Source organism: Rhinichthys klamathensis, unplaced genomic scaffold (genome assembly GCF_029890125.1).
Source record: "Rhinichthys klamathensis goyatoka isolate OS25496 unplaced genomic scaffold, OSU_Roscu_1.1 h1tg000019l_1, whole genome shotgun sequence".
NCBI lineage: Eukaryota > Metazoa > Chordata > Actinopteri > Cypriniformes > Leuciscidae > Rhinichthys > Rhinichthys klamathensis.
The window spans coordinates 4,840,616-4,907,903 of NW_026606570.1; the positions used below are offsets into that span (position 1 = coordinate 4,840,616).

The 67,288-nt window shown below is 42.2% G+C and overlaps 3 protein-coding genes across 5 annotated transcripts; 2 read left to right on the top strand and 1 right to left on the bottom strand.

The window, feature by feature from the left end:
* Positions 1-18,047: 18,047 nt before the first annotated feature.
* Positions 18,048-37,582, top strand: qsox2 (quiescin Q6 sulfhydryl oxidase 2). Its single transcript, XM_056236579.1, has 12 exons — positions 18,048-18,310; positions 24,744-24,844; positions 26,903-26,951; positions 27,063-27,168; positions 27,353-27,443; positions 33,649-33,794; positions 33,886-34,029; positions 34,693-34,822; positions 34,952-35,074; positions 35,251-35,401; positions 35,641-35,829; positions 36,881-37,582. Exons 1-12 carry the CDS (start codon positions 18,076-18,078, stop codon positions 37,390-37,392), a joined length of 1,977 nt encoding a protein of 658 aa, XP_056092554.1. The 5' UTR covers positions 18,048-18,075; the 3' UTR covers positions 37,393-37,582.
* A 1,913-nt stretch (positions 37,583-39,495) lies between these two features.
* On the top strand, positions 39,496-45,001 carry LOC130071728 (nucleus accumbens-associated protein 2). 3 transcript variants are annotated; one of them, XM_056236596.1, is made up of 6 exons: positions 39,496-40,101; positions 40,490-40,622; positions 40,915-42,023; positions 42,158-42,263; positions 42,483-42,580; positions 43,081-45,001. In XM_056236596.1, exons 3-6 carry the CDS (start codon positions 40,961-40,963, stop codon positions 43,614-43,616), a joined length of 1,803 nt encoding a protein of 600 aa, XP_056092571.1. In that variant the 5' UTR covers positions 39,496-40,101; positions 40,490-40,622; positions 40,915-40,960; the 3' UTR covers positions 43,617-45,001. The 3 variants fall into 3 exon arrangements, with proteins under 3 accessions (XP_056092571.1, XP_056092563.1, XP_056092579.1); XM_056236604.1 differs by lacking the exon at positions 39,496-40,101 and having other exon boundaries at positions 40,234-40,622; positions 40,915-41,759; positions 41,847-42,023; XM_056236588.1 differs by lacking the exon at positions 39,496-40,101 and having other exon boundaries at positions 40,230-40,622.
* Positions 45,002-45,264: 263 nt separating this feature from the next.
* Positions 45,265-46,343, bottom strand: LOC130071894 (xenotropic and polytropic retrovirus receptor 1 homolog). The gene is made up of 3 exons (XM_056236806.1): positions 45,830-46,343; positions 45,476-45,661; positions 45,265-45,349 (listed from the first exon to the last, which is right to left on the bottom strand). The coding sequence occupies exons 1-3, from the start codon at positions 45,946-45,948 to the stop codon at positions 45,289-45,291; spliced, it is 366 nt and encodes a 121-aa protein (XP_056092781.1). The 5' UTR covers positions 45,949-46,343; the 3' UTR covers positions 45,265-45,288.
* Between the last annotated feature and the right edge of the window lie 20,945 nt (positions 46,344-67,288).

Sequence of the window (67,288 nt, forward strand, 5' to 3'; positions counted from 1 at the left end):
TCACAGTTAAAATTCCACATTCAATTTAATTTAATTTCCTACCGTTTCTGAGAGAATAGAAGCATGTTGATCTGCCAGGTGTGGGTCTTTTCAAAGTCCTTTTCAAGGAAAGTGTGCTCACTCAGTGGCCATATTTGCAACAAGACAGCTATTTTAGGCATCCAAGATCTATTTAAATGGGGGAATCCTGAAATCTCCAAAAATGCTTGCCGAACTCACAATTAAATAACATTTCAAATCAGCAACAAAATCTGCCATGAACTGTCCCATAGATGTTGTTTCTTATGCTCAAATAGAGTTAAAAATACTTATTTTTCAGACGAGCCAATGCGCATGTAAGCTCGAGTCTCAGGTTTCTATGGGAACAGGAGCTTCTAATGGCAGCTGCAGTGACGCAATGACTGCCAATACGCCATTGGCTCTTTTACTTGGAAGGCGGGACAAATTGCAGGTTCTCCCATTCATAAGTAAGGCCCTGTCCCAAATGACACCCTAAACACTCACGGTCTTCCTACGAGTCCGCACTTTCGTAACGTAATGCCACTTTGACTGTCGGGAGCTCGCTTCCGAGCAGGCTCGGCAAAAGTGTGCATCGAGGGCGCATATCGACTGCAAAGGGGGTGTTTGTGAGCACCTTTCTGAAACCTAAAATTCAAATGGGACACCCTACGGCAGGGTTCCTCAATTAATTTTTACCAAGGGCCAAATTCTGCCGACAATACAGACCCAAGGGCCACCAACCACAATGTTATGACCTCAATGTTTGCTCTGCTATTTTTGTTGTTGTTGTTGTTTTGTTAAAAGAGTCACAAATCACAATATAATTATTCTGATTTTATTTATTTTTATGTATTATTTTCTTTTTCACATGAGTCTGTTTTATTCAAGCAATTTTGAGCATTTTTGTATTCAGATACAGAAAACTTAAGAACTTTGCATGGTGGATATTAAAAACAAATTAACAAACAACAACCCTGGATCTCCATGTCTGCATGGGAGTCGACTGATCCTGCTCATCACCACACTGGATCTCTTCTCATCAATTTCCATAATAGCAGTTTAAATTATTAGACCTATCAGCTTTAATATTTTATTGTTCTTACTTGGATCAAACTAAAAGTATTAACTGGCATGTACTGACCATTCAATGAGAGAAGTGACAGCGAGAGGCTGAAGCAATACCTCTGATGTTAGGGCTATATTCTGTTGTAGCAATTCTGAGACACTGATCAATATGCACACTGGACAGTCTGTTTCTATCCTGGTTCTTGATGATGGTCATTATAGAAAACGATGACTCACAGATGTAAGTGGATGGGAACATTGAAAGAAGGAACATTGCTATAATTATGCTGTTCTTGAATTTAGCTTGAGAAACCACTTTTGTCCAAAAGTCGCTCACACTAGCCTCCTTGTGTTGCTCTCTGATCAAATCAGACTTTGACATTTCCAAAATCTCCAGCTGCAAAGATGCTTTATCTAAGGATGAAACCAGGCGTTTGGCCTCAGCAGTCCATTGTCCATCTGCTGGGACTGAAAATGGCTGTCTTAGGAAGAGAAGGAGTTCACTTGACAGGTTAAAGCTCTGAAATCGCTCTTTGAAATTCTCTGCCAGTCTCATCACGAAGTCGCACATTAACGGGTCCTCTGGCACCTGGTGTTTCTCGCAATGCTGTTGTAAATACGGAAAGTGCAGCTTTCTTTCTTGAAGATCCCGCTCAAAAAGGGTCAGCTTTAAACGAAAAGCTTCAACCGCTTCGCACATGTCAGCAATAGTGTGGTTCTTGCCTTGCAATTGCAAATTAAGCTGATTTAGGTGAGACATGATATCGCACAAAAAATGCACGAATTGACAGCAGCTAGCCTGCTTATCAGGCCTCTGTGATGTCCAACCATTGACGGAGCCCCGTCAGTGACAACTGGCACAACTTTGCTTAAATCTAATCCATTCGTTTCAAAGAATTGCATCAGTTCGTTAAAAATTATTTCTCTGGTTGCGCGTCCCTGTATTGGCAACAAACAAAGCAGCTCTTCGCGGAAAACCTTCGCATCAAAAAATCTGACAATCTGACCAATTGTGTTACCTTCTGTTTGCGACTTTCAGAATGTTCTGGAAAATTGCTGTTAAAATTGCTGTGCAATGTGTTAAAATGGCGTTACAGACTTACAGACAGCCACGGTCTGCGTGCATAACAAACACGTTGGCTTTGCGTTGTGGTGGTCAGGCAAAATAAAACAAAATTGTTCAGTCCATTCAGATTTGAATCGTCTATTTTCTGTGTCCACTTTTCTTAACACTTGCCATATTTTCGTTGTGCGCGAACGCTTCTAGGTTGTACGTCACCCGCAGACTCACTATTGGCCGACGCTGGTCATGTGTGTGATGCGTGTGACGTACAACCTAGAAGCGTTGCGCAGTTTCACTACGTGAAATCTCGCGGCCCACAGAGAAGGAAATGAATAGTTGAATAAAGTCGGTATTTTTGTTTGTTTTTTTGCGCACAAAAAGTATTCTCGTCGCTTGATAAACTTAAGATTGAGCCACTGTAGTCAATTGGACTATTTTAACGATGTCTTTAACCTTTCTGGGCCGGCAAGTTTCGATCCCTTAAGAAGCCTATGGAAGAGTGATCCAGCTCTCAGATTTAATCAAATATATCTTAATTTGTGTTCCGAAGATGGACGAAAGTCTTACGGGGTTGGAACAACATGAGGGTGAGTAATTACTAACAGAATTTTCATTTTGGGGTGAACTAACCCTTTAAGTCTAGTCCCAGACTAAAATGCATGTTTGAGCTGTTTTAACTGAAAACAACTTGCACTGACATATCTTTAAATAAGTCAGTGCCATTGTTTTGTCTCAAGTCACACCAGTAATTTTTTTTTCCAAGGCACGTGTATAAAAGCTACATAAATGTCTTAATTTAACTAAAGCCTAATCCTGGCTTAATCCTAGCCCTGTCTGTGAAATCAGGCCATAAACAGCAATAAAAAAGACATTCCTGTTGTCGCTGGATAGCTTTGTCGTAGTAACATTCCATGTGAAGCTAATGAGGAAATTACGTGGTTTTTCATTGCTCCCTTCGCCAAGTGCGTTCCAAATGGCTTCATTATTACACACAAGTGCTCTGCTCTGTCCAAAGTCCCCACTGCAAGGGCTCTGCCCTTCAGAGTGAGTTGGGCATATGGATCCTCACTTCCAATTGGAATTTGCCAAGTTTGTTCAGGGAGTAATTGCACTTCGGATCCTAAATGGAAAAAGAAGATCATTCGGGTAACTTTGGAATACTCATGTCAACATACCATGATTTGGGACTAATTCTAATTTTGAATACTATTTAGGATGGATTATTCGAATTTAGATGTTGCATTGGTTTCAATGGTTATTCATCATTTAATTAATTATGTACAACCTGGGTCTTGTTTGGTTCCTTCCTCATTTAGCCTTGCAGGGCTGCCAACTCTCACGCATTCAGAATGAGACTCACACAATTGACATTTTTCTCACGCTCTCACGCCACACAACCATTTTCTCACACAGAAAAATACCGTGAAGCAAAGGGGACTCTGGCACCAACAGACAAGACAGAGCAGGTTACTATGATATGACACAAAGTCTCAGCTTTCAAATTTTCAAATTGTATTACGAAATTCAAACAACAAACACCGTTTTGATGCTCTTAAATGTGACGTGACAGATCATTTTAATCGGAACGTGAACTGATGATAATCTCTTCCTCTTTACTACTAGTCAATAGTTAATAAACACGAATGAACATTAGAAGGTATGTTAAAAATATTTTTTTGATGGCGCGGCGGACGTTTATTTTCATGTCCGCCGGGCCATCAAAAAAATCTTTTTAACACACCTTCTAATTTTCATTTGTTCAAAATGTGTATGTTCAAAATAACGGACATTTATTTTGATGGTGCTGAGAGTGCCAGAGCCTGAGCACACAGCGCTCCCAGTCTCCGTCTTCATTAGTTTACGATCTGTTTAACAGTACTGTCTAATTTGGTATTACATAGAGCTATTCTACAAAGAAAGTAGACAGTCTATGAAAAAGTATTAGTGTTTGCCATGTGGTTGATGTCCAATGTCGCTAGCTGAGCAGAAATACATAATCATGTTTCGCTTGGTCCCCTCAAAGTTGGGTTGGGTTTTCTCCTTAGTGTAAAGGTTGAGAGGTCCATCTATCACTGTTTTCCATGTATATGGAGTACATTTATAGGCTGTCTATAATCTATAATCTGTGTGTGTACACTTTTTTGTTTTTGAATGGCGGTTGCTGGTGTTTCTCGTGTATTCAGCCAATCACCGTACACTTACATCACTGGTAGTTCCTATTGTGCTGAGTTAGACCTTACTCTTAAGTAGGAGCTAATTTAGTTTCCCCAAAAGACATTCCTAGAGCTAAAATTGTTCCCAGTTCCTGTGGTGCGAACAGGCCAAAAGGTGGGTACTTTCAAAGGAGAAGGTACAACCCCCAGTAGCACTCTGGCCCTCAAAAACGTTTCCAGGGTTTTAGTGCGTGGACACAAGCAGGAGAAAGAACAATCAGGCAATGACGATGTCTCATCGAGTTCAGCCTTAAGATATTGCTTCACCTCTGGAGAGGTCTGAGGTGAAGCAAACCCTGGGGAATCATTAATGTGGCAGCTGCTAACATTCCCACTAGATTCAGAAGGACACCATAAGGAATTTTTGTCCCCAGTCGAAAACATGTTATTTAACCAGTATTTGATGAATATTGTCTGTCCGAGCATGAGATAATGTGGCAGATATTGTGAGAGAATTGATTGTTATTCCAATGAACGTTGTGGACTGTACTGGAACCAAATTGCTTTTTGTGTCGTTCACAGTGAGGCCCAGTCTCTGAATATGTTCCAGCAAAATTCTGGTGTTTTGGAGAACATGTTGTTTCGTTGAGACACAAAGCAACCAATCATCTAAATAGGGCAGACGCCTCATGCCCGTGGACCAAAGAGGAGACAGGGCTGCACACATGCATCTTGTAAAAACACGAGAAGCCAGAGATATACCGAAAAGTGGGACTTTGAACTGATAGGTTTGACCCTGAAAGCGGAATCTGAGAAACTTCCTGTGGCGGGGATCAATGGGAACATGAAAAAACGCGCTCTGTAAGTGGACACTCACAAACTAGTCTCCTTCCATCACAGACTGAATAACGTTGACTGTGCGTAACATTTGAAAAGTAAGAGACTTTAGGAACACATTTAAACATCGTGAATACAGGATCGGCCTGGCCTGCCGTATTTCTTTGGAACAAGGAAGTATGTGGAGTAAAAACCATCCCCATGACTGAGGGGAGGAACTTTTTCTATGGCTCCTTTCTCCAATAGTGAATGAATTTCTAGAGAAAGGGCCATTGAACTGGTTAAATCCTTGACAACCGTCTGAACGATTCCTGAATCCTTGGGTGGTCGGCGTCGGAACTGCAGGTTGCATCCCCTGCTCAAAGTTGATAGAACCCAGGGCTCGGACACTAAACTCCTCCAGTAACTTAGATGTTGAACAGAGAAAACAACCGACCGCCGGCCCAAGATCTTCAGGGTTTAATGGCCTTTGCTTTTATTACCTGCGTTGACATGGCTTACCCTGAGGTTGATGGTGAAATGGCTAACGACCCTGGACCATTTCAGTCCCTCTATGTTGTCGTGGTGTCTAAAGTTGATAAGCCGTGTGGTGACGCAATTGTTGCTCCGGGTTGAGCCAGAGATGGTGGCATCTTAAAATAAGGTGCCTGTGGGGTCTGAGCTAGCTGTCGCATGGCTTCTGACAGTTTTATTCTTTCCTCTAATACCTCCGAATCATTGGGCCCAAAAAGATGCAAGATGCATCCTAGTATAATTGATTGTTCCCTTAGAGACTATTTACAATCTTCAGGTAACCGTGGCTGATCAAGCCATACCTGACAACGGGCTGTTAGGAGGGTTGCTGATAGTGTCCCGAGCTTATGAGTCATATGACCCATGGCCAATAGAGCAGTTTGTAGGAACTGAGGCACAAGGGTTTACAATTGAGGGCCCTAATGTGGTATTACTGGCAAGAAGCAGCTGTCAGATGGTTGCTGCTGCTGCTGTTGCGTTGGTTTGCGTCTGTAAGCTTCGTATATCTTTCTGTTTTTAATCATTATTTACTATCATTCCTTGTTGTTTATACTGATAAATATAGCTTACCCAACATCACACATTAACCTGACATTGCTAGCTTCTATCTAAATCGTTATTGGTAGCACTAGTAATTCGCTAGCCTGTTAGCGTGCCATCCATGCACTCTCTATTTATTTATTTATTTTTTCTCGCGCGCGCCTTTTACAAGCAAACAACATAGGTGAGTAGGATCAGTCAACAAACACGGTGAGTCATGTCATTTTCTCCTCTCATTGTCACTTGCACTTCATGTAACATGTATAGCATAGTCTTCTCTGTCAGAGGCACAGGATTTACATGTGATAAGATGGAACTGGATTAATATTCTGAATGTTCTGATCCAATCTGACTTCTGACCTGTAATGCTGCCTGGATCATACTCATACACTGTTCGCTCGTTGGCCAGAGGAGAACTGGCCCCCGACTGAGCCTGAGTTCTTTTTCTCCATTTTGTCACCTGATGGAGTTTTGGTTCCTTGCCACTGTTACCTTGACTTTTGGCTTGCTTAGTTGGGGAGATTTAATATTCAACTATATTATTGATCTGCCTTACTTAAGGTGGACGATGATGCAATTTTCTTCTAGAAACAAACTTTGTTGTATTATTTTCATGTTATCACTGTGAAGGTGATTTGATACAATCTGTATTGTAAAAAGCGTCATATAAATAAATGTGATTTGACTTGACTGGTATTCTCTGCTCGAGTTATATACGTTACTGACTCATATGCCTTCTTCAATAATGTGTCCAGTACATCCACATTGTGCACTTGGGCAGCATACGTTGCCTCTTAGTTCTTCATCAGGTGATACCACCTGGTTGTTTGATTTAGGGCGCCTGCCCCACTCCAATGGAATCGGCCTCGGCCATTGAAGCTAGAGTACGGGCTGTCTTTGACCTCCTTCTAGGCACATTTAAACCAAGTGAACTGGAAAATTCTGTTACAAAGTCCTTACACGGTGACTTCGTAAACACATTAGCCTCAGAAGCTTGTCTGAAAAACACGTTGGTCTGAATAGGCTGAGCTGGTGATTTATCAAGGCCCAAACGCCACCGCCATCTGTAGAACTGACAATGTGTCATCTGGAGAGGATGGCCCCACTCCTGATCAATGTACAGACCCACAGCCCGAACCTCCTGCAGCAGACAGGCTGGACACAATATCTTCACTATGGAAATACGTTGTTTGTGACAAACACTTAGAATCACACGTAATATGGATTAAAAAAATGGCCTTTGGATAGCACAGCGTGGCATACAATAACCTACACGACAGTGATTAAACAATAAAATTGTTATACAGTATATATATACAGTATATACAATGTATTAGGTTTGCGGGGAAACACTACCAAAGTGCGGTCGAAACACCAGCCACCGGGTAGTACCATGAAGGACAGGGTATCGCCAATACAAACAATCAATGTAAAAATATGCACTCACATAATGAAGAAAGATGAGTATCCATCCTTATGATAGTGTGTAGAGCACACTGTCATAAACGACCTATCATGAGGGAGAAAGCGAAAGAGGCTGGGCATCGAGCTACTGCGGGTTATATCCTCGCAGCTTGGTCTTGTGGAATTACAAATTTAAGAGTCTGTTTAAGATCTGCTGATCTTACATCCCTACATAACATCACATGAAAAACTAAGGGGAAGTACATTTTATTTAGCATTTAAGGTAAAGATGAGGACAACAGATGAATGATTCGGTTAAGCAAAGATTGTAGCAAGAGGTTCCTACCAGTCCTGTTCTTTTTATTGTAATTCAAATGAGTCAGATTACTCAGACTCTCACCTTTTGTCTTTAATGGCTCTTGGAGCCTCCTGTCCCATTCTTTGAATAGTTATGCTGATTGGATTAGGACTGGTAACACTCAGGAGCCTGGGGCGAGTTCCTATACCTGGATACTTAATTTGCATGCTTTGTTTAAGGTCGTCAGCCAGGTGCTTTGTCTCCATTTCTAAGCAGTAAGCACTGCCTCCTAAAATCTATATAAACTACAATGTACACTGCCTTAGTTAGACTTGATGACTGCAGCTACCAACAGCTTGTGTTCTCAATAAAGAATCCTGCTGAAGATACAAACGAGTGTCCTGGTCTTCACTTCTGAGTTGTCTATAGTCTACATCATGACGTGACTTTGTTGTTATACTCTCTCGACCTATCTGGCTGGCGCTGCGATAATACACTAGTGCTTTAGCACCGCCTCTGGCGGTCAGGATGAATGAAACAGAACTGCTTAGCCACTTTTCCACCGTCGGGCCAAACGGTTATGATAATGGAACGGTTCCAGTTGTGTTTCCACTTGAGCCTGGTATGGCACGGCACAATTACAAACCATTCTCAGCCTGGAATTCTCGGCACGGTTAGCTGACCATGCTGAGGTAGAATCAGTGAAGTCGCAACTCAGAATTAGTCACTTGTCTGTTGCCTGGCTACCAGTTTCTCTGTAGCGCTGATGCTATGTAAACACAAATTAATAAGAAAATTTAAATAAATATCTGATTATCTTCCATAATGTGGTTGCTATTTACATCTCATGACATCTGTAAACTCTGGCGTTACCAAGGCAATGACTGATGCTTTTGTATAGAGTGGTGCTGGTATGACATCACTTTGTAGGCCAACAGGCAGTTAGCATAACACTGGTTCCCTCGACAAAAAAACACTAGGATTTTTCCATAGGCTTTTGGATTATTGCAAAAACAAGCTCTGCGATCAACAACAGTTTATGATACTTGCATGTTTTGTCCATCAAGATAATTTTCACAGAACACAACTTTTATGAATTGTTAAAGCTATGGTATACGATGTTAAAAATCGGTCGAGAAAGCCTGAGACGTTAGGGAAGTTTTAAAAAACTCATCCCGCCCCTCCACACACACACCCCTCCCCTCTGTGCTACCTGATCCCTCCCACCGGGAAACGAATTGAACAACGTCACTCAGTCAAGCTGTGATCACCGGTAGTAAACATCGGAACTGTTTACTGAACTATCTGAACTTAGTTGCTTCATCAACAATTCAATGTCACGTTTGAGTTCACGTCAACGCAAGATTAGCAACACATGAAATGTTCAAAACTCCCCACCACCATTAGTATAATACTACTAGTATTGCTAAGGTTTTCAGTAATTGTTATTGCAGCACACAGCGCATCTTGTTCAAATTTCGATCGGCTCGAACAGAAACCCGCTAGGCCTACTGAAATATATTCAAGGACTTCAAGAAATATAATTACTTTGACCCGTGATAGGCGATTCTAAACGGCTAACATTCCAATGCCGACCGGCAGCATGAGCAAGTTGTCAAACTGATAAAAAGCTATTTATGTAACACGTCACACCATAAAAGTATATATAAATGTTTACCTGCTCAACAAAAAGTCAGCCATGTCAGCGTCGGTCTTCAGTCCCAGATCTTCCTGAAGCTTCCTCCAACGGTCAATGGTGGACCCTATATTTATCCTACTCAAAGTTCGGCGTTCTTCACATTTTTTTTAAAATCTCTGCTCGTTCCTCTAATGACATTCTCTTTCGTCCTAACTTTACTGTAGGGGCAAGCAGGGGACGCTTGCTGCTGTCTTTTTTTTTGGATGGATTTTTTTCATTCTTTTTTCTATTCATATTGTTAGGATTGTACTATATAACCATAACCAGCATCTAAACAAGGATATTAATAATGAACAATCTTTGAAATCGTATACCATAGCTTTAAGCCTTTGTAGTCACTAGACTACAGTGGCTCAATCTTAAGTTTGTCAAGCGACGAGAATACTTTTTGTGCGCAAAAAACAAACAAAAATAACGACTTTATTCAACTACTCATTTCCTTCCCTGTGGTCCTTGAGATTTCACGTAGTGTAACTGCGCAAAGCTTAATCTAGGTTGTACGTCACACGCATCACACACATGACCAGCGTCGGCCAATAGTGAGCCTACGTGTGACGTACAACACAGAAGCTTTGTGCAGTTCCACTATGCGAAATCTCAAGGCCCACAGGGAAGGAAATGAGTAGTTGAATGAAGTCGTTATTTTTGTTTGTTTTTTTGCGCACAAAAAGTATTCTCGTTGCTTGATAAACTTAAGATTGAGCCACTGTAGTCACTCGGACTATTTTAACGATGTCTTTCATAACTTTTCGGCCGGCCAGTTTCGATCCCTTAAGAAGCCTATGGAGGAGTGATCCAGCTCTCAGATTTAATCAAAAATATCTTAATTTGTGTTCCGAAGATGAACAAAGGTCTTACGGGGTTGGAACAACATGAGGGTGAGTAATTACTGACAGAATTTTCATTTTTGGGTGAACTAACCTTTTAACATGTAGCTATGCACCTGATATTTATCCAAATGAATTGATATTGAATCAAAATCGTAATCAAATCGCAAGTTTATTATTTGAAATCGTGAAATTTTGTGTCAAGCACTAATAAAACAGTAGCTACAGTCATTGTCACATGTCAAAATTGTCAATAAACTTATGATATTTTTTGTAGTTACCAAATGTTTTGACAATCACAATACACCTATTGTAATGAAAGGTTCTCTTACGAGAGGTTCTCTCGTATTGCGTAACGCGCTTACGCTGCGGGAAAGATTCATCTTTGCTGAGAGTTTGAAGCCAAAAAATTATTTCATAATTTGTATCCATTGACAACGCAGTTCCTCTGCGGCAGACCTAGAGCAGGCTAGCTAGCAGCTCATTGGTTCGCTCAGAGAAAACTGCTTAAGCCTATGGGAGAGCGGGGCTGAACCCGCTGCCAATGAGAGGCGCCCGCGCGCTCATTGCATCATGGCCCGCCAGAATGGACGTGGCTATGGTGTATATAACAGTCTCTCCCAGGCTTATATGTTGATTCATTTCATCTTCAGCGAGCTACACGCTTCTGCTGTCCTGAGAAAAGCCGTCGCCGTCGAGAAGGCATCACTTTAGCGAGCTCCCGGACCCTGAAGAAGCCGGCCGTCTTCGCCACCTTCAGCCGCCCTGCAAGCTAGCGCCATCCGACGACTGTATCCTTTTTCTCTATATCTAAAAGAGCCGAGCGTCTTTTTAAAGATGTCTCGTTTTTCCTGCGGCTCTTGCCGCGCTCCTCTCGAGGACGGAGACCGCCACGTCATTTGCGCTCTCTGCCTGGGACTCGAGCACGCAGAACTCGCCCTCGCGGATGGAGGATGCGACTTCTGTGAGAGCCTGCCGTTGGTTGTCGTCCCTGCGGGCACGACTTCTGGCGGCAAAATCCGCTCCCGCGCCGCCTCTCTCTTCGCCGCGTAAAAAGAAATGCCGCGCCCAGAGGCCGCCGGAGCCCCCTGCGGAACCATGCGGGCCGCCGCCGCCGCTTCCCGCTTCCCGTTCTCCCTCCCCGCCCCAGCCGGACATACAGTTGCCGCCGAGTGGCCGCTCTGTCGCTTCCGATGACGCCGCGGAGGAGAAGGATTCCTGTTCACTGCTCGGACGAAGTCCTGGAATGCCCCGCTCTCGGCTAGAAACCGCTCCGATATATCCGCCTCGCTGCGCTCGGTGGACGGAGCCGCCGAAAAAGGTTATTCAGCCATGCCGCCCGTTGAGGACTTGGTCGCCGCACACCTCTGCCCGCCCTCTGCTAGATGGCGCTCTTCCCCCACGCTTCCTTCGAAAGCTTGCAGAGCGACCTCGAGCTTTCATGCTCGCGCCTATGCCGCCGCCGGTCAGGCCGCCGCAGCGCTGCATTCTATGTCTGTCCTCCAAGTGTTACAGAGCGATATTCTCCGTGAGTGGCCCGAGAGCGGTAGAAACCCCTCCTCCACTGTCACGGATCTGAGAAGTGCTACGGACCTCGCCCTTCGCGCCACTAAAGCCGCCGCACAAGCTCTGGGGAGATGCATGGCCAGCCTTTGTGTATCCGAGAGACACTTATGGCTCACGCTCGCCGACATGGGAGATTCTGAGCGCGCCGCGTTTCTTAACGCGCCCCTCTCCCCGACGGGCCTTTTTGGATCTGCTGTCACGGGAATCGTCGATCGCTTTTCCGAGGTCCAGAAAGCCACTCAGGCCATGAATTTGTTTCTGCCCCGCCGCGCTAGCTCTTCCGCAGGCCGCTCTCGCGAGCCTCCTGCCAGAGCTCCACCACAGCGCCCTCCTCCGCAGACTCAAACAGCCCAGCGCAGACAGGGCGGCCGCCCTCGCTCTCGCTCTGACAGCCGCCGCAGACCGCCGCCCCCACGGGGCCCGCGACCCAAGATCACGCTGAAGCCTGATCATCAGAAGTCTGCCTAGCAAAGTTAAGAAAACGACGGCGCTCTCGCGCTGCGGCCGGACCGCCGTCAAAGCTTCGCCCTCTGCCAGTCCCCGTTGTTTCGCCGACTGCTGTAGTGTTTATCGCCACAAACAAGCCGGTGTCCCAGCCCGCTTGCGAGCGACAAAAAGCCGTTTTTACGGCTACCCAGAGAAATCTCAAAAAGAGAAAATATGCCAGTTGTGTAGAAAATGTGCCCACAATCATGTGTTCACCCATACACACAAGCATAACAAATCCCGTGTCTCTCTCAGAGCCCCATCACATGAAACGGGCACAGCCCGCTCTAATATCAGAGAACATAAACACGCCCACGAGCTCATGCGCGTGTCCCCTCTCTGCTCGCTCTGTTTCACGGCCCATAGACTCCTCTCTGAGTGCAAGTCCCGTTGCCACGCACATTCAAAGCGCGCCCACACACTGTGTCCAGCCCGCTATGTGCAGCAATCAGGGCGATATAGCCATTCGGCCACTAGCCGCATGCTCCAAAGCGTGGGAAGCCATTCCAGGCATTTCCCCGTGGGTGCTAAGCATTATAAAGAACGGCTATCTGCTACAGTTTCGCCGCCGCCCGCCTCGTGCGCGCGCTCGGCTCGAATCTACTGTCAGCCCGCTGGCCGCCGGCACGCTCCGCTCAGAAATTGCGACGCTGTTGCAAAAGGGCGCCATAGAGAGAGTCCCGCCATCTATGACCGAGTCGGGGTTTTACGGCCGTTATTTTCTGGTTCCCAAGAAAGACGGCGGCCTCAGACCGATTTTAGATCTCAGGTTTTTGAACAAAGTGCTCATGAAGAGACCGTTCAAGATGCTCACTACCAGGAAACTCCTCGCGCAGGTGCGCCAGGGGGACTGGTTCATCTCTCTAGACCTGAAAGACGCCTATTTTCAGATCCAGATAAATCCCCGTCACAGGCCATTCTTACGTTTCGCCTTCGAGGGTCATGTTTATCAATACGCCGTTCTCCCGTTCGGCTTATCCCTGGCGCCCCGTACATTCACGAAGTGCATGGATACGGCGCTCGCCCCCCTGCGGAGCCAGGGGCTGCGCATATTGAATTATCTGGACGACTGGCTGATTTTGGCCCAATCACAGACGGAGCTTCTGTCGCACCGCGCAGTTCTCCTCGACCATCTGAAAACGCTGGGCCTCTCTGTCAACTGGACAAAGAGCTCCCTTCAACCCAGTCAATCGATTTCCTTTCTAGGAATAGATTTGAACTCGGTCACGATGACGGCTCGCCTGTCCACACAGCGCGCGCGCAGTGTTCAGCGACTAGCCGCCTCGTTTCAGATGGGCACCCGCACACCTCTGAAAACTTTTCAGAGGATGCTGGGTTACATGGCCTCAGCCTCCGCTGTGCTTCAGCTGGGCCTTCTGCACATGCGCCCGCTTCAGCTTTGGTTAAACAGCCGTGTACCCCACCGCGCTTGGAACACGGGCCGCCAGCTGATCAGGGTTACGCAGACATGTCTCACGGCGCTGCAGCCATGGACAGTAGCAGAATGGTTTCGGCAGGGCGTCACGATGGGGACCTTTTCCCGCCGAAAAGTTATCTCGACAGATGCATCCAACACGGGTTGGGGTGCAGTCTGCGAGGGCTCACCGGCCTTCGGCCATTGGTCGACACAGGAAAGCCCCTTACACATAAACTGTCTGGAAATGCTTGCGGTCGAGAACGCGCTCTCGCGCTTCCTCCCGCTCATTCGGGGACACCACGTCCTGATCCGTTCGGACAACATGGCTGTGGTCTCCTATCTCAACCGTCAGGGCGGTGTCAGATCCAGGAATCTCTTCCTACTGACACACCGCATTCTAGTTTGGTCTCAGAGCCGCCTGCTCTCGCTCAGAGCGACGCATGTGCCGGGCCATCTGAACGACGGTCCAGACATACTGTCCAGGAACCTCATCTCCACAGGAGAATGGTCCCTGAACACACAAACGGTCCAAATACTGTGGCGGCTATTCGGCAGAGCAGAAGTGGACCTCTTCGCGTCAGAAGAGAACGCTCACTGCCCAATATTTTTTTCAAGGAGCGAGGACGCGCTAGCCCAGGAATGGCCTCGCCGCCCGCTCTATGCATTCCCTCCGTTCGCTCTGCTACCGCAGGTAATTCAGAGGATCAGGGACACACACCACTCGGTGCTCCTCATAGCCCCGCGTTGGGAGAGTCAGAATTGGGTTCCGGAGCTCACTCAGCTGTCACAGACAGCCCCGTGGCCCATCCCAGTCAGAGCAGATCTCCTCTCTCAAGCTCGCGGCACGATCTGGCACCCCCATCCACGGCGCTGGGCGCTACATGCATGGGTGATCAACGACTATTCGTCGATTTGCCAGAGGGAGTAAGAAACACTATCATACAGGCTAGAGCACCTTCCACGAGAAGGCTCTATGCGTCTAAATGGTCTGTGTTCTCAAAATGGTGCACCGACAAACATCTGGACCCACGGTCATGCGAGGTGCCGTCTTTGCTTGTTTTCCTTCAAGAGATGCTGGACAAGGGCAGGTCCCCCTCCACTCTCAAGGTTTACGTGGCAGCAGTCGCGGCGTTCTCTGAACCCCGACGCGCTCAGTCCCTGGGCAAAGACGAGTTAGTCATCCGCTTCTTCAGGGGAGCTAAGAGGATGAACCCTCCGCGCCCCCCTTCGGTTCCTATCTGGGATCTTTCTATAGTTCTCGAAGCTATGAAAGCACCCCCGTTCGAACCGCTCGAGTCTGTGGACCTAAAATACCTCTCGCTCAAAACCGTTTTTCTGACGGCTCTGTCCTCAGTAAAACGCGTGGGGGATCTTCACGCGCTCTCATCCAGCGCCGCGTGTCTTGAGTTTGGACCGAATGATTCTGTTGTCATTCTCAAACCTAGGCATGGCTATGTCCCGAAGGCGATTGGTACCACGTTCAGGGCTCAGATTATTTCCCTATCGGCTCTGCCCTCATCCGATAGTGAGCGCGACGCCAATCTCCTCTGCCCGGTGCGGGCTCTGAGATTGTACACTGCGCGCGCTGCCGCGTTCAGACGCGCTGAGCAGCTTTTCGTGTCGTTTGGGGGGCGCACCAAAGGTCTGGCCGCCTCTAAACAGACACTGTCTAGATGGATAGTGGACGCACGCTATCGCCTCTGCTTACGCATCTAAATGCCTGCCCTGCCTTCTGGGCATCAGGGCGCACTCCACTAGAGGCATGGCCTCATCGTGGGCATGGTCCTGTGGAATTTCCATTCATGACATTTGTGTGGCCGCGGGATGGGCCTCCCCGTCCACTTTTGTCAGATTTTACAACTTGGAAGTTCCCGCCTTGCAGGCAAAATTACTAGCTGTCTAACGATCAGCTCCCTAAGAAGCTGCATTACTGGGAGTCCCTCACACAACCGGTTCGCCCCTTGTGCTCTCCTTAGATGCTTATGTATACACTTCATGTGCCCGCTCTGCCGGCCTCATATTACATTCACTCCACGTTAAAAATCCCCCGGTATCACCCTGGGATTCATGAGTGGATTCATAGCGCGCACGGCGTTGACCAGGTGTTCCCGCAGCGTAAGCTAGCTTACGCAATACGAGAGAACCTCTCGTAAGAGAACGAATCGGTTACCTAACGTAACCTCGGTTCTCTCTAGAAGAGGGAACGAGTATTGCGTTCCCGGCCGTGCTTGCGCTACTAGCGTTTCGCTTCACGCTGAAATGAATCAACATATAAGCCTGGGAGAGACTGTTATATACACCATAGCCACGCCCATTCTGGCGGGCCATAATGCAATGAGCGCGCGGGCGCCTCTCATTGGCAGCGGGTTCAGCCCCGCTCTCCCATAGGCTTAAGCAGTTCTCTCTGAGCGAACCAATGAGCTGCTAGCTAGCCTGCTCTAGGTCTGCCGCAGAGGAACTGCGTTGTCAATGGATACAAATTATGAAAAAAATTTTTGGCTTCAAACTCTCAGCAAAGATGAATCTTTCCCGCAGCGTAAGCTAGCTTACGCAATACTCGTTCCCTCTTCTAGAGAGAACCGAGGTTACGTTAGGTAACCGATTCGTTTTATTGTTCTGTTTTTTGTTTTGTTTTGTTTTTTACACCTTCCATAATAAGCAGGCAGTAAGCGATTTGCTCCATAGGAAGCACTATCACAAACTCGAAATGCCTAGTTTATGGTTGGTCAAATCGATCAAACCGAGAAACCACAAGGAACTTTTATCCTTTACCAAAAGATGTCACCTTTAGTGGCGTTTTGAGTCTGCTTATACTGAAATTAGTACAGATACCTCCTTACCTTTTGGTTTGTTTTTTTCAGGGAAGAAGCAATTTTACCGCATTGCAATGATCATTTGATAATCTGCCACGCCCACTGGAGCCTCATCAAACATGCGCTGAACACCTCTGAAGTAAACTAACCCTGGCTGGAACAGAACCTGCTCCGGAACAGTTATGTTCAGAGAGTAAGTTGCTATGGCTACTTACACCCTGAAAGTTACCTCCATTTTTGGTACCGAAAGTTGAGGTTATCCACTTTCTGGGTGGCCTTTTTTGTGTGTAAATAAACTAAGTCTGCTGTAATTGAGATCCGTGCTCCTCTTCCCTTGTCTGCACTGACAAGATGTGAACCTGTTTTTTTTTTTTGCTTTGTTTTTTGTGAGATTTAAAGTGTAAAGTCCAGGGGTCAGAAAGTAAAAGTCCTGCCATATGTTTATTCCACCCATGAACTCAGCCAGCTGATTTCACTTTCTATCTCCTGGCTGAAAAACTGTGCTAATTAGCAAATCCAGGTGATTGAAACAAAATACTGAGGAGGACTTTTACTTTCTGAATCTGGACTTTACACCTCTGGATTTACTCTCTTTAATCATTCTTCTAATCATTTTATTGATTTACAAAAACAATCTATGCGTTTGTGTACCTTATACAATCAAGGTGAAATGTATTTAATTCATAGCAACATTTGTGGTGAATATTTTTTAAACAACAATAATAATATAAATAATTCATAGCTGCCAACTCTCACGCATTGGCCGTGAGACACCCGCATTTGATTGGTTTCACACGCTCACACGCCACACTCCCGATTTCTCACGCTGAAGTGTCAACCCGGTCGGTCAAATGCCTGGAAGATGAGTTTATCTATATATCTACCTGTTGAGCCACTCGTGATCGACTAGTTATACCGCAAATTCGTTAAAAATCTCCCGTTATCTAGAGCGAGCGTGCATGCGAGACAGAGATTGTGCTCCAAACCGCGTAGAGCGAGCGAGAGACCTTGCGCGAGCGAGACCCCCCCCCCCCCCCCGTCAACAAATCTCACTCGTCTCCCACCCCCCCCCAACAAATCTCACGCCGAGCAAAACTCAAAAGTTGGCAAATAGCTTATTTTTTTCCTGCATTAGACTATGCTACCATGAGTAGGCCTACCATCATAATTCAGTCAACGCCCCAGATGTTATGCGTCGACCATACGCAGATAGGATGCGCTAGATAAGCGTCTGCGTTCTCGTAGCGCAGTGACAAAGCTCTTGAAGACTCACGTCTACTCTCCACTAAATGTAGTCATCCAGGGGAGCGAGCAGAATCACTCCGAATGTAACGTTAGATAACTCATTTATGTGTGTGGCTTCAAATTGAACGGCGTTTCCTCCATCGCCTCAAATGGCTGTTGCGTTTTGCGTTAAGATCAGTATTCTGATGGGGCTGCTGTTCGGACAGGGTAAGCCAGCTCGATTGTACACTGAAGAGGATCCAGTGGTTATACTGAGCAGCGACAGCCTGAAGCAGTCCGTGTTCAACTCCTCCAGCGCCTGGCTGCTTCAGTTCTACTCGTCGTGGTGTGGCCACTGTATCCAGTACTCTCCTACATGGAAGGCACTGGCCGGCGACGTGAAGGGTAGGTGGATTTTGATCCTCTTCCTGTTTATGCACTCTTTTGAAGAAGAACACAGTATCGAGGCATTCACTTCAGGCACACATCGTGTTTACAAGAAATAGTATTGAGTTAATTTGGGATGATCACCTTAACCTTACTGTGGAGGTGGTACCATATGGTACTACCATGGTACTTTTTATATTCCATGGCACTGTGATTGATAAACATAATGAATTATCCAAGAATACCATGGTACTTCAAGGTAGCGTTACTGTCATTAGACGTGTTATTGGCATAATGGATGTCCAAACATGGAACTGCCACGATTCATTTCCAGAATCAGAGTATGACATAGTAGGCTACTTGTTAGTTTATTTTATTTTTCTCCTGATAGTGCTTTTTGTCTGGTTCTACCATAATTATCCCATGATGATACTATTTCCTTGTACATTGTCACGTGTGTTTTAATGAGGCTTACAGTGTTTTTGTGCATTTGTCCTTAAGTACACCCATGGAAAGTCGATTATCCCTGGTTTGTTGATACACCTGCATAAATCCACAGGTGTTGCTGACTGTTATCTGTGTTTATCCCTGCGACCAAAGCCTTAAGTTTAAACCACAACACACACTCTTATTAGAAATGCTACATGTCTCCAGGTAGTGTAGCCTACAATATATTTACTTTAAGTGATGTTTTAATATTCAACAATATTATTGATCTGCCTGCATTGACACCATTATATGAGAATTGAACTGAGCTTGACGATGATATCACTGTTTTCTCCAGAGTGGCTATATACATATGTAAATTAACTAAATTAATAACTTTTTTACAACAAAAATGAATCATCACTGAACTTGAGCTGGACTATGACGCTATTTTCTTCTAGAACTGCTGTACAGGAGAACAAACTTTGTTGCATTATTTTCCTGTTATCACTGTAAAGGTGCTTTGAAATATTGTAAAATGCGCTATATAAATACAGGTGATTTGACTTAAAGTCACCATTAAATCATTTGACCATTCTTAGTTTTTATGGAATATTGCAGATTTTATTATAAATTATGTGTCACAATGCACATCATATTCTTAAATTCATGTTCCCTAATCTTTAATCCAAGTAACTTCTCATCCCTCTTGCAACAACATCTCTTCTCTGATCACGATCCAAAGAGCCAGTCAATTCCTGATGGACAAAAATTACATCTCGCCCTACAATTTTTCTTGTTCGAGAAGTCGTTTCACTCCGCTATACGTCACAATAGAGAAGAAAACACATTTTGCAACTTCCGTTTCATGCCGACTTTTTTTTTTTTTATCACTGAAAGGGAATCCTGCAAGCACTTTACTATTTAAATTAGTTCAATGATATTGTATGTTATAGGGACCAATAAATGCAAGTGCAGATCATCCCACTGACTGTTCTGATCAAATAAAATAAACAGTTTTTACTAAACAATTAAACAGGTTTTGGGCATGTTCTTTATGACAGTTTTTCTAAAATAAAAAACAAAATAAAATAAAATGAAATCTAGGATTAAATTGCCTTTCTTACAGGATTGCAGTGTATCGCAATATATCATATTGTAACCCCTGTATCAATACGTATTTTATCGCCAGCGACATCTTGGCGATACACAGCCCTTGGAAGTTGAAGAACGCATCTTTTAGAAGTTTGAATATTCCAGTGCTTGTTCATTGTAACTGCATAAAAAGAGTGATGATTATATTTATTCAGTTTTCCCCCATTAGTGTTAGATGAAAGACTATACAGGTTATTCACAATATTGTAAATACTGCAGGTAGAAAGCTATACAGGTTTTATGACATGAGGGGTGAGTAAGTGATGACAGAATTTTCAATTTCAGGTGAACTAATCTTTTTATTAGACTTGCAGTATAACAGATGCAAGTACAAATTCTCTCAATGTGAGATCATACAACTCTGCATGATAATTATACAATAATTAAAAATAAATAATCAAAAGTTGGAAACGTGTTTAAAAAGTCGAATCACAAATTTTGTGTTTGTGCAGGAACTGCAGGTGGTTTGTGAGTTTATCAAAAGCTAAGCTAATCATTAGTTAAATCATACAAATTTAAAATAAAATAAAATATAACATTACCAAAATTATGCATATTACAATATGCATGTCATGATGTGACCAGTAACCAATATCAGAGAACATGTGATGTGGGGTACTTCAAGCGCAAAATGTCAACAAATGTCAACAACCCTGATACACAAATAACATTAGCGGTTTTAAGGTTCTGATATTTTGCGTGATCTAAAAACAAGAACTCAACACATGTCAACACTAGCAAAAGTTTCCTGCTGATGAATTTGATTTTAGAGGTTTAGACCACACAGACCCAAATATTTGAGTGCTTTCTCTTAGCAGCTCTGGTTGGATGAATGAATGAATGAATGAGACATTTATATAGCGCTTTCATATCTACTGTACACCCAAAGCACTTTACCATCATATCAGGGATTGTGGATGGGGAGAGCCCACCTCTATCAAGCTGTGGCTTCCAAAGCCATTCTGAATAAATAATGAGTTTAGCATTAACTCTCTTCAGACCTCAGAGCTACAAGACCAGACTAATTGCTAATAAAAATGCTTAGACAGTAGCGCTACGTGTCTGCCGTGCTGTCTGAGCTAAAGGACTGATGGTGTTCTGGAGGAAGCCACTTGTGTTGGGTGCCGTGAAGGATGATGGCAATGAAAAGGTCACTGTAGACTGACACATTCAATCTAAATGAGGGCAAATGCATTTAACACCTTGTCGCAAAGATGCTAAAAGTGGTAGAGCTGTGAAATTAGGGAGGGTCAGTTCTGTCTCACAGCTTCAGCAGTCTCTCTCACTGGTGTTTGCTGCTTTATGACCCCCATGGTAAAGGGATTGTGACCTACAGTACAGTGACGTTCAAAGTCTGAGATCAGTAGTGAGTTTCAGTTTTCAGGTGGTTCCATTTTTCATTTCAACCATTTTTATTGCTACAAACTCTATTTAGTTTATATATATATATATATATACACTCACCTAAAGGATTATTAGGAACACCATACTAATACTGTGTTTGACCCCCTTTCACCTTCAGAACTGCCTTAATTCTACGTGGCATTGATTCAACAAGGTGCTGAAAGCATTCTTTAGAAATGTTGGCCCATATTGATAGGATAGCATCTTGCAGTTGATGGAGATTTGTGGGATGCACATCCAGGGCACGAAGCTCCCGTTCCACCACATCCCAAAGATGCTCTATTGGGTTGAGATCTGGTGACTGTGGGGGCCATTTTAGTACAGTGAACTCATTGTCATGTTCAAGAAACCAATTTGAAATGATTCGAGCTTTGTGACATGGTTCATTATCCTGCTGGAAGTAGCCATCAGAGGATGGGTACATGGTGGCCATAAAGGGAATGACATGATCAGAAACAATGCTCAGGTAGGCCGTGGCATTTAAACGATGCCCAATTGGCACTAAGGGGCCTAAAGTGTGCCAAGAAAACATCCCCCACACCATTACACCACCACCAGCAGCCTGCACAGTGGTAACAAGGCATGATGGATCCATGTTCTCATTCTGTTTACGCCAAATTCTGACTCTACCATCTGAATGTCTCAACAGAAATCGAGACTCATCAGACCAGGCAACATTTTTCCAGTCTTCAACTGTCCAATTTTGGTGAGCTCTTGCAAATTGTAGCCTCTTTTTCCTATTTGTAGTGGAGATGAGTGGTACCCAGTGGGGTCTTTCACTGTTGTAGCCCATCCGCCTCAAGGTTGTACGTGTTGTGGCTTCACAAATGCTTTGCTGCATACCTCGGTTGTAATGAGTTGTTATTTCAGTCAAAGTTGCTCTTCTATCAGCTTGAATCAGTCGGCCCATTCTCCTCTGACCTCTAGCATCAACAAGGCATCTTCGCCCACAGGACTGCCGCATACTGGATGTTTTCCCCTTTTCACACCATTCTATGTAAACCCTAGAAATGGTTGTGCGTGAAAATCCCAGTAACTGAGCAGATTGTGAAATACTCAGACCGGCCCGTCTGGCACCAACAATCATGCCACGCTCAAAATTACTTAAATCACTTTCTTTCCCATTCTGACATTCAGTTTGGAGTTCAGGAGATTGTCTTGACCAGGACCACATCCCTAAATGCATTGAAGCAACTGCCATGTGATTGGTTGATTAGATAATTGCATTAATGAGAAATTGAACAGGTGTTCCTAATAATCCTTTAGGTGAGTGTGTGTGTGTATATATATATATATATATATATATATATTAGTCCAGGGAAGCTACAATATGAATCTTAAAGAAATTGTTCACCCAAAAATTAATATTCTGCCAAAATGTACCCACCCTCAATTCATTCCGAACTTGTGTGACTATATGATTGTTTTTCTGTGAAACACAAATAATATATTTAGAAGAATGTTGGTAACTTAACTGTTTTGGTGACTTTTTTTTTTTTTTTCACTTTATGGACAAAATAAATAGTCCACCAAGACATTTTTCAAAATACTTAAAAGATATTGACAGAATATTTATTTTTGGCTGTACTATCCCTTGATATTTTTCTTTCTTTTATAACTTTTCTTTGTTTTTTTATTATTATTATTATTTAAATCCTCAAAGCTTTTATTTTGAATGTTTGAATGGGATTTTAAATCCCAGATCTTCAATTGGCAATGGGCATGCAGTTTTTTTGGACTATGGAACTGAATGATTACCTTATTCTTGTACTAAAATAACGTATGTGTTGGTAATTATTTTAAGAATTAGTACTGTTGACTCACAAATGTATGTGCCATTATCATATCATACGGTATATATGTTCTGGAATGCCATGCCTTGCTTTTCTTCTTCAGTGGACTGGAAAAAAGGACTAGATGATTGTGGCCTTTGGATGACTAAAGTTGCGAGGACAAGTCTTCTGTTGAATGCTTTCAGTCTGCCTTTGTTGGCACAAGCTGTCGGCTGGGTGGCTCGCGAGTGGCCGCCTACCAGCTGTTACCTTCACAATGAGGGTCAGATGTCCCTATTGTGAGGACGCAACCCCGCTGTGCATTCCCCCACACATCCTAAAACCCACAGTGTCCCACCCTCAGGTGAAGAATAGAGGGATAAAGTGCCCCCGGCTGTCCCTCCTCTCTCTCTCATCCAAACATTTTTAAATAAGCTGCTTTCATCACACCCCATCTGTTTCATTTTTCGGAGACCGGTTTTACAGCTGTTCACAGAGTTTATGAGTTTGCATTGAAAACAAACCACCTGGCTCCAGAAACTCTTTATGCAGTGTATAAAATCTTGCTTTGAGGGAGAAAGACTACTTCGTCTCACAAAGTTTTAGTACGTTTCTGATGTCAGATTTCAAAACCATGTTATGCATCAAATGATTTTAGGCTTTCAGCCAGAGTTCCTGTCCTCTTAGGCTATCTGGCAGCTGTTCTGGGTGCCAATGCCGATAAGACATTTTAGCGTGGACGTCAGCATGTGTTATACAACACAAATGAAGTAATATAACTAGGCTCAAGTCTCTAAAAACGCTCATTTACCTCTTTGCATTGCGGCTGTATGCCTTTATTTCTGTTCTTTTTAGACATTTCATTCAAGTATTGATATTACACATCACTTATATTAATTGGTCACACTTTATATTGTCTCTTTAACTACTACATACTTGCATAAAACATTTTCATATTGTGTTAATGTTGTATTGCAAAACACTTTTGATGCTATTGAGGTGGGATACAGGTAAGGTTAGGGGCATGTTTCATGGTATGGTTAAGTTTAAGGATGGGTTAAAGTGTAATTTTAAAAAGGAAGCATCAACAGTGCAATTATAGATGTAATTACAGAAATTAATTTGTAGCTGTAATTACTTGCAGGTATTTTTTTAAATATAAGTACAATGTAAAAACATATATGTACACAATAAGTGCATTGTATCAAATGGTTAATTTAAATGTTAGTAAATATTAAAGACATTTAATATAAAATAGTAATATTTGATTTTGTTGATAGTTCACCCAAAAATTAAAATTCTGTCATTATTTACTTACTCTCATGTCTTTCCAGCCTCCTAAATCATTTGTTCATCCTCAAACACAATTGAAGATATTTCTGTCCCTCCATCGAAAGTCCTTTTCACCAAAACTTTGACGCTTCAAAAAGTTAATTAGGTGAACTTTGTGATGAGTTTATATGATGAACAAATTTAATTTATGCTTTTATTCACATAAAGTGATTGGGTATCTTTAGAAGATTTGGATTAAACCGCTCGAATCATATGGATTACTTTTATGATCTCTTTATGAACTTGTAGTCAGTTTTGGTGGAGGGACAGTCTTATGGGTTTGGAACAACATGAGGGTGAGCTAGTAATTGACGACTAAATGTTTGGGTTAACATGTTTGACATGTCTCTCTACTCTCATAGACTGGGCACAGGCCATTCGTATTGGAGTTCTGGATTGTGCTCATGAGAAGAACTTCGACATCTGTAAGGAGTTCGGAATCCACTTCTACCCCACCTTCAGAGTATGTTTGTGCAAATTGTGCTATTTATTCGTTCAACAGATTAAACCTATATACAATAAGTCTTAACTAGGGGCTTGGGATATTGCCAAAATAATTTTAAAGGCCCCCTGAAATCAAAATGTAAGTTTTTTAGTATGAATATCTTAGGGTTATGAATAAGCTGCTGTGTTCCAAAAGAATGAAAGCATTCAAAACTTAGCGCTTGGATTCGGTTCCATGGTGCTGTCAAGTACGACTTTCAGTCTGTGAGGCTATTGGCTATTTGAAAAGGGGGAAGGGCCATTCAATATGTCCTGCCTTGGCTTCCTGTTTCAGTGGAAATGACGTCAACACATCATACAAAGCTGATTTGTTTAAAAACACTGACTCATTCAGTTAAGTGTGTTGCTCAGAGATGCACAGCAGTTCTGATGTGATTTCGTTGGCGAAAGAGACGATACTGACAATATTGTGTCAGAAATCTAACTCACAATATTAACGTCTTGTGTGAGTCTCTAATGTCAGCTGGCACATCATTAAAACAACAATTGTCATATTATTGTAGACCAGGCAGGGGTATTCCATTAAAGTTCCAAGAGGTTCGGTCTCTATATTTCCTTCCCAGTTGTAGATCCGGATAATACTTTTTTGGAACAGTAATACTTTTACAGTGATGTCTAAGAATTTTTACCAACAATTTCCCCAAACAAGTAAATATTTCACCCAACTGGATATGAATATAAAAAGGTTAGATCAGATGTTTTAACAGGCTATTTTTTATTTTACTTTAAGACACATTTGTGTATGCCACATAAGGCCATGGGACTGAGAAAACATACTGGGTTTACCTCTTAAGAAAAGAATAGACCATTTTTATATTTTGCTCAAAGCAATAAACTACTATAACAAACAATGTACATAATCTAATAATCGAAAAACTCATCATGAGGACAAAACAAAGTTAACTAGTAATTTGAAAGTTGTTGTTGTTGTTTTTTGCCTTGCCATCTCTAAATAATTTGCCAAATTCTAACATCGTTTATTAGGAAATGCTCTTTATATGCTGATTAATAATGCTAAATGTATGAAAAAAGACGCCACACATTAACTTGTCTCAAACCTGGTTTTGTTAAACGGTCAGAGTCATCTGTATGGCAGATTACAATAATTGTATTTGCTGCATTCTCATTTTCTACTACTTTTGTTAAAATAACTGCGTCGTCTGCAGCTCTTAGCGAGGGAGCAAGAGAAGCAACGCACACGAAGCGGAAAGGGCTTGAATGAAGCACTTTTGGCTCTAGATAAAAATATTATAGATACAGCTCCTAAAGATCATTACCATAAACAACCATGCGGGTGGAACCAAGGTCCGCCATTTGAATTACACTGTTGTAGACGATACTACACACACCTTGTCCTAACAAAGCTTGGTTTTTATTTTGTGGCATTATGCTGGGTAGCTCCGCCCATATTCAAATCTCATTGGCTCAAACTTCTGCTATACATACTAGCTATACATTCAACATAAGCATCTCATAAATTAAGGATGTTACAATAGTCTCCTAGTCAACTAGTTTTCTAACAAAATACTAGTAAATTAGAGAGGGTGATTCAATTATTTGAATTTCGATTATTTATTTTTTATTTGAAATGAGATGGTCATTTTATTAGCGTGCTGACAGATTCTGTGCTTGCTGTCAGACAGTTAGCAGAGTACAAAACCTTTCAGAACTGTTGCATCTTTATATTTGTTTATTGCATGCAGCATGTTTCTTATACTGTTTATTCAATGTCCTGTCGCAATCTCTGCATTTTAAAATGATGTGTCAAGTTAACTTGACGAAACAAGATTCCTGCCTTCTGTTCTATTTTGTTGTGCACTATAACATGTCTTATCTATGTCTGATCGAGATCAGGTAAACCTGAAACCAGGGTAACCATACTGTAGACAAAATGTATTATTACACCCTTATCAAATTTCCAAATTGCCTGGAAACATGCCTGGTTTTGAAATGGACACACATAGGACATGTTGTTTTTGTACTTTTCATTTAGGAATAATGTCTTTTTCTTTTTTAGTATTTTAAGGCACATGATACCACAAATGATTTGGGGAAGACATATCGAGGTGGGTTTCATCATTTTTGCTCTGATTAGAATTGAAATGATTGTTTCAGTGATTATTATTATTGTGGATTTAACTTGTATTTCTGATTTTGTTTTATTTGTGTACTGTTAGGGGCTGACAGAGAGCTACAGACAGTGAGGCAGTTGATGGTGAACTTCCTCCAAAACCACACTAGACAAAACTGGCCTGTGGGCTGCCCTCCCCTTGACCCTGACAGGTGCCCAAATCTACAATATTACCTCCTATTTTTTACATGTTCAATTCCATCTGTGTTTAATATTTAACATGTTCTGCCTCCAGCTTTAAGAGGGACATTTAGAGATGTTTGTTTAGTTTCTAGACATAAATGGAATGTGTCTCAGTTTCCTATTTAAAAACATTGAGTTTGTCATCTGTTGCAGGTCTGAGGACATCCTGTCCTTAATGGGGAAGAAAACGGAGCTCTATACTGCAGTTATAGTTGAGGACGGAGACTCTTATATAGGGAGAGAGGTATGAAAAACAGATAAAACAAAACGTTTTTGTAGGAAAGCAGTATAAGATCAGATGTCATCATTTACTCACCCATATGTCATTCCATACTAATGTAATTGTTATTGGCTGATATTACTTTTAATCAGCTGATTGATTTTCATTTCTATATATATATATATATATATATATATATATATATATAGTAGGGCCGGGACTTTAACGCGTTAATTAAGATTAATTAATTACACACTTTAACGCGTTAATTAATTACACAAAAAATTATTTTTAATCGCACTTGTTTTTGCACCGCGGAACGTTTCTCACTGGATGAGTTTCGGCGGACCGATTATACTGGCGCACCAACTAGCATTCATGACGAAGAAGCTGACGAGATCGCTTTGGTTGACCGGTGGCTGGGAAATGTTGTTACAAAAAACGAACGGATGGACGCGTCGATAAGAGCATGGTTGTGTGCAAGCTATGCAACAAGGAATTCGCTATTGCTATTAGTGTAGTGTAGCAATATGCTATTTTGTTGCAATATGCTATTGCTACACTTAATGGCAAAAATTGCACTGGTCTGCTGGACTTGGTTGAACAAAAATAAACAATATTTTGTTGCTTAAGCTTATGTATGCAGTCATTATTCAATGGTATACTAAAAATCCATGTGAAAAAAATTACTTCTCACAGTTCTCAGGTCAAATATTTATGCGATTAAAATGCGATTAATTTCGATTAATTAATTACAAAGCCTCTAATTAATTAGATTAATTTTTTTAATCGAGTCCCGGCCCTAATATATAGTTTTTTTTTTTGTAGCAGGCATAAAATCATACATAAGAATTATACTGCGGCACTGGAGGGCAAATTATTGTTGTAAGCATTCACGGCTTCAGATGACACATGCCTTAATTCAGATGTGTATGCCATTTTGCTTTATTGACACTAAATGTGTATGAACTGTAATGTGCCCATTCCTGGGTAAGTATTGTGTTTCAGCTGAATCGCTGTACAGTATTATAACATTTTACAGCTATAGAGTCTTTGAAACATTGAACCCTCATTCTGTTTACTGGTTGTAAGTGGTGTGACTGATGTTTTTTAGTGACAAAAGAACTCTTTATGCCTTTCTTTTGTAGGTTCTAATAAATTGTGATCCAGTGTTTCCCACAGGATTTTGTGAGACTATGGGGGCTCACATAAAAAGAAAATTTTGTACATTTTAAAGTTAAATTCCTCAATCTGGTGCACTTTAAGAGTTCAGCTCCTACCCATGTTCAGTGTACAAACTGAATGAAGAAAAAAGTCTGTGCATTGACTTGTACCTAAACTTTAACGGAGACTCTATCTTCTTTTTAGTTGTGATATATTGTCTGTCCACATTACATTCACACTGATGCTTTAGGAAGCCGAACAATTATAATATAATAGTAATAATTAGTATTATTATTATTATTCGTATGACAGTAATGGCCTATATATTATAATATCTGTGAAAACAGGTTTACAATCGCGTCTCATAAATCTAGTGAAACGCTGCAATCAACTGTCCACAAAAATGTTGGAAATTATGCAAATATGACAAATAATGCGTAACTTTTATTTAATTCAATCAAAGTCTTTTGTGATTTGATATGGGCACAAAGCCATATCACGCCTTCGATTTTATTTCATTTGACAGATACTTTGCAAAAGCAATGGTGCAAAAAAACAGAGACCTTTTATGGTATTATGAGAAGTTTTCAAATATTTTGTGAAATTGTGGCGGCACAGAGAAGACTATGGTGGGCCGCCAGAGTCTAGGTAGTTAATGGGAAACACTGGATGATCTTTCACAATGTAAATTCTTATTTGTAATTTTACAGTGTGGTGCAATAGGGTTTAAAACTGGTACAAATGAGGCAAGGGGCGATTTAAAAAAATAAATACGAATATGATGATTGTTGTTAGCCTCCAGTTCCCATGATCTGTGCACCATTATTTGAAATCAGTATGATTTTGTGTGAGAAACAAATAGAAATTTAAGTTATTTGTTATTCAGAAGGTTAATTTTGCCTTTCGTCCTGTCGATTTCTTCCATGTTATCAAAAGTGGCACATTAATTATACACAACAGAACCAAAGTCTTGTGTAGCTCAAATGGTAGAGCATGCCACTATCAAATTCCCAGATTAATGTTCATGAATGGACCAGATCAGACCTAGTGGAAAGCAAGATTTTTAGTGAAAAATCACAGAAATGTAGATTGTTCCCTTTCTCTCAGTCATGTTCGACGTTAGGTCATTACTGACATTAGGGGTCTTACTTCGGAGCCCCAATCACCTCAGAGTTTTACAAAATTGGCCAGTGGAATTTTCATGCCTAGCCACTCCCCGGACATACGGGTATGATGGTGGCCTGCACACACTCATTAGATTTTTGCTTCAGAACTGAGTGGTTGCTGACAGCGATTACTCTTCCAATCGCTCAAAGAGCTTAAAAAGAGGAGAATCTCTCTTGCTGGACACCCTATGGCATTAAGCGCAGTGATTTCCCCCTTTAAGAGACACTATCGAGGACTTTGCCCCGCACTCCAAAAGCAGACGGAGGCCATTAAACACATCATACGGACATGATTCCACCGCCGCCGAGGCCTGGCCCCCAGTCTGCTGGTCTCCGAGTGCGTCCCACTGTGGCTTCTACACCTGTTCTGGCACAGCCAGAAGCAACAACTTGGCCGTAACGTTGAGCCCCCCGCAGGAAGGTGACAGAGCCCGTTCCTCAGGCTGCCGCTAAATTGCCTTCAGTTGCTCTGAACCAGGAGGTGGTGATCGCACCACTCCTCTCCCCCATGGCCGGGAGGAGACTCTTTTGTTTAGTTTAACCCTAATGCACTTAGTTTTTAATATAAACTCAGGATGTTGGGGTCCAGAGACCCCAGGCAATAAAATGTGATTTTGTAACATAATAATGTAAATTTTTAACTAATATAATATCACTCACTTTGTTGTTTTCTCTACATGTGTGCAGTGTTTTGGGGATTAAAGTTATTTTTTTTTTTTTTACATTTACCGGTATATAAATAAATGTAAAAAAATATATTTTTCATTGTCATTCATGGAGATAACATGGACAATATGACATGGTTTAATTGAAGATTGCTGCCATCAACTGGAGAACAAACACTTTTTATTTATTTATTAAAATAACATGTAATTTCAACTTCAGCCGGCTTCAGATGGCTTCAAAGCATTACACACTGGCTCATTTACCATTTCCTCATGGGTATACATCTTTTCACTTTTTTTCAAGTGTTATTTATGTTCAGACATTATAAAATAATTTCTATAACAATAAAAAATGACTTTTAAAATTTAGCTTTTATTTGTACTGAAGTATCATTGCCACTTCACTTCTATGTATTTGTGTTCTGTCTTGTGGCTGATTATGTTTTTTTTTTATTTGACAAATATAAAAAAGTATATATTTTTATATATATTTCTCCTTTATTTAATGTATTTATATTAATTAAAAAAATACCTTAAATCCCCCCCCAACACTGCAAAAATGTACAAATGTAAAGTAAAAACATTACTAAAGTAAGAGATAATACAAATTATATGTTACAAGATCACATTTTATTTGTCTGGGGTCTCTAGAGACCCCGAAACCCTGAGTGTGACTTTTTTTCATGCTAACATACAACCAGATATCATTCCAATAAATGTTTTTTGTAGAGCTAGCAAGTGTCAAGTTTCAGTTCCAGCAAACGTCATTTGGGGTAAAAATAAAAGACCCTGAATAGCGCCTAAAGGTTAAAAGAGTTCATTTCCATTGACCGGCGGTACCCAAACTTTCAATTTCCTCAGTCTCCTCCTCGCTGCCCCTCCGCGGGTATGTCAGTTGTCCCACTGGTGCCGCTCACACGGAGACTGGCTGCCTGGCTAGTGCTTCCCAGACCATCCAGCTGGTTCATTTGGACAATCAGACTCCGCTATGCAATCCAGTTCGCCAGGCGTCCCACAGGTTCAGCAGCGTCCTATTTACCTCTGTGGCAGGCAAAGATGCCCTTGTCCTGTGAGCGAAGATTGCGGTCCTGTAGAGCCTGTCCCTCCAGCCAAGCTGAAGTCAGGGTTTTACAGCCCTTCATCGTACCCAAGAAAGCTGGTGGGTTAAAGCTATTCTTGGATCTGTGAGTCTTGAATTGTATCCTTCACAAGCTCCCGTTCAAGATGCTAACACAGAAGCGCATGCACACATGCGTTCACCCCCAAGATTGGTTTGCAGTGATCGTCCTGAAGGACACATACTTCCATGTCTCGATTTTGCCTCGACACAGACGTTACTTCAATTTGCTTTCGAGGGTTTAGGCATACCAGTACAAGGTCCTCCCCTTTGGGCTGTCCCTGTCTCCCCACATCTTTACCAAAGTTGCGGAGGCTGCCCTTGTCCTGTTAAGGGAAGTGGGCATTCGCATTCTTAATCATCTCAACAGCTAGCTCATTCAAGCTCACTCTTAAGATTCGTTGTGCAAACATAGGAACCTGGTGCTCAGGACCCAGTGCCCCCTTGTGCAGAACATCTCTTTTCTCAGAATGGAGTAGGACTCGGTCAATATGACGGCGCGTCTCACGAATGAGCGCGCATAGTCAGTGCTGAACTGCCTGAATACGTTCAGGGGGAAGACAGCGGTTCCGCTGAAACAATTTAGAGGCTCCTGGGGCATATGGCATCCACAGCCGCAGTAACGCCGCTTGGATTGATGCAAATGAGACCGTTCAGCGCTAGCTGCACAGCCAAGTCCCGAGATGTGCATGAAGCCACTGCACACATCGTGTGACCATCACACCAATCTGTCACTGAACTTTCAGCCCTTGGTGTCGGACCTTGCTTTTCTATGGGCGGAAGTGCCCTTAGAACAAGTGTCCAAGCACGTTGTTGTTACAACGAATGCCTCCAGAATTGGCTGGGGGGCTGTATGCAGCGGGCACACAGCCCGGGCTCCTGGACAGGACCTCAACTGCAGTGGCATATCAATTGCTTGGAGTTGCTGGCAGTGCTGCTCGCCCTGCTCCGGTTTTGGCCACTCTGTAGCTCCAAACCTTTCCAGGTAGGACCTACCGCAGAGATTCGTCCATATGTAGCACTTCCCTGTGGGTCAGTCCATATGTGTATATCACACATGTACCTCCCTATGGGTAGGATGTGGCCTCTCTTTTCAACCGGACTAGGCACGCTTTCCCAGTGTGAAAAAAAACTTACATGGGGCATTGGGAATGTTACGGTTGGGCGAGGCCATTTTGTTACTGGCACGCTACAGCTTGTCAGCATCTGCTTTGCTGACACGTGTAACACAGTTCAGTAGTTGTGTCACTTTCTATAGGGACCTCTAATGTCAGCATCGACATAATGTCGAACGTGACTGATAGAGAGGGAACATCTCGGTTACTGTCTTAACCCTCATTCCCTGATGGAGGTAACAAAGGCATTATGTCCCTCCTACCACAACCTTGAACTACCTTCTGAATGGCCGGAACACCATCTCTGGGGGCCTTTTTTTGTAAAACACAGCTGTAATAGGGGCTCCCAAGTAAAAGACCCCTAATGTCAGTATCTCCATTCACTCCATCAAAGGAACGAGGGTTACGTTAGTAACCGAGTTTTTTTTTTTTTACACAAAAGCTATTGTATCGTTTTAGAAAATATGCACACCACTTTTAAAGTAAATTTTTGTCCTTTTGAGCTTGAATGTTGTAGTCTAATTTTGCAGTATGAGTCTTTAACTTATTTAAATTTTGGTTAACACTTTACAATAAGGTCTCATTTGTTAACATTAGTTAATGCATTATCTAACATGAACTAACAACTAACATGACCTTAAAAATCTAGTAGTAAATGTTGAGATTAACATTAAGTTTAATAAATGCTGTAGAAGTATTGTTCATTTTTAGTTAAAGTTAACTAATTCAGTTAATGTTAACAAATGAAACAAAACAACAACAACACTAAAACTATGCTGTGCGTGAGACAGAGTGGAACGCAGAAAATGAAGTATACCCATGCCTTTAGACAATTCAATAAACCAAACTTCTTTTGTGTACCATGGAAAAAGGAAAATAACATAGGTTTTGAACGATGAGTGGGTGAGTAGATGATGATCTAAATGATCCCTTTAGGCATAATTAGTGATGCAGCTAGAATTGTAATGCTCTAATTTAACACTTTATCTTTTTTTTAACTAGGTAATTTTGGACCTAATGCCATATGAGGGTATAGCAGTGAAGAGAGCTCTGAGCTCAGACAAACTTCTAATGGAGAAACTAGGGATTAATTCAGTTCCCTCAGCATACCTCTTCCACCCCAACGGCACACACACTGTGATGAATGTGTACGTCAACGACCTCTGCTAAATTCATTGTTGTCTACCAAATAGAAGCCCTGTATATGCACAGTTGATACGTTTTTGTTTGTGTTAACAGTCAGAAGAGGCTACGCTTTTTCTTCTCCTCCTTCCTAAAACTCCTCCCTGGAGTCCACAGGAAGCAGTCCACCTCATCCCTGCAGCGTCATCAGCCTGGAAATAATGGGCAGGGAACCCAGGTGGAGTGGAAAGAGTTTAAAAAGTGAGGTTTTTTTTAATATAGATACTACGGTTAAAAAAATTGGGGTCAGTAAGCTTTGTTTTTTTAATAAAAAAATTAAAGGATCCATTAAATGAATCAAAAGTAACAGTAAAGACATTTATAACATCACACAATATTTCTATTTTAAATCAGTGCTGTTTTGAACTTTCTGTTCATCAGAGAATCCTTAAAAACATATCACAGTTTCCACAAAAATATTAAACGACACATTCTCATCACTGATAATAAGAAATTGTTTCTTGAGCACCAAATCAAATTAGAATGATTTTTGAAGGATCATGTGACAGTAAAGACTAGAGTAATTGCTGCTGAAAATTCAGCTTTGATCACAGGAATAAATTACATTTTAAAATCTATTCAAACAGAAAACGGTTATTTTAAATTGTGATAATATTTCACAATAATACTGTTTTTACTGTATTTAAGTAAATGCAGAGTAGTTGAGCCTGAGAGACTTCCTTCAAAAACATTTTAAAATCTTACCGACCCCAAACTTTTGAACAGTAGTGTATATTTGCAGTAACATGTTAAGTAGTCCAAATGTCTGAAGTTTAACAGTTGAAATGAATGCCCACAAACTTTTCACTAGCTGTTGATTTAATTTTAAGTAAGACGAGGTAACCAGTATTAATGTTTCTTCAGGTCTAAGGTATACATGGCAGATCTGGAGTCTGGCTTACATTATCTACTGAGGGTTGAACTGGCCACCCACAAGACCTTAGAAGGAGAAGAACTAAAAACCTTCAAGGACTTTATAACAGTTGTTGCCAAGGTAGTGTTTTAACACAAACACAACTTTTTCTTTGCGCTTGAGCTTGAGCTTTCTTCTCACACTGAAATTGTTTTCATTAGAGCTTTAAAATTTACAGGGTTGTATCTTACTTGGCCCTTTTGATTTTAGCTATTTCCAGGTCGCCAGTCTGTGGTGAAACTTCTTGAGACGTTGTTAGAATGGCTAGTCAGTTTACCTTTGGAGAAGATCCCCTATGATGCTATTCTGGATCTAGTTAACAACAAAATGAGGGTAAGAGTGTCACCCATTAAACAACTTGTTCATTCACCACTGCTGCTCCTGCTATTAAAAGCTCCATATACCTCATAAAGTCTCTTTACCTGATGACATGTCATTTTTTTGTGTGTGACAGGAGCATAGATCAGTTTGTTGGTGGTTTTAAAGTGCTCTGTTTGTATTATTCTAAGATATCGGGCCTGTTCCTGAGTGAGCAAGTGCAGTGGGTTGGATGCCAGGGTAGTAGTGTGGCACTAAGAGGATATCCCTGCTCCCTCTGGACACTGTTTCACGTTTTGACTGTGCAAGCTGCCAACCGGCCCGACGCTCTAGCCAACACTGGTATGAGCAGGGAAATCCCTTCCTCTTAATCAACCAGAAACATATTTGAGATCTCATCAGTTGTAATTGTGATTGTAGATTACTAAATTGAAGCTACATTTTAAGTATACATTTTGCTGTGATATAAGCATATATATAATATGTCACTGTTTGGGCCAAGCAGAACAGTCATCTGGTAAAGTTTTCTATTAGTTCATGTTTCTACATTGCTAATTAATTTAAACCTACCTTCCTCTCAGGGTTTGAGGATGATCCTTTGGCAGTGCTTCAAACCATGCGGCGCTACATTGGGACCTTCTTTGGTTGCCAGGAGTGTGGGAAGCATTTTGAGGAGATGGCTCAGGAGTCTCTGAACCAGGTCAAGTCTGTTGATGAGGCAGTACTGTGGCTGTGGAGAAAGCACAACCAGGTTAATGCAAGACTGACAGGTAAGCCAGAAAGGTATTTAAAGTAAAATGACTGCATTACAAAATGTTGGTGCATTTAGGTTCTTGCTCCATCTCATGGGTGACATAGTATATACACTACTGATTAAAAAGTTACTTTACAAAAAGGTTTTTTTTTTTTAAGAAATGAATACTTTTGTTTAGCAAGGATGCATTCAATTGAATGAAAGTGACAGTAAAGACATAATGTTACAAAAGATTTCTGCATAAATACTGTACTGAAGGAAAAAGAGGAAAATGGGTAGGATTAAAGAAAGGACAATAGAGAGAACAAGAAAAAGAAGAAAGAAGAAACAGGGCAAGAAAGAAGAATGGATAAAAAGACAGGCAGAAAGAAAGGAACAAAATAAGACATGAATCGAGAAAGAAAGGAGGACTGGAAGAAAAGGAAAGAGACCAGAAAGGGGAAAGAAAGTAATACAGGAAAGGGAAGGGGAATACAGAATGAAATCAGGATTTGATGGAAAAGAACAGGAAGAAGGGAAATGAAATATATGTAGATAATAAAGACAGGAAGGAAGGATGAAAAAGAAGCACAGAAAGGAAGAGAGAATGATTAGGACTGGAAGGAAAAAGAACAAAAAGGAAGGAAGGAAAAAAGACATGAAGAGTGAAAGCATGACTGGAAGCAAGAAAAAGAGAAATGACGTGAAGGAAGAAAAAGCAAAGGGAATAGAAAGGAGGGAAGAAAGAAGGAAAGACGAGAAGAGAGTAGAACAGAAAGGAAAGAAAAGAGACAGAAAGGAAGAAAGGAAAAAGACAAACAAAAACACAAAGAAAGAAATAAGTACCGTGATGCAGGAATGAAAAATGGAAAGGAAGAAAGAAGAAAATTAGGACTGGATTGGGGAAAAAGAAAGAAAGAAAGAAAGGAAAAGGGAAGAAAGAGAAAAGACTGGAAGAAAGGCAAAATAAGAAAAATGACAAATTACATTAAATACTAGAAGGGAGGAATAAAAAGGATGGAAAGAAAAGAAAGAATGACTCATGAAACCACACGTCACCCTCATAGTAGATTGCACTCTTTATGCAGGCTCAATGAGCGAGGACCCCATGTTTCCTAAGACTCAGTGGCCTACTCCTGATCTCTGTCCCACATGCCATGAGGAGCAAGAAGGCCTTCATGTCTGGGATGAACAGATGGTCCTGGCTTTCCTCAAACAACACTACGGTGCTTCCAACATCTCCCCAAAATACTCCAGCAGCAGCCAACCAGAGCCAGGCCCTCCGGCTCTTGACAAACCCAAAGCCATAACCAAACCTAAAAGCAACGTTCACCTCAACCAGAACCTAAAACCTTCTCCTGAGAATATTCCTAAACATCAGAAGAGGACTGGCATTAATGGTGCGGAAGAGAAGCACTCTGGTGTCCAGATAGAAGCCAGACCAGGGATGACGTTCCTGGGTCTGGGATTCTCCAGCGTGGATATGAGTCTCTGCGTGCTGCTCTACGCCCTCTCCTGCGTCTTTCTCATGTTCATGTTCTTCTTCTTCCGCTTTCGCTCAAAGAGATGGAAAGGCAGAAACTACCGGCCTTATGTATAGTGGTGGAATACTGAAATGGAAAACTGTGAATAAGGTGCCTAGTGTTGAAGGAGACTTTTAATTTATTTGATTATTTTAATTTTTTGGGGGGTGGGGTGAGCGTTGTTGATGTTTTTATGATGTATTTTGTAATGAAGAGCTTGTCTAATGATTGATGAAAGCTCTGCTCAGGCCTAGTTGTGTTAGCAAGCACGTGTTAGCGAGGATTTCTCAACCCTAAACAGAGAGGATTATTTAACATGAGAAACTATTTTATTACAGTAAAAAGGAACAACCTAGGTCAAAATATATTTTTATGGAATATTCTACATTATTTATCTAGATTTTTATTGAAATAATATATCCTAAGTTAGTTTCTCATAGGGTATATATTGCTCTCTATGAATGTCACTCTGTCCCCATATTTCTAATTGATGGTCCAGAAACACTTGAGAAACTTGATTTATTCTGTCACTCAAGGTCGCTAGCTGAGAAGCCAGTGAAACATAACACTGCCTGTCAATGACCAGTGGAAAAACCCTCGGTTTTGTTACTCTCATGGTCCATTGAAATCTGTTAAATAGGCTGCTTGAACTCTGTTTTTTTTTTTAACTCTGCATGTGAAGTCACAAGAAGAGCTACTATTATTATTATTATTATTGACTTGAAAAGGTGGCTTAATTCCAATTTTTTAATTCCATTTTTTTTTTTAAATCTGGTTGGTTTATTGGTGTAACTCTGCAGCGAGGGATTTATAATATCAATTGAAACGGTTAAAACTTTTTTTTACTTTTCTGTAGATTGCAGAATTGAACCTTTGAACTGGAACTCTCGTTTAAAAAAAAACTGGTCCAAGACACTGTAACAATTAATGCATTTTGTTGTAGAGCTCCTAGAATATGTTGAACCCTAAGGGAAAAGATTATTATAATGTATTCATAAGATTCCTGATCACAGACCATTCATTGTTCAACATACAGTATCACTACAGCAGTACCTGGATTCAAAGTTCAGAATTAAAATGTGTTGATATTGTGAACTTGTTTTATTTTTTTTTAATCAGCATTTGACTGATTTGAGGTAATGTGTTCAGCTCATGATTTCGCTATCTATCGAAGCAGTGTTAATGGAGACCTGAGGCCAAATATTTATGAAGCATATTAAAAAATGTGGCTTCTGTGTTGTGACATTGTGCACATGGCCTTCTAAGCTGCTCCAAATGAATGGCTATTAATTACATTGTGTTTTACCATTATTATTTCAAGTTTTTTTATTACTTCCTGTACTTTTAAGAATTATATTTTTTATGTAAAGATTTTTTTTTTTTTTTTTTGGAGGGGAGGGGGGGGGGGGGGGGGGGGGGATATTCTGTATATATGTAGTTTTTCCTTACAGGGGAGTTGTATAAAGAAGTTGTCTTTCAAACAAAAATGTGTAATTCCTGAGTTCATAACTACAAACAATGCAACACAAACTTGTACGCATTTGATGTTTTTTTTTAGCCATGAATATTTTATATAGCACCATTATAATTTTCTGTTACATGGGGTGTAAAACATAGGGTGTAAAGGTTTCATTTTGAGATGCATTTTCTGAGCAGCAATTCTTAAATGATCATTTTTCAGGAGAACAGTTGAATGTGCCATTCTGAGAACACAGTGTAACTGCAACTTAAAGTCTAAGCACATTGACAGGTCATTCAAGTTTTCTATTGCTGTAAGTCTGTGTCTACCCTCTAGGAGGCAGTATGGAGTTTCCTTTCCCAACCAGCTCAGACTGCAGTCTGTTCTCCCCAGGGACATCATACATGTGACCATACTAACACTGTCCACTACTAGAGCTCCAGCTGTCAACTTAACAGATGTCTACACAGGCACTCTTGTTTCCAAATTTAAACTAACTATGTTCATCTCTTCAGACTGGAAGAGGACATTTTCGTCAATGACTGTGTGCATTTCACACTGGAAACAAAGTTTGAGGGCAGTTTCTTCAAGAGACAAGTTAATGTGTCACGTTTTGCTTTTTTCCTGGCTGACACAGTTTCACTGCTTTTAAAAAGACAAGACAGACAGCTAGAATCGAGATTTGCAGCATTCGCAGGGTGTGTGTCTGCCACACTTTATTGATTTATTATAATTTTTTGCTGTTGATATTAGACAGAAGACTGGAACACGGCAGTTTATCTCTGATAGCGCTGACTCACGATGTAGCCCGTCGGCGTCTCAGCATTAAAAGCCAGCAAATCAGAGACGGAAGCACAGCACCTTCTTCCCCACTTTGCTGAGAGACGCTGCTTTACTGCCCCACTGCTCTGTACTCAACTCTTACTCGCACAATACAGTCTATGAGCCATCCATCTAATATGTGCCACCTTAAAATGCTTCTCGGTTTGATGTACTGATCTGACATTCAGGGCAGCTTTGAGGCTGAGTCTATCTCTTTTCTTTCTCTTATCGGTTGAGTATCTGTCTGATGTCGTGTTGGCACATCTGATTGGGTATGCAGACTCTGTACTGAGCATGCCAGCCTGTGACAGGGACTGCAATGCAGAGCTGCTCTCCTGGCACACACCATTTGTCTGCCCTTAATGTAAATAATCCTGAGCACGGAGCCGCTCATGGCAGAGACGGCTTCTGATGGATTATGTGTCTGCACACGTTCGGGTTGGTGCATGCGGGGGTAAACGCTCCCGTTCTTGTCTTTTCTTCGTGTGGTGATGTTCAAATAAAAGTGAGCCATTGCTCTCTCTCTCTCTCTCTCTCTCTCTCTCTCTCTCTCTCTCTCTCTCTCTCTCTCTCTCTCTCTCTCTCTCTCTCTCTCTCTCTCTCTCTCTCTCTCTCTCATTCTGCCTTGCCTGTCTTTTGTCTCCATCGCACATGAACACGTTTACTCTCTGCAGGGCAGTTATCCGCATCAGGCTCTCTCTCTTTCTCTGTCTCTCGCTCGATCTCTCTCTCTCACTCTGTGTCCTTAAATGACTTTCCTCCAGTCTCACTCCCTCCCCCTCTCTCCCTAGTCTCTGTGTCTGTGCCTATAGCCTCTCTCCCCCTTTCTGTGACATACAGTAGATGGTGCATCGATTGCACACAGACGCTTGCTTTCCCTCTCTCTGATTCAGTCCTGTGCGAGGAGGAAGAGGACGGATTGAGACGTATCTCTCTGCTGCTCAAGCTACATTTCCTCATGCTGAGCTGCTGTGAGGAGCCTGCCCGCATTCTCTCTCTCTCATCTCGGAAGATTCTGCTATAGAGGTCAGGTAGTGGCGGGGTGGAGAGGGAGGGTGGGCGGGTGGGTTTGTGGGTCACTTTTCAGCTTCTTTTGAATACTCCAGGCAAGCTTATGCTGAGTTGCCAAACATGGAGACTCTAGTAATGTTGGGGTGAAGAGAGCTGTTTACCAAGGGAGTTGCTGTGCAGCATTTCTGTCGCATTTTTCTGCTGTGTCTGCACCAGATAAACATTGTGTGACTTTTGAATGTAGTAATTTTCTGTTTGTTACCTCATCAAGCCGGTCCACCTTCATTTTGACTTTTTTCTGTCTTAGATGTCTGGTGAAAACATCCTGTCTTTTCCAGAGATCTGAAACGGGCATGATGTCTCAACTCTTGCACATGGAGATTCCAAACTTTGGCAGCACTGTTCTGGACAGCCTGAACGAACAGCGGCTGCTGGGCCAACACTGCGATGTGGCCATTATGGTCAATGGACAGGCCTTCAAGGCCCATCGCGCCGTTTTAGCAGCCAGCAGCCTATACTTCCGTGATCTGTTCAGCGGTAGTGCCCAGACACTCTTTGAGTTGCCCTCATCTGTGGCCCCATCCTGCTTCCAGCAGATTCTGTCGTTCTGCTACACGGGCCGGATGACGGTGAGTGCCAGCGATCAGCTGATGGTCATGTACACCGCAGGCTACCTTCAAATCCAGAACATCGTGGAGCGGGGAATGGACCTCATGTTCAAGGCCAGTGCTCCGTACTGCGACTCACAGACATCTGCCACAGACGATCCCCCTAGCCCAAACAACAACAACTCCTCCCTGTTGCTAGGCGACCAGCCCACAACTCTCTGCAAGATCAAGGAAGAAAAGTTGGAGACCCCGGTATGTGCTCGGAATGGAGAGCTAAAGCACTCAGATGAGGATAGGGGACCTAGGGGCAGATCTTTAAGGAATGGGACACTTTTCTACACCAGTGGAGGTGTGAACGGGATCATACCCGTGATGCATGCTTACGAGCACTCGACCCGAGATCATGCCAGCCCCGGTGCTTCTAGCCTCCCGACCACAGACAGCCCAACTTCACACCAAAATGAGGAGGAGGACTTTGAAGACGACTCGTACGAAAGCCTGACAAACGGAAAGATCTTTGGGGGCTCGTCTGGGATCTATAGCAGTAAATGTCGTTTAATGGACTTCTCTTTCGCTCCGTTGCAGCTCAAGATTCATTCCTGTGAGTGTGATCTTTTGTGTCTGTTCCCAGTGCAAGAGAAGATGGAGGTGTCCTCCCTGCCTCTGTCCTTGGAGAACCGTTTCTGTGTGCTGTTGGGAGGAGACAGAGAGGCTCTGCCTGCCGGACTCATCAGCCAGATCGGCTACCGTTGCCATCCTGCTCTCTACACAGAGGGCGACCCTGGAGAGAGACTGGAGCTGATTGGAGGTGAGGCCTGAATAATACCAGCCTGTCTGAAACTCCATGTCCATCTGAATTATTTATCAGTTCAGACTGAGTCATTTGATTCACTGATTCAGAGCTAAGGTCTCCTTGTTTCTCTGTTGTTGGTGTTGTGAAAGGATCTGGTGTCTTCATGACTCGTGGACAGCTGATGAACTGTCACCTCTGTGCTGGGGTCAAGCACAAAGTCCTGCTGAGACGCCTTCTAGCTGCTTTTTTTGACAGGTCTGAAACATTACAAATGTGTAACAAGCATGTATGTGTATCTGTATAATGTCTGAAATACTAAGAGCTCAGTTCTGCAGTAAAAATAACCAAGCAGAGATGTCCTCATATTCAAATGTTTCAGTATATTGTTTTTGATAACTGTAGGGGCCGCATGGTGTTTTGGAAAATTTTTGTGTGTGTGCCCTCCAGTGGTTGACTATGGTATTTTGACTGCAGGAATACACTTGCTGACAGCTGTGGGACTGGAATACGTTCCTCCAACTGTGATCCAAATCGCAAACCACTGGACAGCCGCATACTCAACACAGTGAAACGTGAGTGATGTTAAAGCAAACAAAATTGACCATATTTAGTATGTGTGCCTGGTCTTAAGGTGATGATACACAGGGCAACTTTTTGAGCAATGCTGCTGAGCAATGTTGCCGTCAACGGGCAACCAGATGAGACACAGGGTCCATGACCGATCTAAATTATCCAGATAGAAATGTATTGCCCATTTTCAATGGGAAAGTGCCCAAGCAACAATCGCTCTGCAAGATTGCCCAGCAACATTGCTCAAAATGTTGCCCTGTGTATCATCACCTTCAGTGTGCATGATTCCATGGTTTACTTTGCTCCAAAAAAGCTTTGTTTTCATCTTTCATCAAATCTTTCCTTGCCTCCAATCTCCACTTTTCATGAACCAATCAGTTACACCTCACAAACTTTTCTACTGTTTCATTTGGAAATGTCACAATATGGAATTGAAATAGGTTTAATGCTGACTTGAAGCATTAATATTCCTGTTTTTTCTCTCTCTCCGTTTTGTAATTAGTCTACTGTCAGAACTTTGCCCCTAACTTCAAAGAAAGTGAGATGAATGTGATTGCCGCAGACATGTGCACCAATGCCCGGAGAGTTCGCAAGCGCTGGCTCCCCAAGATCAAGTCCATGCTTCCAGAGGCGATCGAGGTGTACAGGGGGACTGCGGTCCTCAGCCAGGTGGAAGGAGCCACCCATCCAGGCGGTGGCTTTCCCTTTGAGTCAGAGTTCAAACACCTGGCAGCGTCAAATCTGACTCTGGAGCAGCATCTCTATGGAGACTGCAGAGAGACACTGAGGAATGGCTCTCACTTCAATATGGAAGAGAGGTCCCAAAAAGGTGAAGCAGCCAAGACTGAGCCAGGCCGAGCCAAAGAGTCCGACAACCCGCAGGAAGTTGAAAGGCTTCCGGAGAGTCCCGAGAGAGCAGCCAGTGTGCTCGCTCTCAACCCAGCCAGCAAGAAAGGGGAAAAAGAGCGAGCATCCAGCAGCCCCAGATCACAAAAAGAGGAACAGAACAGACAGGGACCACTTAAAGAGGATCAGTGACTTCTTCTACTTCATACGATTTAAAAACTGGTCTGCAGCTTCTCACACCAAAAAGGATCACTATCAATAAAGGCAAATCTCCCATGCCACTGAACATTAAATTAAAGCTGCATGATCATGAAATCTGGACATATACATTTTTTTCTCCAGGATATATTGAAGAACGTCTGCATTAAATACAGTTATGCTCACAATTTTCCCTTCCCCTTGCAGAGTCTACAAAATGTTTTTTAATTTATTACTGTCCTTGTGAAGCTATTTGACATATATTTACATGTATTCCACAAGACAGATTAACTAAATAAACTGAAAAACAATAACTGATCTTATTCAAAAATTTACATACCCTTGGTTTTTAATATCATATATTGCCTCAAGCATCAATGAGTGTTTGTAGACTTTTGTGATAGTTGTGCATGAGTTTATGGTTTGTCCTGAGCAGTGAAACTGTTCCTTGACAAAGCCTCCAGGTCCTGTAAGTTATTTGGTTTCCCAGCATGCTCTGCACATTTGAGTTGTTCCCTGCAGTGGAACTATAATTTTGAGATCCAGTTTTGCCACTATGGACAATTTAGGGACTTGTGCAAAACTGTGATGCTTGAGGCAACACACAATATCAAGAATCAAAGGTATGTGAACGTCCGAATAGGATATTTTGTGTAATTTAAGTTATAATATTTTTCTTATAAAAACATAAATATGTGTTATGCAGCTTCTTCAGAGCAGTAAATTAAAAAAAAAAAATAGGATTTTATATCTTATTTTTCAAAAAAAGTATAAATGTCTGATTCCCCAAGGGGTTTGCAAACATCTGAGCATGACTGTATAAGAAATTGTAAGGTTCTTTCATGGAGCCACTTAGCATACGTAAATGCAGGCACATATTCAAGCTCAGTACATTAAGGCAATCGGCAGTGCGTTTTTTTATGAATGCATGTGATGCACAAGCTCTGGCATTTCTGACTAAATACTCTTGCCAATTACAGAAACAAATGGATTATGGACTTCTGCATGGCAAAAACAAGTGAAGGACAAAGGCTCTCCTTAATGTAACACAAATTACATGCTTCAGGAATCAACTATACTGCTTTAACTCCAGTCGGACAATGGGGTTGCTATGTACAAAGCTGACTGTGGGACTGCTGAGTTCAGTACAGTAAGGGAAGCTGAACAGAGAACAACAGTTCTCTAGAGAGTAGCCTGGACTCTCAGTTTTCCCTCTCAAGCTTTTTAATCTCTCTTGTTCTCAAGCTGCTGTATAGTAAATGCTTGCTTGTTTTTTTTTTTCCTGCATATCAGCTGGTCTGGACATTTGAAACACGATTGTATGATTGTTTTTGGAAGTGAAATAAAGGAAAGGATTATTTTGAGGGATAATTAGGTTATGCCTATTTGGTCACCATTATTGTTTGATAAAAAGGGCTTTTGCGTCATTACAGTGAAATTGATTTAATAGATAAAACATGAAAACATTAGCTCAGTTTTACTTGAATACAGAAAATACAATACATGTGAAATGTCTCAATGAGGTCTAGACATGCAGAGATAATTACATAATTAATTATGGTTCAAAGGATTATAATTTTCTTATCTAACATCTCATTTGCCTACCTGCAGTGCACAACTATCTCAAATGAATTTTGTTCATTTCCATACAGATAGATTTTCTTCCTTAAATACATGGACGAATCTCTGCATCTGTTCCCCCAGCAGGCAGTTTTGTCTCCTTTACCCTGCAAAAGAACAACATTGTTCATTTTCAGATATCATTGACTATGTTCTTTGAATTATTAAAAACAAAAAAACAAATTACAAAAAACTAAGATGGAACAGATTCAGCAGCTGTCCCAGACAATAACCTCTGATTTGGGAAAGGTAAACAGCATATTGTGCGATGTGTGGTGATTTTGTGATGGTCTTTATACATCACATTCTGATCCTTTTCCAGATGCCTCCAGATGTTCCAGAAATCACGAACAGCGCAACATTTCTCACAGTTTTTCAGCTGCTCGTTCTCTAGCCGAAAGAGATTCCAAATACAACGCCTGGTTGAACAGAAAGAAAGAATTAAGAAAAAGAATACAAGTACAATCTAATCCTGAATATTTTTCCTATGAGTCAGGAGCCACCGTTAAATTAAATTATAGCAAAATGTAATTTGCGCTAATCATCCTGGATTACAAGTTGCTTAGAGCGTGTGACTGAAATCGAACCTGAGGACTTCCAGTGGTGCCAGCAGGGCACTTGCAGTGGCAGCCGCAGATGAATCCTTCATCTGAGCCAGGAGGATATTTATAGCCCAGGAGACCCGCAACAGCACATCCGCCAGCATGGCTGCATAGTAGTACAACTGCAAGAGCACATCACTCAATAAGAGCAGTTGCAGGACAGTTTGACCCCTTACCCTCTAACAGAGATTCATTTAGTGGCACCTTTTCAGCCTAAAACTTCATGAGATGCCAGTGATAAAGGCTTTCACTGTCACCAAACAGACTAAATCATACACAACAAAATGTGACTTTGAGCTGTGATATGGTCAATTTGACCGAGTAATGCTTGAAATTAAATAGTGATAGCAGAAGGGTTTAGTATAGTATCACTACTGCTGAAAGTCAATAAGGACTGCTGTCTTAACAGGGTTGCCAGATCTGTTTAACAAAATCAGCCCTTTGGCCAATCAAAAAGCCCAATTAAACTATAGCCTAAAAAATAGCATTAATACCAAAACTCAAAATATGCCACTCCTATACTTCAAATATACTTTACAGTCACTGTTATACTTGGAAATCACTGTAGTACACTGTAAAACCTGATAAATTTAGAAAACTCAAAACATTTGTGGATGCTGATTAACTCAAAAACATTTAAGTAGCCTAAACTAACTCAAGTTTTTAAGTTAAATAACTCAAAGATTAAGGTAGCAGAACTTTATTTTTATTTTGTACTATACAAACATGTTAATTATAATTTAATTGAAAAATCTAACAAACTAACTCACAGTTTGTTTGCATAAATATCATGTTAACTAGCCTGTGCTAATGTAACTATCAAAGAGACTATCAATTGCATGTACAATCAACATGCAGTACATAACCTTAAAGTTTTGCAGCCAATTCTTGACCAAACCCAAAGGCTCTACTCTTCACCACAATGGTAAACCTACAAAACTTCAACATAACAGACATTCCTGTAAATCCCAACATAACAGAACATTAGGTCTGGGGCAGACCTGACCTGTTGAAAAGAGATGGTATTCATCCCTCCTGGGATGGTGCTGCTCTTCTCTCTAGTAATATGGCACATAGTCTTAGAGCTGAAACATGACAATCTGGGGCTCAGGTCAGGAAGCAGACAGACCGGCTAAACCGACCGTCTGCTAGCTGTCAACCGTCTGCTCTCAAGTCACCAAGGTCAGATAAATCCCTCTTTCACCTAGATATCATCACATAGAGACTGTGTCTGTTCCCTAAATTAGGAAATACAAAAAACGTCCAAACCCATCTAAGGTTAAAATTTTAATTGATGTTCAACAAATAAAAAACAGATTTAATACTAATGAACAAATGATAAAGCTTGGGTTGCTGAATATTCTATCCCTTATTTCAAAAGCACTTATTGTTAATGGTATGATTACAGACTATAACCTAGATGTGCTGTGTATGACAGAAACCTGGCTAAACCAAACGATTACATTACTTTAAATGAGTCCACCCCCAAGATTACTGTTATAAACATGAACCTCATCTGAAAGGCAAAGGGGGCGGTGTTGCTGTAATTTATAGTAATATTTTAAAAATTACTAAGAAGTCTAGTTTCAAATATAATTCTTTTGAAGTGTTGGTGCTTAATGTAACAATATATAGTGTAAATGATGAATCACTTTTGAGATTTGGGCTGGCTACTGTATACAGGCCACCAGGGCACCATACAGACTTTATCAAAGAATTTGCTGACTTTCTATCAGAATTAGTACTGGCTGCAGATAAAGTCCCAATTGTTGGTGATTTTAATATACATGTAGATAATGAAAAAGATGCATTGGGATTGGCATTTAAAGATATTCTTAACTCTATTGGAGTTAGACAACACGTGTGGGGACCTACTCATTGTCGTAATCATACTCTAGATCTAATATTATCACATGGAATCAATGTTGATGCTATTGAAATTCTGCAGCAGAGCGATGACATCTCAGATCATTATCTAGTTTCGTGTAAACTTCATTTAGCCAAGGCTGCAAAACCGACTCCGTCTTACAAATATGTTAGACCTATCACTTCTGCCACTAAAGATTGCTTTATCAATAATCTTCCTGATCAGTTTCATCATCTCAGCATCCTAGATAGCTTAGAATAACTCGATATTGCGACAGAAACTTTTAACCCTCTCTTTTCCAGCACTTTAGACACAGTTGCTCCGTTGCACTTAAAGAAGATTAAAGAAAATAGTCCAACACCGTGGTACAATGAGCACACTCAGGCCCTTAAGAGAGCAGCCAGAAAAATGGAGCGAAACTGGAAGAAAACTAAACTCGAGGTATTTCGCATTTCATGGAAGGAGAGCTCGATTGCATATAGAGAGGCCGTAAAAGCTGCTAGATCTGCTTATTTTTCAACCCTATTAGAAGAAAATAAACAAAACCCTAGGTATTTATTTGAAACAGTTGCTAAACTAACGAAAAAAAAAGCTTCAAGCCCAGAAGTTTCCAAGCAGCACAACAGTAATGTCTTTATGACCTTCTTCTCTTACAAGATTGATAATATCAGGGAGAAAATTATAACTATGCAACCGTCTACTATAGAATCGCATCAGGGAGTGCATTGTAGTCTACCCAAGGAAAATTTTGATTCATTCATTGCTATAGAAGAGGAAGAATTTTCTAATCTCGTTAAATCATCTAAATCGACAACATGTATGTTAGACCCTATACCGACTAAGCTATTGAAAGAGATACTTCCAGAGGTCATAGATCCTCTTCTCAATATCATTAATTCATCTTTGTCACTAGGATACGTACCAAAAACTTTTAAGCTGGCTGTGATTAAACCACTTGTTAAAAAAAACGCAACTTGATCATACAGAATTGAATCAATTAGATCTCAAATCTACCTTTTCTGTCAAAGATACTAGAAAAGGTAGTATCTTCACAACTATGTTCCTATGTTACTATGTTTAGAAAAAAAATGATATCTGCGAGGATTTTCAGTCAGGATTTAGACCGTACCATAGTACTGAGACAGCTCTCATCAGAGTCACAAATGATTTGCTCTCGCTATTGGTGTTACTCGATCTTAATGCTGCATTTGATACTATTGACCACAACATTCTTTTAAATAGACTCGAAAATTATGTTGGCATTAGTGGAGTTGCATTAGCATGGTTTAAATCATACTTATCTGACCGTTATCAGTTTGTAGCAGTAAATGAAGAGATGTCTTATCGATCACAAGTTCAGTATGGTGTACCACAAGGCTCAGTACTAGGACCGTTGCTGTTCACTCTGTACATGCTACCCTTAGGAGATATCATTAGGAAGCATGGCATTAGTTTTCACTGTTATACTGATGATACTCAGCTCTATATTTCTTCACGCCCTGAAGAAACTTACCAATTCACAAAATTAACAGAATGCATAGCTGATATAAAAAAGTGAATGACTAGTAATTTCCTACTTAATTCTGAAAAAACAGAGATTCTAATTATTGGACAAAAAACTTCCTCATGTAATAACCTAGAAAACTGTCTAACACTTGATGGCTGCTCTGTCAAGTCTTCGTCGTCGGTTAGGAACCTGGGTGTGCTCTTTGATAGCAATCTTTCATTGAAAGTCACGTGAATAGTATCTGTAAAACCGCATTTTTCCATCTTAAAAATATATCTAAATTACGTCATATGCTCTCATTGAAGAATGTGGAACAATTAGTTCATGCTTTCATGACATCAAGGCTAGATTATTGTAATGCTCTACTGGGTGGTTGCCCTGCACGCTTAATAAACTAATTACAGCTGGTCCAAAACGCAGCAGCTAGAGTTCCTACCAGAACCAGGAAGTATGACCATATTAGCCCGGTTCTGTCAACACTGCACTGGCTCCCTATTAAACATCATATAAATGTTAAAATATTACTAATTACTTACAAAGCACTAAATGGTTTTGCTCCCCAGTACTTGAGCGAGCTCTTATAGTCCTTCACGTCTATTGCATTATAGTCCTTCACGTCTATTGCGATCTCAAAATTCCGGCCAGTTGATAATACCTAGAATATCAAAATCGACTGCTGGCGGTAGATCCTTTTCCTGTTTAGCACCAAAACTTTGGAACAGTCTTCCTAACATTGTCCGGGAAGCAGACACACTCTGTCCGTTCAAAGCTAGACTAAAAACACATCTATTTGACCTTGCATACACATAACAAACTATAGACTTCTATAATTCAATGTTAGGCTGCATAGATTAGGTCAGCCGGAACCGGGAACACTTCCCATACATCCTGATGTACTCGTTACATCATAAGAAGAATGGCATCTACGCTAATATTAGTCTCTCTGTTTATCCCGAGGTTTACCACAGTCAGCCGGATCCAGGCCGTATCCAGATCTGATGAAGGACCTGCGCCTGGACGCGACAACAACACAGTCCTGAAGTGTCACTAGTCCCTCCATGTGAAGGCCTCCTTCCCTTTACCTCTGTACAGATAATCGTTGTCGGGATAATTCTGGTTCACGTGGTACGCCAAAGCGATACAATTCTGTATTATAAATTTTAAGGCCAGACAAGTAGTTTGTTGAGGGTTGGTTTTTAGGGAAGAACTACATGCCTGCTCACATATATTCAAACGCGCATACCTATATAATGAACTCTTAATAAGCATGCGCATTTCATCAGCGTTCTCACAGGTTCGCGCTTTTAAAGTTTGCGTAGAGAGAATTTAAGAGTTTTCTGTTAGAACGGTGTCGTGTCATCGGCCCCTAAATTAATAACTAATGATCGTTGCAACGGAAGTGAATCAATTAAAACTAACTTTAGCTGGAAAATAACTTTATTCTAGAGCTGCCAGAAAGCCAAAAGAATCTCTGTTACTTTAATTTCCTATTATCACTGTAAAGCAGCTTTGGAACAATCTACATTGTTAAAATCGTTATATAAATGAAGATGACTTGACTTGACTTGACATTAAACACTAACACATCTCTCCCCATATTAATCTTGTGCAAAACCACAAAATAACACTTAATTTCAACATGTATTATCCTTATACAGTCTGATGCAAAGCACGTACTACTAGTCAAGTTCACGTAATTTTAAATAATATTTTAGTGAAATTAACTTATTTCCTTGAATTAATTTAAACTGTTCAGTTTTACAGTAGTAAAATGACAATTTTACCTTAAGAATGACAGTTGGTGAACAAAATCCTTCACTGGGGTGGTGATCCTATATTTTATACCTATCTGAAAGTTACTATTTACAGTTTACAATTTAAAATAAACATTTCAAGATATTCCTAATAGGTTTTCAATCGATGGAAAATGCTTGATACTTTTTTTTTGTTCTTGCCAATATGTCACCATGGAAACAAAACAGCCCGCACAAAGGCGTAGCAGTGCCCCTCCCTCACAAAATTCTCCTAACTCTGTCTCATCATCTACCACAGATTTATCATTGTTAGAATATAAATATGAAAGAGTAAAACATTTCGGCTGTTGTTCCGCTGAAGTCCGTTTAGTGTTGATTCAGTTCCATTGTAAAGATCATCAATTATTAAATAAGTACATTTCATATAAAGCAGTTCTGCAAAAAAATAAATAAAAAGATGTCTTCGTCCAGCTCAGTTCAGTTCTCATACAAGCATCAGTACAGGCAGATCAATAATATTGTTGAATATTAAGTGTCCCCCAACTAAGTAAGCCTGAGGCGACAGAGGCAAGGAATCCAAACTCCATCAGGTGACAGAATAGAGAAAAAAAACCTTGGGAACTCAGGCTCAGTCGGGGGGCCAGTTCTAATTATGTTATAATTTTTATACTAACTTACCTGTTGAGAGTACACCAACTCGTTTTTTAGCAGGCCGTTTCCCTGAAGTAATCCCCAGTCCATCCTCAAATCCCAACTCACTGTAACTAGAACACCCGTACAGGTAGCCACGGCCCATATGTACAGGTATATCCTCCCTTCCACAAGCAGGGCAGATCTCTCTATTACACATATACACACAAATAGACTAATAGAGCATCATAACATTTTCAAGAATCCTAAATGCTACCTATTTGGTTGTGTACCTCTGGCCATGTTATAGAGACCGGCGAATGTGACCATAAGAAACACAGTGAAGTATTTTCCTGCATTCAGGAGATGTAGCGAGTGGCCAGTGTCCCAGAAGCACCTCAGGCATTGTGCAAATCTAAGCCATGGTGGAAAACACTGGATCAGACAGGTTACAGCCATACTATACTGTCCACAGTCCAGACTCACTGTAACAAACAGAAGAAAATCTCAACTAAAAAACATCACAGGAATGTAAAGAGGTTTGAGGTTGAAGTAGTTCTGTCCTAAAACTTCATTTTACTTAAAGTGCCCCTGTGGTGAAAATCAAGTATTTAATGTTGTTAATATGTCTATGTGGTGTTTTTAATATGATTTAAGACAAACCAAGTGCAAATGTCAAAAGTCAACACCATTGAGTATCTTCTCCTTAAAACAGCAATGAACCAAAGACAGTCTCAAAAACGCAGTTTGAAATAGCTGGTGTTTCTGACGTCACAAACTACCTTGTAACCAATCACGTAAACGTGTGATGGTCAACGAGTGGATCTCTGAGCTGGCGTGAGTGAGTGGAGGCGGAGATAAATTGCATATTCATAGAACCGCGTATACTAAATGAGGCAAGGGTATAGAGTTACATTCAAGCTATTTTAAGGCATTAAGAATTTTTTTTTTTTTTTCAGAAAACAACTTTTAAATATGTAATTTTGGTGATCAAAGATGAGTTTTAAGGGATAAAATGATTGAATATATCAGGGAAACTTTAAATATGACAGCATACTCTGTGTTCCATTCACAATACACAATATAATAGGTCTTGGCATTGATGCAAACTTTATGATTTATGTTCATTCACAAGCTTGCGTATCAATTCAATTCTGTTTTCGATTCAATTCGATGCTATATCGATTCATTTGGATATAACATTGGAATCCTGTCAGTTGGTACATTACTATAATATTACAGCTTAAAATAACTTTATATGTATACAAACATTTAAGTTGCAAATAAGGCAGTTTTTTATAATAATAACTTTATATAATAATATTTATAATATAACAATTATAATAATAACAAAATCATGTTTCTAATTTCTTTCTCCAATTCTACCTTTCCTTTTCGAGTTCGGTTCACTCGACAGTGTGTCAGTAACTGACATGGGGACACACTTTAAATACTGAAACCTCACTGAAAAATCGGCAATAGTGTTCGAGGCTGCTGGGAGGCTCTGCCTATCCTCCTATTTAATGTAGTGTTGAACGCTATTTCCTGTATATCACCTCCTTATAGCATGCATTGTATGCTTGTTATATTAATCAGAGCATAAAGGGACAAACTGCCAGCTCACACTGATCATGCAATTGAGTCAGCTTCCAAACAGAGAAAATTTTCCCGCTTGAAAAATACACCTTTCTCATTGGTCAAGCCAAACTCCAGAGGTGTGACCTCTGCGGAAGTTAAAGGGCACTATCTCAGTGACCTCCTCACTCTTCCTTCTTCTTCTGGTTGTTGTTTGCGTGAAAAGACTGGAGACATCCAGTCCGAGCTGGGCAGGAAGGGCCTCAACACATCAAGCCATGTCATAACTTTCCTCTTTCCCGACAACTACAGAGTCAGGCTAAAATCGCAAGTTCGTCATGTCTTCATTAAATCCTGAAGAACTTGATTGCAACTTCACCACCATCAAACGACTGAACCAAGACTTTCTCCTGAGATTGTATCTGGATGCTCATTCAACGGCTAAGGCATTGCAAGTATTGCACATTTAACTAACTCAACAGAGGTTTAGCATAAGCTTGTATAATCCTTTGTTACCAAGGTTCTGATGGTTCTGTTCAGGGAGGAGGCGCACTACAAATAATAAAGTAGTTTAAAGGGGTCATATAATGGTACATGCACTTTTACTAGTTGATTGTACTGAAATGTGTGTTGGCAGTGCCTGTACACAACCATCATAAAATGATAAAAATCCATCCAGTGTTTTTGTTTTAATCTCCTTATATGTTTTCCCCTGCCTCAAATCAAGCCGTTCGACCGTGTGACGTCACACGGTCGGAAGCCCCTCCCACGATTGTTGATTGACAGCAGCGTTTCAACACAGACCCGCCCTCGCTCATGAGCGAGCTGTCAATCATAGTCTGCGCGGACCGGCGTGGTCATTGTTGATATGCTGGAGCACTGTCTATGAGCAGAATGGCGTCTAAGCGATTGTGGTGTTCTGTTCTTGGGTGTAATAACGAACACAGCAGTCATTTTGATGTTCCTAAATCCGAACCGCTGAAGACACAGTGGCTGAGTTTTGTTTTCGAATGGAATATTCCCCACGAGCAACGTCAATGCTTTCATGTTTGCGCGTATCATTTCACACACCAGACTGCTTTATAAACGAGGAGCGTCAGTATAAAGCTGGTTTTGCTGAGAAGCTGCTCCTGAAAAAAGGATCGGTACTAGCTATTCGTGTTCCTGCTGCACCTCCAGAAGAACTGAAGTGAGTGTAACGTTTTATTAACCTTTATATTAATATTTATATTAATCTTTGCAAATCGCTAGCTGCACGCTTCACAATGAATGCGTCTAAGGTTTACACTCAGGGTACATTACGGCATGTTTTCTATGTACAACGTTCTCAATATAATTCATAATCCCACGTCTAAAAATGAACAACGCGTTATGGTTATTGTGTTACAAACGGTGTACGCATAGAACAGAGAGGCGGGGTGAGCAAAGCTCATTATAATTTAAAGGTATATGCACTGAAACGGCGTGCTGAAAACAGAGCTGTTTTTGACCAGGTAAATGAGAAAATGAGAAATTGAGAAGTCAATATTTTCAATCCTGCCATATAATATAATATAATATAATATAATATAATATAATATAATATAATATAATATAATATAATATAATATAATATAATTAGTGCTGTCAAAATTAACGCGTTCATTGTAACGTGTTAAAAAGATTTAACAAATAACTATTAACAAATAACTATTAACAATTAACAATATTTTTTTTTCCGTCATCCTTTGTCTAGCATTACATTATATGACCGAGCCCGTTCTCATCCCAAGGCGTAATATATTGACTCTTTTGACAAAGCGTCTATATCCAACGCACATGGCACCCTTTAGCGTCGTATGAGACGCAGATATATGGCGCCTCCTAGTGGTCTAACCCTAACACTACCCCAGACCTAAACCTACCCAAAACCGAAGCGTGTTATATTGACGCTAAAGGGTGCCATGTGCGTTGGATATAGACGCTTTGTCAAAAGAGTCAATATATTACGCTTTGGGATGAGAATGCGTTGTATGACCACATCTGATTCATGCAAAAGCTTTTAAACCATTCAAGCTCGATAAGACACACACTTAGAAAAACACACAATATTATGCCAAAATGCCTTTTTTGTTAAGTATCCTCGCAAGCACAGTCTTAAATGTGTTAAATTAAGTTTTAAATGAACGTAAAAAATGGGAGAAAATGGGATGCGTGTGCGGCAGGTCTTAAAGTGACAGCAGCCTAATAAATCTGCAGATGTTTGTCATTAAGGATAATCAAAGAACAAAAGAAAAAGAGAAATTCTCTCACTGCTCTTGACCAAATAACTTTTGTAACTTTAATAAGGATTAATCAGTATTTAATTTATAATTTATGCTATGAAGACTGTGTAGTGTTTGATAACTTTATTCAATTTCTGTATACAGTATATTCTACCTGTTTGACTAACCTAAAAAATCTTAAAGCACTGTTTACAATGTTACGTAAGTCAAAAACAATGAATACAATTGCTTCTTCTGAACTGGTCTGACTGGGTCAATAGAAAACATTGAGCCCTGATATATTAAAGGACATAGGTAAATGCAACATTTATTGTAATGGGCTTTTGCAGAGATTGTTCTAATTCAAGTTCACTTGAATTCAAAGTTATTATATTTTTTAAAGCCTAATAAATGTTAAAATGTATAGCTTTCAATTATACTGTAATGCTGAATGTCTATAATTAATTGCTAAAATAGAGACATCAGTAGCAGTATTGGCATCCGTGATACCGGCCTTCTTTCATAAAAAAAGATGCCATTAAATATAGGCTACTGCCTTTATGTTGTTTCTACATTAATTTGTAGATGAAATGTGAAAATATTACAATATAAAAATATATTAAAATCTTGAATGTTAGGTGTGATTAATTAGTTGTTGTTTTTTTATCTATTGACAATGTTAAATAATATAATATAATATAATATAATATAATATAATATAATATAATATAATATAATATAATATAATATAATATAATGTAAGAGGTTTAGGATTAGGCCCCTCTTACCTACTGATGGAGGACTGTCAGACCACATATCTGTCCAGTTGATCTGATAGAAGCACAGCAGATCCCTCAAGCCAAGGAACAGAGGGCTTAGACTGTTGAATTGATCAGCTAGCCAGCATTCTGAAAAGCCCACAGGCTGGAAGGGGGCTGCCAAGACCTTACACTGTGAAATGGGTATTTTAATGTATAAATGGGGACATTGTGTATGATGATGCATTCTCTAGAGACCACTGCTGATAAAATATGTGCTATTGCAAAACATTTTACAGAAAAGATAGCAAGGCACTATAGTTGACAACATATCCACCCTAGTTATTAATACAGACAAACTTTCAACACAAACATTAAAATGTCTGCCGAGGTTGGGTTCTTCTGCTTTACAAAATAAGGATGTTTTCTTCAGCCGCTATAGGTAAATAATTATAAGAATAGCAAAGTGCAGTAAATGGTAAAACTATTTGTGCTACAAACTAGTGTGTTCATGATTACTATAATCAATTAAAATACTATGATAACAAATGTGTACCCTGCTGAAAAATCCAGCAAACCAGCATGACTTCCATGCTGGTCCAGGCTAGATTATGCTGGTTAGTGCTGGTTTAGCTGGTGGACCAGCATAGTCATGCTGTTCTCAAGCAAACCGGAGCTGGTGAAGCTAGTTCAACAGGCAGTGTTTTTGGGACAAGCAATTCATTTGGTTACATATTTCTATGTAAGATATTAATTATGTAAATGAATAAAAATATATGGTTAGAACATATTATTTATTGTAATATACAATTAGAACGTAATTAGTAACTTGTAATTAGAACACAGTAATGGTGTTTTGTTCCTGAATAAATTCATGTTTTTGAACGAATCAGTTGGATAAATGATTCAATGACTCACTCGTAAAGAAAGGGTGCTTCTCAATACTCAAACTGATGCTTCTTTGTTTCCTGTGACCCGGAAACCGATCAAAGAAAGCCATCTTGAAGGACATCTAAATCCTCTAACTGCACTACGATTAGGCGAGGCACGAGGAGTGAGGAAGCTTCCAGAGGAGCTATATATAAGCACAGGTGTATCCTATGCAGAAGTCTTTCTTTTTGAGAAACCTGTATAAATTCTCCTCCCACTTCACATGTCACAATAATTTTAATTTATGCTTTTCCTTTGCAGTTTAAATAAACTTTCTTAAAAATGTCTTTAAATAACCAAACTTCAACAACATGAGCACAGCAATGACGCTTTGAAGTGACGCTTGAATGATCAAGACTATTCCAATATACAAATAAGAATTCCTTCGATTCCTGTCCTCATTTTCTTTCCTTGCACCCTTCCCTTGCATAAGGGGAGTGGAGCTGACTCTCAAGGAAAGGAAGTGAGGAAAGGAAACAAGGATGCACAAATTAGAAATGAGAAGCACCCAAAGTCACTTGTTTCATTCCTTAATGAATTGTTTTGATCAAATCGGTTGAATTAATTGTTCAGTGACATTTGTCAGCACCTACTGGCTAATCAAACTAACGATGCAACTTGCAGAGAGAGTCACTGAAAGTTTTCCACCACTAAAACACAGACTAACAGTCTGCCTGGGACTCGCTACACAAACAAACAAGTGGAGTGAATAAAATCAAAAGTCAAGTCTTAATGCCCTGCATTAATCTTATCTTAGTCATGTCTTACCATTGTGACCATGAGCCAGCGACGAGCCTGAGCATGAAATATGGAGAAGGGGTTTAGTAGCAGAAACAGGAGCAAGCTGTGAAAAAGTAGTGGGTGGAGCTGCTGTGGGATTGACAGCACAGGAGGATGAAGACTAGCCAGTACACTAGCGCACCAGCACACAGTCAGAACCCCGGCCATCTGCATTACACAGTCAAATAAATGAGGCCTCAGCACAGTAATCATAAGAGTACTAAACAAACTCAAATAAATGATTTCACAACTCACCTCAAAAATATGATAGCACGAGAGGTGGTCTCTGGGATCCAGTCCAAAGATGAGCTTGTGATTTATTGCTGAAGTATTAAAGCAGTACAGGTTCAGTCCGATCAGGAACAAAAACTCAATCAGCAGGAAACTTCCCTTGTAAAGCTTCAGCTGAGGCTTCAGAAGCTCCAGGTCTGTTTCATTGAACACTTTCAAGACAAGTTAACAATTGGACGTTAGTACATACACTGGCAAATAGTTCCCTTTCGTCCTGGGAACTCCGACGTGTCGTCGGGGAGTTCCCTGACGAATTGGGATCACGCTAGGGAGCCAATTGCCTTCGAGAGAATTAAAACGAGCCAATGGAATTGGCATGCAAAATTTGCATTCCGCGACCCGCCTACCAACGCGGGTATAAAAGGCGGAAGTAAACATTGCACAATGCTTTTTGCTTCGGAGCCTCCAGTGTGTCTCTTTGAGCTGCTGTGTCCTTCGAGAAAGCTACATTTAAAAAGAGAAGAACGAGTCATCTTTGGAAGGAGAGAGAAGATCCTCTGTTGCTGGTGTGACGGCACTTCGAGTGACCATCGCTTCCCGCGGCCAGCTGGCTTTAAAATCAAAAGCTGTTCTAACGGCTGGTATTGGGTGGTGAGTGCAGCACTCGGGCTTGCAGTTTCCCCGTCTGTCTGCCGCGGTGGTTCCTCTGTGCCTCGGCACGTTAAAGAGTATTTTTTCTTCCCTTCTGAAAGAGCAACACGAGTGAAGATCGCGTCCTTTTCAGGATGACGTTTCACTTGTGTGTTTCTGGATGCGATCGTTTCCTGTCCTTATTTGACGGCCACGTTCATTGTTTCACATGCCTAATCAGTGTGTGAGACTATGTTCGTGGGTGGTTCGTGTTCTCTTAGGAGTGCATGACCACGTCGGCACGTTGTTCGCCTCCTCTTTCACGTAAAGGTTGGAGCAGTTCAGCGTGCCGTGTGCCGTCGAGCGCCGGCTGACAGCGCGGGTTGTCACGGCAACCCAGCGCGCGTCATTCGGCGCTCAAGATGCGTGGTCAAGATCAAGACTCGCGTGCCTCTATGAGGTGAGTCCCTTTGCTTATTTCCCGATTCAGTTTCTCTTCTGGTGCACCAGGAGAGGGCTGCTTTGGCGAATAACATTGGTGATCTGAGGGTTTCAGTGAGCACGACCCACTCACTCCTCTAGCGCATCGCAAACATGCTGAGATTGTGTTCGTGGGTGGTTTATGCTTTCTCATGAGAGCATGACCACGTCGGCACGTTGTTCGCCTGCCTGAGGGCTTGAGCGTCCAGCGTGCCGTGTGTCATCGAAGCGATGGCCACGTTCACTATCTTGCATACCTGGTTGACGGCCACGATCACGGTTTCACATGCCTAATCAGTGTGTTGAGACTGCGTTCGTGGGTGGTTCATGTTCTCTTAGGAGTGCATGACCACGTCGGCACGTTGTTCGCCTCCCCTTTCACGTAAAGGTTGGAGCAGTTCAGCGTGCCGTGTGCCGTCGAGGCTTTCGAATGGGTTTCTGGTCCTTCTCATGAGGGACCAGGCATTTCATTCGGGGCCCCAGGGAGGACAGATGTCGATCGCTACATCGGAGAGAGGGCGGTTATATTCTGGAAATGATGCTGAGTTCCTACTATAATGGTGTGTTCTCATGCTGAAGATTCAGACTTAACGGCCACACTTTCCTGGGCTGTTCTAAAGCGCCTGGATGTGTGTGAAGAATTTTGGCAGTATGGAAGCATTTTTGGTGCCAATATGGCAAGCCAAACATGCCTAAATCTGCAGAAGTTTTTCCTCTCTCACTACCACTGCACGTGCGTAGTTCTAACTCGGGGTTGAGCTGTGCTTAGTGACTGACCGTGATTAGTCACAGCGCTGGCCCTCGGTTAGACGATGTCCACACTGTGGTCCAGAGGCACCTCAAAACCAGCCCGCTCGGAGTTTGTTTTCCCCCAGCAAAGGGAAGGGAAACAACCCTGAGAGGAGCGACCCAGAGTATGTGACGTTCTGCTCTTGGGAGTGCGTGTCATTACCACTCCTTCCCCCGGGGGAGGGCCGGGTGGAGAATTTCGTTTCTGTTCCGCCGCTGGTTATCCTGTAATCAGCGGTACCCAAAGTTTGAGCAGTCCACTTCCTCTGAGTCGTTCACGGGCCCCAGTGTTCAGATGACAGTGAGGGCTGTGGCCTTGTCACTCTCGTCTCTAGCTGGGTGAGGGGAAACCAGGACTCGACGCCCCCGGGCCTCGTTCCTCGTTTCCCCTCACGGTCGAGACTGGCAGTATAATAAGACCAGTTTCCTCCGTCCGAGAGGGTCAGAATGGCAGTGCGTGCCGCCCCCGAGCTGCACCACTCCCGTTCCCCTCTCCCCAGCTTGCAGATAGCAGTGACGCAGCCCCGGCTGCGTCGCTCCGGTCTGCAGCTGGGCCCGGAGGCGCAGAGACCAGGACACGAGGAGTCAGGGCCTCGTTCTTCGTCTCTCCCCCTCCCTTCGCCACCGGGCAGCCCGCAGCAGAAAGCCTACGAGCTCTCTCTGCCGTCTGCCCCACGGTGGACCGCCCAGACCCCGCTTCCAGTGGCTACATTGCCACTGGAGCCGGGTCCCGGCCTTCCACCTCGCTGCCCCTCCGCGGGTACGCCGGTGGTTCGGGTGGGCTTATTGGCTCGGTACCTAGAAGCCTGGCTAGCGCTTCCGGGTCCGTCTCGAGGGCTCATCCGCACCATTCGGTTCGGCTATGCAATTCAGTTTGCACGCCGGCCTCCCAGGTTCAGGGGCATCCACTTCACCCGTGTGCGGTCAGTGGATGCCCCTGTCCTGCGGAAAGAGATCGATGTCCTGCTGGCGAAGGACGCGATCGAGCCGGTCCCTCCTGCCGAGATGAGGTCCGGGTTTTACAGCCCCTACTTCATTGTACCCAAGAAAGGCGGTGGGTTACGGCCAATCCTGGATCTGCGAGTTTTGAATCGGGCCCTGCACAAACTCCCGTTCAAAATGTTCTCGCAGAAGCGCATTTTCGAGTGCATCCGTCCCCAGGATTGGTCTGCAGCGATCGACCTGAAGGACGCGTACTTTCACGTCTCGATTTTTCCTCGTCACAGACCGTTTCTACGGTTTGCTTTCGAGGGTCGAGCGTGTCAGTACAAGGTCTTACTCTTCGGGCTGGCCCTGTCGCCCCGCGTCTTCACGAAAGTCGCGGAGGCGGCCATTGTTCCCATGAGAGAACAAGGCGTTCGCATTCTCAACTATCTCGACGACTGGCTCATTCTGGCTCACTCGCGAGATGTGTTGTGCGATCACAGGGACGTGGTGCTTCGGCACCTCAGCCGGTTGGGGCTTCAGGTCAACTGGGACAAGAGCAAACTCTGCCCCGTGCAGAGGATCTCTTATCTCGGTATGGAGTTGGACTTGGTCGCCAGACTGCGCGCCTCACGGAGGAGCGCGTCCAGTCAGTGCTCACCTGCCTCAGGTCTTTCGAGGCAGGACAGCGGTTCCACTGAAACAATTTCAGAGGCTCCTGGGGCATATGGCAGCCGCAGTAATGATGCTCGGCCTGTTACATATGAGACCGCTCCAGCACTGGCTTCACGATCGAGTCCCGAGGTGGGCGTGGCAGAGCGGCACGTTCCGGGTCAAAGTAACCCCGCACTGTCGCCAAACCTTCTCCCCGTGGTCGGATCCTGCGTTTCTACGGGCTGGAGTAGGCCCCTAGTCCAGGTTTCCAGGCATGCTGTGGTTTTCACAGATGCCTCTACCATGGGGTGGGGGGCCACGTACAAAGGGCATGCAGTCTCGGGTCTGTGGACGGGGCCCCAGCTGCATTGGCATATCAACTGCCTAGAGTTGCAAGCAGTACGCTTGGCTTTGTGCCGCCTCAAGGGGCTTCTCAAAGACGAGCACGTACTGGTCCGTACGGACAGCACTGCGACCGTTGCGTACATCAACCGACAAGGTGGTCTACGCTCCCGCCGCATGTCGCGACTCGCCTCCCACCTCCTCCTATGGAGTCAGAAGCATCTGAGGTCGCTTCGCGCCACTCATGTTCCAGGGGAGCTCAACCGTGTGGCAGACGAGCTTTCACGGTTGCCTCCCCCGCCAGGAGAATGGCGACTCCATCCCCAGGCGGTTCAGCTGATCTGGAGTGTTTTCGGAGTCGCACAGGTAGACCTGTTTGCCTCTCCGGACACGACCCATTGCCAGTGGTTTTACTCCCTGTCCGAGGGGACCCTCGGCACGGACGCCCTGGCTCACAGCTGGCCCCGGGACCTGCGCAAGTATGCGTTTCCCCCAGTGAGCCTTCTTGCACAGACTCTGTGCAAGGTCAGGGAGGACGAGGAGCAGGTCCTGTTAGTGGCGCCGTATTGGCCCACCAGGACTTGGTTCACGGAACTCATGCTCCTCACGACAGCCCCTCCTTGGCCGATTCCTCTGAGGAAGGACCTCCTTTCTCAGAGACGGGGCACTCTATGGCACCCGCGTCCAGACCTCTGGAAACTCCATGTCTGGTCCCTGGACGGGACGCGGAGGTTCTAGGTGATCTACCACAGGCAGTGGTAAACACCATCACTTCTGCTAGAGCCCCCTCTACGAGGCGCCTCTATGCGTTGAAGTGGAACCTATTCGTCGAATGGTGTTCCTCCCACCAGGAGGACCCCCGAACTTGCCCGATCAGAGTCGTGCTTTCCTTCCTGCAAGATGGGTTGGAGCGAAGGCTGTCTCCCTCCACCCTCAAAGTGTATGTTGCCGCAGTAGCCGCACATCACGATGTAGTAGAAGGTAAGTCCGTGGGGAAGCACGACCTGATCATCAGATTCCTCAAGGGTGCTAGGAGGTTAAATCCACCTCGTGTTTTGCACTCTGTACCCTCTTGGGACCTAGCTCTGGTACTGAGAGCTCTTCAAAGTCCTCCCTTTGAGCCTTTGCTGACAGTCGAGCTGAATATCCTGTCCACTAAGACAGCGCTCCTGTTGGCGTTGGCCTCTTTTAAGAGGGTCGGGGATCTGCAAGCTTTTTCGGTCGACGAATCGTGCCTAGAGTTCGGGCCGGGCCTTTCTCGCGTGATATTGAGACCCCGGCCCGGATATGTGCCCAAGGTTCCTACCACTCCCTTCGTGGATCAGGTAGTGAACCTGCAAGCGCTGCCCCAGGAGGAGGCAGACCCAGCCCTAGCTTTTCTCTGTCCAGTCCGCGCCCTGCGGGTTTACACTGACAGAACGCAAAGCTTCAGGACCTCAGATCAGCTCTTTGTAAACTGTTACGGAGGCCAGCAGAAGGGGAAGGCCGTCTCCAAGCAGAGGTTAGCTCACTGGTTAGTGGATGCTATCACCCTAGCGTATGAAGCTACGGGTGAGCCTTGTCCTCCCAGGTTGCGTGCTCACTCTACGAGAGGTGTTGCCGCCTCCTGGGCGTTGGCTCAAGGCGCCTCGCTGACAGACATTTGTAGAGCTGCGGGCTGGGCGACACCGAACACGTTCGCTAGGTTCTATAGCCTACGTGTGGAGCCTGTTTCCTCCCGAGTACTCGCTACGGCCAGTGGTGCGAGGGAATAGGTTGTGTCGGCTTGCTACGCCACTCCGTGCCTCAGCCGGATACGTGCGTCTTTCGCTCCGTTGGCGCCCTACGTTGGTTAGCCTCGTGAGTTCCTCCATCACCCCTTCGGTGCCAGGCGTGGCGGACCGCCGGCGCCAGGTCTACTACCTCTTAGGGAGTTGTTGTGTAGACTGGGTGTTATGTCCAGTGGTCTCTTCGGTGACCCATTATGCCACGTGCAGTCCAGCCGTGTCTTCCCCTTGACAGACTCGTTCTGTCGTCCCTGTTGAGTATGCTCCCCTTGGAGGGGACTACCTCAGGGACTGCCATATGTTTCACTATCCCCCTGGGCTAGTACATATGTGTATTCCAGGCCTTCTTCAGGCTTCTGGCTTCCGCAGCGTTCCCTTCCCCGGGTTGGGCACGCTTTCCCAGTGTTATCCAATCCACTGTGTGGGTCTTGCGGAACAGCAGTGTGATTCCCTTGCTAGCTCCCGTAATTTGTGAAACTGCTTGGGTAGCTTAGCTGGGCGCTGGAAGGGGCCAGCACCATGGCGTTTTGTTAGGGATCCCAATTCGTCAGGGAACTCCCCGACGACACGTCGGAGTTCCCAGGACGAAAGGGAACGTCTCGGTTACGTATGTAACCCTCGTTCCCTGAGTACAGGGAACGGAGACGTGTCGTCCCTTCGCCATAGTGCTGTACCTTCGCGCAGGACTGGACACTGTTCGGCTCCTCAGCGAAAAGCATTGTGCAATGTTTACTTCCGCCTTTTATACCCGCGTTGGTAGGCGGGTCGCGGAATGCAAATTTTGCATGCCAATTCCATTGGCTCGTTTTAATTCTCTCGAAGGCAATTGGCTCCCTAGCGTGATCCCAATTCGTCAGGGAACTCCCCGACGACACGTCTCCGTTCCCTGTACTCAGGGAACGAGGGTTACATACGTAACCGAGACGATATGACTTGAAATCCATTCTATTATATTTTTGCACACATAGTAATGGTTAATAATAGAATGGAGACCCTCATAGCTAGATATCGAATATGATATGCCATTGTTATAGATTGGTCACGTGATTAATTGGTTAATTGTTAAGGGAAATAGTAGGATAGAGGTTGTAAATTTACTAACCTCTGGAAGTTAAAATGGTAAGGAGGGCCAGGATGAGGCCGCAAAAAAAGCCAGTCCGAAACATTATCCACACTCCGACTTTCTTTGTACAGAACAAAAAAAGACTATAATGTGTAAGAGGCTTCAGAGAATGCACTGTATTGCTAATTTATCTTCCATCAATATAAAATTTTGACTAAATTGACTTCAGTGGTCCAAAAGGACTTCAACATCACGAAAATATCATTATTGATTATTCCATTCCTTTGTAGATTAATTCTCCATTATTAAGCCTAGTATGAAGTATGAAGAAAAATGTTTAGATAATATTTAACTAAAACCAAATGGATGATATAAGGATGAGAAAGAAAATTGTGAAACATGTTAATTAATAAATCACATGATGACCTTTTTTACAATAGCACTTTATTTTTGTGTGTGTTTTGTTGGTGTAACAGTACAGTAAAAAAAAAAACTTAAAATTTTAATCTTTTGTTTTGGTAATAATACAACCTTTAAAGCCAGTTATTTTATTTGAATGCCTGCTTTTCATAAAGAGTCTTCATCTGTTTGCATTTTTCAGTATACCTGCTGATTCAGAGCCACTTGTTTCATTCAGGAGCATATTCACAGGTGACACTGTTTGTTCTTACCAGAGTTTTGTCCATTGCTGGGACTTCAAGTCTTTTCATTGCTCTCAGTTTGTCACCCCCCTCCAGCTGAATCATAAACGTCTGTAGATTTATATTAAGTTTACTGATCCAGAGACTGGATGTTCTGTAATGAATGAAATGAACTAAAGGAACAGTTACAGCCCTGCATTCTCACCTCGAGTTTAGACCTGAGATGTTCACATTTGCCTCTGTCTGTGTTGAGCAGAGATGTGTCAAGCCTCTCATTTCTCCATTTTTGGCCATGTTCAGAAGCAAACTTTGAATCGTACATTATGGTGATCTCGCAGAAACATCTGTAATTAAATTCCTAGGAAACAATCCAGCACAATGTATATTGAAAATAATTTGTCTTGTTTTATACCAGTCATTAAGGTGAGAGAGTCATTAAGAACTGATATACTAACTTTCAAAAGTTTGTGGTCAATACGATTTCTTCTTTTTTTTATGACAGTAAAGTAAAGTAAATGACAGTGACATTAAGACAACCTCATTAAGACATTTATAATGTTCTAAAAGATTTCTATAAAATACAAATGTCTTTTCTTTTGAACTTTCTATTCAGCAAAGAATCCCAAAAAGTGTTTTTTTTTTTTTTGTGGAATATCACTTTCCACAAAACAGCACAACTGTGATGATTATAATAAGAAATGTTTTTACAACGTTTTACATTTAAAAAAGAACAGTTATTTTAAATTATGAGAATATTTATATTGCTATAGTTTTACAGATTTTTTATCAAATAAATGCATCCTTGCTGAGCATAAGAGACTCTTTCAAAAACATTTAAAACAATCTTACTGACCCCAAAGTGTGTGTGTGTGTGTGTGTGTGTGTGCGTGTGTGTGTGTGTGTGTGTGTGTGTGTGTGTGTGTGTGTGTGTGTGTGTGTGTGTGTGTGTGTGTGTGTGTGTGTGTGTGTGTGTGTGTGTGTGTGTGTGTGTGTGTGTGTGTGTGTGTGTGTAAGACCACCTGGTATTTTTGCAGAAAGGCCAGGCTCAGGTAAAGCTCACAAACTGCCATTTTGATTTGTTTTATATTGGTGTTTTTTCTTTTGATAGGTGAGGAAGTTCTGATGACACAATTATCTCCTTGAACTTTGGATCCAGAAACATCCTGAGCTACGATCCCAAAAGTTTCCAGTCTGTTGTGAGCTTCTGATAGTTTCTCTGTAATAAAGAAATGCAGTAGGTAATATATATCTACATTTATTGTAAATGATCTGCTCTAAGTACTTTTGAGTTGTCTACCTGAATAGAAGAGGTTAACCTTGTTCAGCTCTTCCTCACAGCTTGTGAAGAATTCCCCTGTCACAGACCTTTGACTGTTTCCTATAAAGTGGTCTCATTATTACTGATAGATCTTTTTTATTCACTTTTATTAATATTATTTTGATGAGTATTAAAAAAAGAGTATTAATACTATTTTAATCGCGTTTTGATACTAGTTTCACAAGTAAGGTGTACATTCTCAAAACTCTTATTACTAATATCACAACAGATCATCAAAAGTGCACTTTTTTCAAACATTTCAGCATATTTTCAATTGTGTTCATTCTTTTCACTAAATAAGGGCCCTATCATACACATGGCGCAATGCGGCACCAAGTGCGATGCAAGTGTTACTTGCTAGTTTCAGCCCAGCACAGTTATCATTTTCACATCCTGCGCCATGTTGTTTAAATAGCAAATGCATTTGCACCCATTTGTGCGCCCATGGGCGTGCTGGTCTAAAAAAAACATTGTTGGCGCGTTGCTATTTTGAGGCAACTGATATAGACTGACCCATTGACCAACTGAAACCTGGTCTATAAAGTCAATGGCTTTTTTTGTA

Coding starts and splice junctions, on each gene's coding strand:
- qsox2 (XM_056236579.1), top strand. CDS start 18,076: ATGGCTGTTGCGTTTTGCGTTAAGATCAGTATTCTGATGGGGCTGCTG. Junction 35,402..35,640: donor CGACGCTCTAGCCAACACTG/GTATGAGCAGGG, acceptor CCTTCCTCTCAG/GGTTTGAGGATGATCCTTTG. Junction 35,830..36,880: donor GGTTAATGCAAGACTGACAG/GTAAGCCAGAAA, acceptor CTCTTTATGCAG/GCTCAATGAGCGAGGACCCC.
- LOC130071728 (XM_056236596.1), top strand. CDS start 40,961: ATGATGTCTCAACTCTTGCACATGGAGATTCCAAACTTTGGCAGCACT. Junction 42,024..42,157: donor GAGACTGGAGCTGATTGGAG/GTGAGGCCTGAA, acceptor GTGTTGTGAAAG/GATCTGGTGTCTTCATGACT. Junction 42,581..43,080: donor CATACTCAACACAGTGAAAC/GTGAGTGATGTT, acceptor TTTTGTAATTAG/TCTACTGTCAGAACTTTGCC.
- LOC130071894 (XM_056236806.1), bottom strand. CDS start 45,948: ATGCTGGCGGATGTGCTGTTGCGGGTCTCCTGGGCTATAAATATCCTC. Junction 45,662..45,829: donor GCACCACTGGAAGTCCTCAG/GTTCGATTTCAG, acceptor CTGTTCAACCAG/GCGTTGTATTTGGAATCTCT. Junction 45,350..45,475: donor TTACCTTTCCCAAATCAGAG/GTTATTGTCTGG, acceptor GTTCTTTTGCAG/GGTAAAGGAGACAAAACTGC.